This window comes from Balaenoptera ricei, chromosome 5 (assembly GCF_028023285.1).
Source record: "Balaenoptera ricei isolate mBalRic1 chromosome 5, mBalRic1.hap2, whole genome shotgun sequence".
Lineage (NCBI taxonomy): Eukaryota > Metazoa > Chordata > Mammalia > Artiodactyla > Balaenopteridae > Balaenoptera > Balaenoptera ricei.
The window spans coordinates 51411680-51483768 of record NC_082643.1 but is presented as its reverse complement, the minus strand read 5'-3'; the positions used below and the strand labels follow the sequence as shown (position 1 = coordinate 51483768).

Here is a 72089-nt window from a genome sequence, read left to right as displayed (position 1 = left end):
ACTGCTCAATGGCTGTTAACCCTCATTTCTTCTTTTCCTTTCTCCGTGCCTCAGAAGGTATGACAAACTGGAATTAGAAATGCAAATATTATTGACACATGATTTACAATAAAGTTTCTGGATGACAGCTAGAAGAGTCCCAGAGTTGACTCTTGAACTGGACTTTCACTCCATAAAATCCATTCCATATAATTAAAATATAAAATAATCATGGGAAAAAAACCTCGCTTTGGATACACACTTTGACAAACATATTTAATATGTAAAAACAAACACAGAATATAAATCTATATTTTAAAATATCTTGAGGGTGAGGGTGGGCATAGGCTGTTTGGTTCCTGAAAATTGGACTGAAGATGTTGTCTTTTCCTGGTAATTTTCTTAGTAATCAGAATCAGCAGTTTTCACTGCTCTAGGGACCCTGGAAATGTTCAATATTTGGTTCTCTTGGGGAAAAATTTTCCACTGATGAGTGAATGAGTGTGAATGGTCAATTCTAAGGGAGGAGTTTCAAAGGTGACTTCTCTTACCGTGATCATCCTGCTCCTTTTTCAAAAGCATGAAGCACCTATCTTAACAGTACCCTTCATCTTTGAAGACATCAGCTCACTTCTCCAGAGAAGCCGTCCCTGTCTTTATATCAGCCCATTCAGTTTCCCCTGAAATCTGAAATTTGCCAGCCAGATATCTGTCTGAATGACTAACCCATCCTTTACTCCACTTACCACCTTTTCCTGATGGTTTCCCAAGCTCTGTTCATAAGATTTTTTTAAAGTGACAACCAATGCCTTATTGATAAGCTAAGAATTTACAGCTTAGTTCAGAGCATGCATGCTCTTTAGCCAATCATGAATTCATATAATCAAAAGTTTTCTTCACCTTTCAAATCAACACACCACATTGTGTTGTCACTGATTATTTGCATTGACTTAAGTCTATTCGAAAAGCACATCAGCTCCAGCTATTAGGTATTCATAAATACAAAGTTTGTTCATTATGGTTAAAGTGTTATGTATGATAAGCCTGTAAAGATCTGAACTTCTCAAGTTAAGCCATCCTAAGTTATGGGGTATCTGTTTCCAAATATTACATTAATCACATATGATGTCTTTGCTCAAAATGGGAATTCAGGTCTGTTAACTAATCCTACTAACAGCGCTTCTCTTGGAGCTAGAAAAAAGATTCCAGGTCTCAACTGAATTATTTTTGGCAGTCGGTAATCCCATGTCCCAGAGACGAAGTTCTTTGCATAATCAAGTTTTTAAATGTCAGTACGGTTTGGAGGGTTATTAAAGTATTTCTGACTTTTGAAAAGGCTTCTAAATATCCTAAGATAGTTTGATCTTTCCTAATGAAGTTAGATAAAAGCTGAAGTTTTTGTCAGTCTGAAGGGGTTCCCAATACAGAGCCATAGATGCTGAGCGACATGTCTGCACATTTAGCCCTAAAATATGTAGCCCTGAATCCAGAGAAAATAGCCTAGCCCTGGAAGAGTTGAAGTCACAAGCTTGAAAAGCTTAAACAAAGAGAAGCCATGAGGTATGTTTACAGCCCTTTAATAAATAACTTATTTATATTGAGCATATTCCCAACCCAATTTCATGAATTGGCCCTTCTAGGAATTTGCGAAGTTTGAGGACAAAGTAGTGACTTATTTGATGGTAAACAAGACCAGCATACCTCAAAATCTTCTGCTGTATGCCATGTGAAAGAAGTAGGAAAGTGACAAAGAAATGACCATTGACCCAGATGACATATAAAGACCAGGTCCAATAGTAGTCATGCCTACAAACATTTTACAAATGAACATGTAAGAATATTTTCAACCTTGCTAGTAATTTTTAAAATTCGAAATAAAACTAGTGCACCATATTGTGTCATAAATTTAGATAACCACAATAAAAAAATCCTCAACTTTAAAAACCAAGGTATCCAATACCAGAAATTCTGTGATGAAACTATCATTTCATGTATTTCTAGTGGGATATAATTTGGCACAATCCTTCTGTCACAGGTCAGAAATCCAAGAATCATACTCCCAGATAGAGATTTGTGTGCAGGAGGCTTACTGGGGAGTGATTGGGGATGGGGAGAAGATGAATTGGAATTGCCATACCATTGCAACGAAGGTCTCAGTCAATCCCACAGGAAGCTCTGGGGCTGAGGTGATCCTCCAAGGTTGTCTCAAATTGGGGTATTAATTACAGGTTCTCCTCTGCATAGCTTTGCACAAGGCAGCTCTCTCCATCCTATAGAAAGTCCCAGAAAGGGAACTCTCTGAGAGCTACCTGCCACCAACACTCTTACCAGCTGGGGGAATGAATGAAACAAGCTGGAGGGGGATCTGGGTGGCACACCGTGGCATCCTGTGTAGACAACTCCTTGCCCCCCTTGGATCCACTTGCTTCATATAATAAATTCTGGAAGAAAATCTTCCAGTATTCTGTTTGGCTTCTTTTCCTAGGAGAATCTTACAAGAGGAAAGTTAGTAAGAAAAACTGCCGTCCTTGCCATTCAACAGGCAGTGAGAGACACTCATTCTTCTTGTCCTCCACCACCTATTCTAGAATCTCCCTGCCCTCAACTAGCACCTCTGCTGGTCTAGGTGGCTAGGTTACAGAGATGACACGGACACTTATCTCTGGATAAGAGTGGCCATGACCAACAGGCATATGAAAATATGCTCAACATCACTAATTATTAGAGAAATGAAAATCAAAACTACAATGAGGTACCACCTCACACCAGTCAGAATGGCCACCGGTAAAAAATCGACAAATAACAAATGCTGGAGAGGGTGTGGAGAAAAGGAGTCTTCCTACACTGTTGGTGGGAATGTAAATTGGTACAGCTACAGTACTATGAAAAACAATATGGAGGTTCCTCAAAATACTAAAAATAGTTGCCATATGATCCAAAAAATACCACTCTTCAGCATATATCTGTACAAAACTACAATTCAAAGAGATACATGCACCCCTATGTTCATAGCAGCACTATTCACAATAGCCAAGACATGGAAACAACCTAAATGTCCATCAAAAGATGAATGGATAAAGAAGATGTGGTACATATATACAATGGAGTACTACTCAGCCATAAAAAAGAATGAAATAATGCCATTTGCAGCAACATGGATGGACCTAGAGATTATCAATACTAATTGAAGTCAGAAAGAGAAAGACTAATACCATATGATATCACTTATATGTGGAATCTAAAATACAACACAAATGAACTTATCTACAAAACAGAAACAGACTCACAGACATAGAGAACAGATTTGTGGTTGCTGAGGAGGGACGGGGAGGAGGGATGGATTGAGAGTTTGGGATTAGCAGATTCAAACTATTATATATAGGGTGAATAAACAACAAAGTCTTACTGTATAGCACAGGGAACTACATTCAATATCCTGTGATAAACCATAATGGAAAAGACTATGAAAAAGAATGTATATATATGTATAACTGAATCACTTTGCTATACAGCAGAAATTAACACAACATTGTAATTCAACTATACGTCAATAAAATACATTTTTTAAAAAGAGAGTGGCCATGGGCCACTGGTCACCATGACCTTCCCAGGCTGTGTTTGCTGCTACATTTACCATCAAAACTGGGCAAACAGTTACCAAGAGCATCCCAAGTGGATCGCCTGAGTGTCAGATATATTCTTCCTGCCACTAACTGCCCTACCTCTGCCTGATGGTCAGGGTCAATTACTCCTGCCAGTATGGTGACTACTCTCTTTGCCTGCTGGACTCTTGGAGAAAGATTTTTAAAGTAACTGAGCAGGAGCTTAATCCTGTTAATGACCTTAATAAGATCTTGCTGTGTTCCTTGATGGACCCATTACCCCTTTAAGAACTAAGACAATGAAATGTTAGAATCCAAAGTTGCGGAGAAGGGAAGCACAAACCCCCCAAAGGGACCACTGGGGCTGATGTTAGCAAAGTCACTACTACTTTCACCTTTTGCTTCCAGGATCCATACCTTCCACATCTTGCAAACACAGCACCATATAATATGTAATGACTTGAGGCATCTGCTCCATCTTAGAGGATAGCGTCCCGTATGCAGAGTGTTCTCTCCAAGATGGCACCTCAGCTGGACCTCCAACAGACTGCGCCCGTGTGCTGTCGGTCCAGCAGCCTGTGGAGGGGTGGGGTATGTGATAGGACTGTAGACACCATGGTCACGTACCCACCATTCACCTCCTTTGCTGCATAGTGTTGGTCTCTTGAGCCAATGCAATTTTATGTGGGACCCCACGTTTATGGATCAAGCACTTCGTAAGCCTCGGTCAGTGGTGCTGGCCGAGGCCCTGCCAGCAGAAAAGGCAAACCCATGTTTGGAATAGGTGCCAAACCCAGTGTGAAAGGGCCCCTGAGCCTGGACCTACTGCAGATCCCTTGTCTGCTCTGAGACCCACACAGAGCTGGCCATCTTCCATGTCACCCCATAAATGGATTGAATCAACATTCCCAGTGTGCTGCACCCAGATATCAGAGACACCTATCAGGCATTGTCTTCTTTCCTGGTGGTGGGAAGTGCAAGAGGCAATAATCTGCCCACAACTAGAGAGAATGTTCCAGAGTGCTTCAGACCATTAGACTAAAAATTATATTGATGCTGTGGGCCCCTGAATCTCCTTAGGGTTTATTTCCAACCCTCCGGAACAAATTGTATTCATTTGTGTTCATTTTCTATTGTTGTAAATAATTACTATAAATTTAACAGCTTAAAACAACACCCAGTTCTATAGGTCGGAAGACGAGGCAGACCCAGTTGGATTCTCTGCTTGGAGGCCAAAGTCATGGTGTCAGCTACATGGCATCCCAGATCACCACTGTTAACACATTGAACAATTCCACTGCCACCACACACAACAGGCTCTCTGTGTTCTGCCTACTATCAGTAGGTTTTACTTGCTGCCCAATCTTTTGCATAATACACTGAACTTAATGCACTAAGTAGCCACTATTTGTATTTACGACTTTCACTCTACTTTTTAAAATTAGAACCTGTGGCCTACTTCATGGCCAACTATTCCAGGTGAATAAAACAGTAAGTGTTTTCATGTTTCAATGGCATCTCTTTTACTAGCTATAAACATGACTAGTCCTCCTTCAGAACTAATCTCAAAGTATATTTTCCTACCTACATCATGACTTACAAAGTTATTACTAAGTAAAGGAACAAAATCCTCCCTACATCATGGGTTTTCAGGAATAAAGAGAACAAAAACTTGTCAAGCAATTTTCCTTCACTTGTCCCTTAATGTGACAAATGTCAGGAGCTTTTTAAAACTCTGAAATCAGTGGTTTTATAGAGCTGCAAAGCAAGATATTTATTATTATTGTGCACTTGTGATAGTAATTGCCCCTTCACATTACATTTTATTGATATTGCGCAATACACAACAGAACCATGTCATAAAGGAATTTTACTAATAACCCTCAAACATAATGCTTATTAACTTTGTGACTGGTTTTACAAATTCCTGTGATTTGTACAATAAATGCTCATTTTTGTCATGAGTAGTACTACTTTAAATATTCTTCTTCCTTTTTGGTCTCTTCTTTGCCTTTAGCAACAAAATTTGTTGATATTATACTAGAAAACATCATTGTGTGCTTATCCTTGGAAAATGTATTAGTTTGTTTTGGAGGTCATTTGTGGAAGAAACTGCTATACGATGCCAATTTTCCCCTTCCTCCTTAGTATCAGAACCTCACATTTTAGATGGACGCTATGCTGCTCAGATGGAGGACTACCTGCCCACTTCCCTTGCAGCTAGGATGGTCATGTGACTAAGTTCCAGTCAGTGAAATATAAATAGGTGTGTTTGTGTAGGACTTTTGGAAAGTCTCCTTGAAAGAGAATAGGTGTGCCTATCCTTACTTCTTTTTGCTGGCTAGAGTAGGATTGTGATGTCTGGAACTACAGCAGCTATCTTTGACCATGAAGTAACAATAAGAACAGGAGCTAGGCACTCAGATGGTAGAATAAAGAGAAAAGAGCCTGGGACTCTGATGACACCATGTGCTTGCTATACCAACCCTAGACTGCTTGCCCTCTGACTTCTTTGAGAAAAAGAAATTAATATCTCTCCATTCAAGCTACTGTTGTTTTGGGGTTAATTTCTTAAATCCAGTTGAAATTATTCCTAGTGGATATATTATAATACTTTGTTTTAAAAAGATACAAAGGCTACTATGTCTTCATGTCTCTATTTGATGTTTTTCAATATATAATACAGTAAGTACTAGAGGAAATTGTCAGTCCAGTAGCACTCCAATTTCAGATAATTATTGTTATGCTTTCTAACAATACCTTTTTTTGTGTGTGAAAATTCATTGTTCCCATGGATTTTCTTGTCCCGATTGATAGAAGTTCACAGTGTACGTTCATGATATTCACTTTCTCTGTTGAGAAGTTCTGTTCATATGTTCTGAGTTACAGCATTGATGTGGCTATTGTTATCATTATATTTATACTTTGATAAGTCCTTTTAAGCCTTTGCACTATTTTGGTCAAATCAAGATATCACGCAACAGCCAAAATCAAAAATAACAAACATGAACGATAACACCAAATAAAATGTAATTGTAAAGAGGGGTTGGGGAAAAACATTCAACTTGCCAGGTTTTCTACGCATAATAGTTTGTAATGGTCTCCCGTCCAGTTTAGGTGTGAGGTGGATAGAGAGCTTGTGAGTGTGACAAGCGTAAAGTAAGAAGTTCTTGGTGTGAGAGCACAAAGGTATGCACATGTGTGTAATATAAGCTCACCTCTGTAAACTGCCTAAGATGATGACAAAGAATGACATTAATTAGAACGTTGATCAGAAGTTGATGACTAAGATAATATCTACATACTTTTCAATCTGTAATATTAAGTAAAAACCATTTAAGTGTTCACAGGAATTGAATGTTAGAGTACAGTTCAAAGAAAACAGTTGTTCATACAGACTGAAGTAAGTCAGAAAGAGAAAAACAAATACCGTATGCTAACACATATATATGGACTCTAAGAAAAAAAAAAAAAAAAAGGTCATGAAGAACCTAGGGGTAAGACGGGAATAAAGACACAGAACTACTAGAGAATGGACTTGAGGATATGGGGAGGGGGAAGGGTAAGCTGGGACAAAGTGAGAGAGTGGCATAGACATCTATACACTACCAAATTTAAAACAGATAGCTAGTGGGAAGCAGCCGCATAGCACAGGGAGATCAGCTCGGTGCTTTGTGACCACCTAGAGGGGTGGGATATGGAAGGTGGGAGGGAGGGAGACGCAAGAGGGAAGCGATATGGGAACATATGTATATGTATAAAAGAAAACAGTTGTGAACAGATAGAGGAGGATGGAACCTCCATTCTGACCAAGACTATGGCACCTGGGACCACAGGTCAGGCTCCTACAACCACAGACCCTCCTCCCGTCAAACTGTCAAAACCACCCTCAAATCAAGTGGCATTATGGACACTTTCCGCTTAAGTATACGTGAGGAGCATCTGCTGTATCCACTTGTTATAAGCCCCTCATAGCTCTATCACATTATCTCCGTGGGTCTCCATGCTTCCAGCCTAGATTAAGAAAAGGTCACATGCCTCTATATCCCCTACCTGGGCAAAGAGAGGTGTGGGAAGGAGGGGATGCCTAAATGTTTAAAGAACTCTTGCTTCTGTCATTTATTTTTGGTCCTTATGTGGTCTGGGGCAAGATCTGTCTGTGTGTGAAGTAGTGCTTGCAAACTTTTTGAAATTCACACCCAGCACAAACACAGTAATGAAGATGAACCAAATGTTAGCAGAGACAGCTGACTCACATGACCTTTTGACACAAGCAATGCTTTTAGAATATTTTGGTTTGCTAGGAATATAACAGGATCTCACTGAAGCCTATAATTAATCTTACACTGCAAATATGTGAAATAGATATGGACAAAATGTTTATTGCTTTTTCCTGCAAAGGTGTCACACTTTCTGAAGACTTCTTGATAAACTGCTGGGCCAACCAGTGGTCTGGGGAGCCCATTCAGACCTCCCGGCCCTACGAAGCAGAAACATCACAGTGAGAAAGTTTATAGCAGAAGAACCAAGAAGCCCTGAAAATACTACTTTGGTGTGAAAGATTGATAAGAAGGGACTCTGACAGCCAGTACATAGCACTCAAACAAACTAGTTTTAAAGCACAGGTACCTTCTGAATTCATCAGAAAAAACTGAAAACCGCAGCAGCCTGTGTGCAGGTCCTTGGCAACATGAGCATAGTAGCTGGGCTGTAAACAACAGCTGCCTAAGAGATGGGATTGTATTTTAAAAGGAAAAAATCATGTTGTGCTTTATATGGATTTATATGTCTGGCCTCTGCTCCAATTGTAACTCCAAGAAGGTTTACTATGAGCGTTGAGAGAAAAATGTCTCTGCCAAGCATAGTTTTATGACTGCCCCTGGAAGAAGGGCGTACTATGGGGGCTTTAGTTATTCCATCCTGGGAAGTACAGGGTTAGAATTCCCTCCATCCAGCCCCTTCCTAGTCATTACCGGCTGGTAGGTGTAAGCCAACATTTTGGGGCACAGGCAGAGGCACCAGGGGAGTGAATTGAAGACCACAAACAGAGCTGTTGTGTCTGGCTACTCACAGGTAGTGCCCTGCACAGCTGCAAGGGTGCCATCCCAGGGTCAACAGCATCAATGGCACGCCCTGGGGTTGTGCAATGCGGTGGCTTTGGCCCCAAAGGACCCTCTGCCTTAAGAACCTTCTCTTCCAATCTCCCCAGTGCCCAATTCCCACTACCCCAGAGCCTTATCAAAAACAGATGGAAAACACTTCACAAAATATAAAAAACTACGCAAATCTAAGGGACCTGGGAGAGTATGGTACTCTTTCCAGTAGCCCCGTGTTAACATATCAATATGTTACCTAGAGAAACCTATTTGTTAATATATTAATCCATTCAAATAAGTTGATTAAATGATGTAATATACTTAAAAACACTTAGAATACTTTAAGGAACTCTACGAATGTAAGGTATTTGAATGATGATAGTGAGTGCCTGGTAAAGAGGTACTCTAATCAACAGAGCTTCAAAAGAATAAGATGAAGACAGGCAAAGTAAGGGGTTTTTTTGGGTTTTGTTTTTTGTTTTTTCTTTTCACACACACATACTGTATTTTATCTTTACAAGAGATAAATAAACTGACGCCAAGCATTGTAAATGTATGACCACAACAAAAGCAACAATGATTGCAATTACCAAACACGAAACACACTCACACTATGTCATAATATTGACATTCAGTCCAGTAAACCTCCACTGTAACAGATTCTTTACTTTGCAGTGAAAATTGATTTGTATATTTTTTGCCTCTGAGTCCTTGTGGGATTTTTTTTTTCTTATTCAAACAGAAAGTCACAAAAATTATAATCATCCTCATCAGTTCACTCAGTCCCATGTAATTAATTTTTTTTCATCTTGATCTTTTGTTAGCACTTTTATGAATTCATCAGTTTTCCATTAGAGTTCTGAAAATGCTTCTTCATTCAGTTCAGCAGTACAGTCAGTTACCAGAAACCTGTACTTGTCAGAGTCTTTTCCATGAATTCCTTGAAGATGAAACCCTTTTATAGGAACATTTTTGCAAAAGCATCAGAGTACACCCAGAACTGTCTGTAAATGACAAAAGACTTAAAAATGACCACGGTTAAAGATTTGATGAAAGTTCATAATAATGCAATTGACAAGGTAAAGTAAGGTTTAATGGTGGAAAGGGTCCTGGTGAGTCAAAGGAATGTCATCAAAGCAGGGGGAGTGACCAGAGATAGCAGAAGGTCACTGAGACCCCAGTGCAAAGGGGGTTGGGGGCCCCAGAAGATAAATGGTGATGCTAAAAATAAACTTCATTTCCTTAACCATTTACTCATTCTATTTGGCTTTCTGTCTCTCTTTTACCATATCCATGCTTGTCAGACTTTAAGTTGTTAAAATAAGAATGAAACTTCTCAGTTCACTCAACCAGGGCTGTTAAAAGGTTAATTAAATGTTCAGCTCTCCTTAAGTTTCCTCTGCTGGGAATAAACACCCTGCCTACTTTCTTTAATGTGCTTAATGCTTAATGAAATCTTAGAGGAATGACAACTGGTTTGCTGCCCCTGATTTCTGCCCTCTCCTCCCTAAGAACTGGCCATGTGTTCCTCCAGAGTACCTCACTCATAAAGTTTCCTTATCATTTTTGTTCCCCCTCCCTCCAAACACACCAGATTTTAAATCCCTTGAGACAGTGCCAGCATCTTATTCCCTTTCCAGTGTCCATTGCTTAACAAGGAAGATGATTAATGCTTTCAACTACATTGAACTAAGCAGCCTCACAGGTGTGCTATTAGCCTCGAGAAAGGGACGATAATTATATTAAGAAAATTTTAAGGACCTAACCTTAAGTACTTAAGAGCCTTAACAATTATTTCTCTTCAACAAATTAGAAGTGGTATTTATTATTTTAGTCTTTACATACCAGTGTTCTGGGCCCACTGGAGATATAAAAGAACAGGTTTGAAAGAGTCCAGGTTTCTCATGCTACAGTCCCAAGAGGCTCAGAGAAGAGATGGCAAGATAGACAATGAAACTTAAAAATCTAGTGGTGGAGACAAATAACAAACAAATGAATAAAATATACAGACCCTAGATATGGTCATTACTAGTGTATATTTGAAATTTAAACCCAAATTATACTCAGTAAAAATCTCCCTTTCCCATCTGTAAGGAAACTAATATAGGTTACATTAAAAATCCTTTCCCACCTGTAAGGAAACTAATACAGGTTACATTAAAAATCCTTCTCCTTTCCCACCTGTAAGGAAACTAATACAGGTTACATTAAAAATCTTTCTCCTATGTGACATTGCATTTCAAGTGCAAAGTAGGTTTGACCCAATTAGAATATTACTTTATGTATCTCCATAAACTTAAGATCATGGTTAAGGAGTATTTTGATCATTTCTTGAAAAAAAAAAAAAAAGTAATTTACATCAAAGCCAAAAGGAGTTAGCTGTAAAATGGAAAACACTGGTATGGTGGTTTTTCCAGGTCAACTTGGTAAAGCTGAAACTATATTTCCCAGAATTCTGGGTATTATATACAGAGTTAGAGTTGGTCAAAATTGGGATTTGCATGAGATTTGGAAGATGGAACTAGAGCATCAGCCATTATCTCTCAGGCCATCGAGTTTAGACACGAGTGACAGACAGAGGCAGGTGACAGTGGGATCCACAGTATTGCCACTTTCCTCCGCTCAAGGTCAAGCTCTTCCACCTGACTGCTCGCCTCTGTTTAACAGAGATCCCAGGTTCCTCAAAAGATGCGTGGCTGTGGATCCAGAGAGAATAGTTCCCTACAGCCCTCCCATCAGCTCCTCTTTCAGTCTCACTTTGGCACCTGGATATGCCTGGCTCTCAGACTGACTGACTGGTGTCTCCCGTGATCCTCCAACTCACCCTGCACACCTTCACTTCCCCAGCCTCCCACAATTTATAGCGTCCGCTTCTTGTAATTATTCCTTACCCATAGCTCAGAGAAGTCAGCTTCCTGGTTGAACCCTGATGTTACAACTGGTTAGAAAGGATTGTTTCAGTTCTATTCACCTTTGCTGAGCATCTATCTGGACCAGCTGTCTTCATGTATACTAATCTCATTCTATCCTCATGACATCCATGTGAGATGGGCATCGTAACTCCCTCTCACAGATAGAAGAACAATAGCTGAAAGGGATTAACTGGCTCATCTAAGAGAACTCAGCTTGGAAAGAAAGAAGAGTGGAGCAAAACATTTCTCCTTGACTGCCAGCCCTGCCCACACACCTCACACGCACGAACACAACCAGCAAAGATGCTACACTTTCACCTTTTCAAGGCCAGTTGGAGAAAGAAGTGAATGACATCATGTCTAAGGAAATTAAAGTAATCTAATCATTAATGAGAAACGGGGGGGCTAAGGCTAAATTAGAGGCGGGTGGCGGGAGAGAATTAAGCGTGCTGGCAATACTCCACCAATTCTCAAAACAACATTCTGACTGAGGCGTCACTGCTATTCTCCTTTTACAGATTAGGAAACAAAGCAACTACAAAGCCTCAAAGCAACTAGATCAAGCTAAAGCCAGTCTTCAAACACTAGTTCTTCCATGGCAGAATAGTCAGAATTCTGAAGAAGCCACGTGACTTTCCCACACAAATAAAAAGAGAAAGGGAGAGGGGAAGATGATGAGAGAGACCCAAAGGGAGAAAAAAGAGAGAGAAGAAGAAAGAAAGGGAGAGAGATAAGGAGATGAGGGAAGGAGGAAGGGAGGGAAGGAAGGAAGGAAGGGAGAATGATAGAAGAAAATGAGAAGTAAAAAGGCAGAATTGGGAGGGAAGGGGGAAAGTTTGGCAAATGAGCTCCATTTATTCCAACCACATTTCTTGGTCACCTGCTCTGGGTCTAGAAGTGCACAGACTCTGGGTATATGATATGAATGTCACCCCCCCTCCCCCATGGAACTTATATTCCAGTAAGCAAACCAGACATGAACCTTCAAATTTAACAACTGCTATATTGTCTTCAATTTACTTTGTATTACTTATACTGTGTAATATATAGATGGACATTTTAATTTATATTCTGGGGGTGGTTGGTTAATATCTGAACAACTCTAATCAGAAATACACATTCCAGGGGTGGTATTTGAAAGACTCTAATCAAAATCCACCCTCCGAGGACAGCTACCATAAAACTACAGTTACCTTAATATTTGATCAACAGCAGAAAATGCTACTTGGTACACCGGATATTAGAGATAATTTTTCTTTGGTGAAATAAATGATCTTCCAGGTTTAGGAAATGGCTAAGAATATTGTACAGACTCTACCACCATTACATTAAAAAATCTAGGAATCTAGCAAATCTAGTAGCCTTATATCTTTTGAAATGATGCCCTAGGCCTTGGTATTTCTTCTGGTTCCTTATCCTGCCTTTTAGGCAGTATTTGATACTGAGTAGAAATTTAGCTGAGTCCTGCTGCTAGAATATTTTCACATTTGCCTCAAATGAACCTTTTAATTAAGAGCTTGTCTGGGTGCATGAAAAGACAGAGTGCTAAGATTTCATTGAGCTTACAGAACAGGCTGTGTGATGTGTTTTGTGCCTGCCCGATGATATTTGTTGTGCAGAATCCATTTGAGGACTTGCCTTCAGTGTACTATCCCTGCTGCTTGTGAGTTCTGGAGAAGATATAATAATTATAAATGACCAAGTTAGCCCAACAGCTATTAATTAATTACAACAGCAATTAATTTCAAATGTTATAAATGCCTTAAGGGAGAAATACAGAGTAGCATGGAAGCATATGACATCTATTCCTGATCTAATCTAATAAATCAGAATTAGGGGTTACATGAGGGTGGAGGGAAATTAATCCATTATAGGTAAAGGACCAAAGATCAAAGAAGGTTGGAATATTTAAGGCTGAAAGAAGGCCACCTGTAATGAGTGAGCTGTGTCAAAAAGAAGTGACATTGGATAAGGCAAGAAGGAGCCAAATGCAGGGGCCTTCAGGTAAAGATTTAACGAGATGGAACTAAAACAGGCAAAATGAATGAATGAATGAGACATTCCAAAGCAGAGACCAGAAGAAAGAATACTAGATCCAAACACACAAATCTTTTCTGTTTGACAACAATCGAAGACCAAACCAAAAAGGAGGTGCTAGGTGAAGAAGCGTGATCTTGGACAGCTTGGTAAGCCTTCAGCCTTAGCAAGGAAGAATAGCTGTTCTGATTAAAGCCCCTGCCCTAGTGTTACCCCAGAACTGGGTTTGCCTCTTGGTGGGTGTCAGGCCAATAGACACAATGAAGCCGAAGGTCAGAAGAAGGAAGGATTTATTATTTGCAGCAAGTAAGAAGAACACCAGGGATCTTCAGAAGCAGTGTCTCCCCAAACAGCAAAACTGGGGACGTTTTAAGCTAAGGGAACATGCATATTCATGAAGGGGCTTGAGCAGAGGAGAATTCAGCATAAAATTAGGACAAAGGTCAACAGAGTCCAAGCTTTAGTTGACTGAAGTCAGGAGGGTCAATATCATCATTCCATTATTATATGTATGTGCTCCTCCTTGAGGAGGAATTAGGACTCTGCTTTATCACTGTGCTGCTGTTTGACTGCCTTTTTCTCTGTTCCTGCATTCCTTTGTTCCCCAAGGTCATTAATGACTGAGACCTGTTCAAGGGAAGACGTTGTAGCCAGGCTTAGATCCCAAAATGGCCTAGGCCAAAACGGCTTCTCTTATGTCAAGAAAGCCATGTCTGGTTCTCTTTTTCTGGAGACCCCCTAACCTATCTGACTACACTAGATGAGTTCTGGCATTTCATATTTGTTCTTGGACGTTAAGTTTATCTTGTAGGTACTGATGTGCTGAAAGAGATCTCAGAGGTAGAGATTAGTGGGATTATTTCTGGCACTGGGTTTGACAATGGTGTTTTTGTACCAGTGCCCAATTAGCCCACAACTCTACAGTAAACAACAAACCTCATTCATTTGCATAATTGTTTCCTTTGCTGTTTCCTTTATAAAAAATAATGAGCCATTATGCACATAATTAAAGCAAACTTAACAAATGAGGGCCAGGCTGACAAGAATCACATGAGAAGGTCAAGAGAAATTAGCATCAAAGCCTGTCTGCTAAGCATAAAACCTATCTAATCTGCACCGTCTCCTGGGAGCTGTAGGACTCCTTGGGAGCCTCTGCTTTTAGATTTTCACTGAGGTCAGGCTTCCTGGAGAAAACATGATTTAATTTCATCCAGCCCTTCTTCTTCTGCTTCTCTCCTTCTCCTCCTGTCCTTCTCAATGACAAGTGTCTGTCTTGCTTGTTAGTAGGGCCCTTTGCAACAAATCCTTTGTCTCCTTTCCCCCTTTCTCTGAATCAGACATTTTCCCAGTGAAACTTACTAAAAAAAAAAAAAAACAAAACCTAATAGAAATAAGCAAAGTTCTTTAATCCTAAAGAACTAAAAAGTCCAGTGATAAGCTTTATGGAGACCAGTATTTCCATCTTTAAAATAGCAGTAGTATTGGATCACAGAGTGGCCAGAACAAGGCAGAGGCTGATAAGTCCCTTTCTTGCAGCTACATGTGGGTCTCCTGGCCATGTGACCCCTAAGAAGTTTCTTTCTTCTGGTTCCAGTGGATTGTTTCATCTTACACAGATCTTAGTCAGTTTCCAATCCCTCAGGCTGAATATCCCAGTTCCTAGAAGGTACTATCCGTCATTCCTTGATGTGCCAGATTCCCAGATGATTGGAAGGTCATTGATGAGTGATGCAGTGAACATTCCAGGTCTCCCTGGTCTGGATTCTCTTTCCCTTTGGGCTTTATTTTTCACTGTGTGGTCTAAGGGGCAGCTGCATCACCTGGGAGCTTTTTAGAAAGGCAAAATCTCAGGCCCCATGTAAGACCTTCTCTAGACCTACTAAGTCAGAATGGATATTTTAACAAGACCTCCAGGTCATTGTTTCCACACTAAAGTTTGAGAAGCAATGATCTAGGGCAATCAGTGGAACTCATTCAGTTTAGTTTCTTCTAGGGTTTTTGACCACCTCCTATTCACTCTGTTGGTGAAAGAGGAACTCTGGTCCTAAGGCTATGGGGATGGCCAACACCCAACACTGGACAGGTGAATCACAGCAGTTTGTTAGTCACATATACTCAGAGCTCAGATGCAGGAAGACATCACATGCCTCACAGACCACATGGGGGTTGTACTCAGTGACAGAGTGAATAACCAGGGGCTCTGGGAGATAAGCTTTTAGTATCAAGAGAGTGATGCACCCTCTCTTTCCCATTGAAAGATGCAATTGGCTTGTTTGAGCAATTCTGTGGGCTGGCCAGGAACTTAAACCTGCTACTTGGGGATAAATGGGAACTGTACTTGGTCTATTTGCTATGAAAGAGGGTTGTTTGGCTTGGGAAGCTTACTGAGGAGTAGAGTTGGAAGGGAACTTGTGGTTAGGATATTTGAGGGCCCCCCTTGCATTCTTCTTTCACCAGATGTCAAAGTAGCACATAATATTTGGACCGTAATTTTGTACTACATGGGGATGTCATCTTATAAGAGCACCTACCAATTCTACCATATCAGACTATATGCATATAAACCACCAAGCATAGTGCCTGGACTATGGGAAATGCTCAGTAAGTATGATTCACTCCATGTCTCCTCTCTGCTTTTAGCTTGAGCCCTATAATAACTGTAGCCTCTAATGATTCAGACTCTACCAACATTACTTGAATACCTACCATACACCAGGCACTATTAATTGCACTCACATACATGATCTTCTAATATGCACCCCAACACTATGAGTCAGTTGTTCTAATCCTTGTTTTATAGACCAGGAAAATTAAAGAGAACTTTACCCCATCAAACATGGACTGTGTTTATCATATCTCATCATGGCATTTATCAACGCAATCTGTGATCTATTATAATAATACAATGAGAAACTAGCAATGCAATAGAAACTTCATAAATATACAGATGCCAGTCACAATTTGTGAGAAACCTGCCATAGAAAAAAATTGAATTTATTTGGCTAACTCAGTGATATGAACAGCAGGGAAGATGGGCAGGTATAAAATGTTTTAGACTTGCTTTGCTAGTCTGATGCAGATGAAGTCTGACGGTAACTAGAAGGTTACTTGAGAAACAGATAATTGAAAGAGACAGTCTAGGAGATACCATAACTACCAATTTTTCTAGGTTATCTAAGTTCTATCTGATTAATTTAAATCATCAGGAGCAGTGCACCTGGACTGTATCTTTTTAGTCCCCAAAAGAGATGCCCTCACTCATGGTTAGAGGTATTGTAGGATAGTTGTTAGGAGTGCAGGCTCTGAGTCCAGACTTCCTAGGCTCAAATCTCAGCTCCTCTGCTTTCAGGCTGTGGGATCTGGTGCCAGTCACTTAACTTTTCTGTATCTCATTTTCCATCTGCAAAACATAGATAATAACAGCTTCTATTCATAGAGTTGTTCTGAAGATGAAATGAGTTAATATACCTAAAGCACTTAGAACAGTGCCTGGTACAAGCACTATCGAAGTGGAGGGTATTATTATTACGAATCAGTGTTCTGTCCTTGACTCACATAGAGGGTCAATAAAATAAAGTGATCATGTGAGACTTACCCAAATAAATGGAACAAAATAGACAGCCCAGGAACAGTCCTCAGTATACAAAAGAATTTAGTTTATGGTAAAGAAGATGATTTCAATCAGTAAGAAAGATAGGGTTATTCAATAAATGGTGTTGGGAGAACTGGATAACTTGGTGTCCCAGTACCTTGCCCTCCATCTGTACTCCATCATATTCTGCTACTGGTGATACTTTGAGTAATCATGATGGCACCACATACTATGGATTACCAATGTTCCATTCCCCCCCAGCAAGGAAAAAGTTTATTCATATATTCATCAAATATGTCAGACTCTCAATTCCAGAAACCCATTTTAAAAGCTCATTACAGGGGCTTCCCTGGTGGCGCAGTGGTTGAGAATCCGCCTGCCAATGCAGGTGACACGGGTTCGAGCCCTGGTCTGGGAAGATCCCACATGCCGCGGAGCAACTAGGCCCGTGAGGCACAACTACTGAGCCTGCGCGTCTGGAGCCTGTGCTCCGCAACAAGTGAGCCTGCGATAGTGAGAGGTCCGCGCACCGTGATGAAGAGTGGCCCCCTGCTTGCCACAACTAGAGAAAGCCCTCGCACAGAAACGAAGACCCAACACAGCCAAAAATAAAATATATAAATAAATAAATAAATAAATAAATAAAAGATTACTATATATAAAACAAAAAAGTTCATTACAGGGACCCCTCCTGGTACCAATTATGTAATCCATTTAGGGTGCCGGCAGGATACAGATGGCACTTTCAAACACGGTAATGGAGAAGGGTTTAGTTAAGACACTATTGACAAAAGTGTGGTAGTAATGCACAAGAATGGTGAAGAACCACAGGGCTAGCAACAAGAGGTTGACTATCATACCTAGGTCTAAAGAAATGGAGCAGTTAGCAGAGTGCAGTAAGACCTGTAGTTATTGGACAGTCACCTGACAGGAACTGTGGCCTTGATAGGGGAACTCAGCCACTACCAACCTAAAGCCTGGCAGGGAGGGAGATATGGGGAAAAAAATTTTACCTCTATCTCCTCTGGCACCCTCTGCACTTCAGAAAGGAAAGGAGCCTGGTTGGTCCAGTTGATAGATCTCAACCTCCTAGAACAGAAAGTAAAGTGAATAGAAGAGAAACATGAACCTCAAGAATAAACAGGGAATAAGAGAATATGCCAGCATACCCAGTAATGAAGCAAATATTTCATTCTAAATAACTGGGGGGAAGGAGCATTGATTATCTTCCTAGTTTGCTGAAGTTTCCTAATAACCAGAGGACATCAGCCTTAAATAGGCCTAAATCTTTGTCTTATACTGATAGGAAGAGTTCTATTTATAGTAAATGCTTTAATGGTGCCAAAATTTAAAAAGAAGGCCACATAACCTACATCCCCTAAATTTGCTCATATTATTATTAATCTTCAAGTTAGCTTAGAGTCTATAATCCCCATCCAGATGACTTCAATCTTTGATTGGATTTTGACATATGTAAATAATAACAAATTATCAGAAAGAGAAATTTTTTAAAAAAATCCCATCTACAACTGCATCAAAAAGAGTAAAATACTTAGGAATAAATTAACCAAGGAGGTGAAAGTTCTGTACACTGAAAACTATGAGATGCTGATGAAAGAAACTGAAAAAGACACAAATAAATGGAAAGATAGCCTGTGCTCATGGGTTGAAAGAACAAATATTGTTAAAATGTCCATACTACCAAAGCAATCTACAGATTCAATGCACTCTCTATCAAAATTTTAATTGTGTTTTTCATAGAAATAGAACAAACAATTCTAAAATTCATATGGAACCACAAAAGACCCCCAACAGTCAAAACAACCTTGAGAAAAAAGAAGAAAGCTGGAGACATCACATGTCCTGATTTCAAACTATATTACAAAACTATAGTAATCAAAACAGTATGGTATTGGAATAAAAACAGACACATAGATCAGTGGAACATAATAGAGAGCCCATAAATAAACCCATGGATATATAGTCAATTAATTTATGACAAAAGAGCCTAGAATATACAATGAGAAAAAGATACTCTTTTCAATAAATGATATTGGGGAAATTGGATAGCCACATGCAAAAGAATGAAACTGGACTACAGTCTTACACCATACACAAAAATCAACTCAAAATGGACTAAGGGCTTAAATTTAAGATCTGAAACTATAAAACTCCTAGAAGAAAACGTAGGGGGCCAGCTCCTTGACATTGGTCTTTTCAATGACTTTTTTGGACACCCAAAGCAAAAGCAACAAAAGCAAAAATAAACAGGAGGGACTACATCAAACTAAAAAGTTTCTGCACAGGAAAAGAAAAAAAAAATCAACAAAATAAAAAGGCAGTGTATGAAATGGGAAAAAATATTTGCAAATCACATATCTGGTAAGGGGCTAAAATCCAAAATATATAAAGAACTCTTACAACTCAATAGCAAAACTCAAACAATCTGATTAAAAAATGGGCAATGGGGGCTTTCCAGGTGGCACAGTGGTTAAGAATCCACCTGCCAATGCAGGGGACTCAGGTTCAAGCCCTGGTCTGGGAAGATCCCACATGCCGTGGAACAACTAAGCCCATGCACCACAACTACTGAGCCTGCATGCCACAACTACTGAAGCCCATGCGTCTAGAGCCTGTGCTCTGCAACAAGAGAAGCCACCTCAATGAGAAGCCCATGCACCACAAAAAAGAGTAGCCCCACTTGCCGCAACTAGAGAAACCTGTGCGCAGCAATGAAGACCCAATGCAGCCAAAAATAAATAAATAAATAAAATAAATAAATTTATTTTTTAATAAAAAAGGGCAACGGAACTGAATAGACATTTTTCCAAAGAAGACATACAGGTACATGAAAAGGGGTTCAACATCAGTAATCATCAGGGAAATGTAAATAAAAACAACAGTGAGATATTACCTGACACCCATTAGAATGACTATCGTCAAAATGACAAAAGACAACAAGTAGTAAGGACTTGCCAGCCCCCATGATCACGTGAGCCAATTCCTTAAAATAACTCTCTATCTCTCTCTTTTCCTCTCCTTCCCTCCCTCTCTTTCCCTCTCCATATGTACATGTGTATTGGCCACCTCACAGGACATGCAACCAAGAATTCTCAAAAAGGGAAGAGAGAGGGATGGAAGAAAGAGGGATGGAAGCCCAACTTGGGAAATGAGAGAGAAGGGTGAAACCTCCCCTTCCCTGCCTTCCTGCCTGAAGGAAACTACCAGCCAGGGAAGTTGAAACACTTTATCTTTAAATCGAGTTCAGAGTTTAGATCATTACTTGGAACTGGATGTCTTAATTTCTGAATTGAAACTGAGGTTGTGATTGTACAATTATTTTTTATTGTTAGTATGTAAAAGTAAACCAGGGCAGGGAAACACTTCCTCCATTGAATATATTTTAAACAGACAAATAAAAAATAAATATGCTTTTTGAATATATCCCAAGAGTCCTGCTCTTCAAGGTACCAATTACACAAGTATTTCTTTCTATGATTAAAACATAGCCAATATTTAATTTTAATATCAATTTAATGAATATTTCCATATTTCTTATAAATCCAAACTGCATACATTATCTGTTGTACTATCTAATAATGTCTTTTATATGGAGACTTACATGATAAATTCTTCAAAGATCCCCCTAAAAGTTAGATTTTTCAGGAAAAAGAATATATTTTTTAATTTATAATAAAAATTATATTACCTTTATTCCAACTAATATTTATTGCCAATCTACCACATGCTAGACATGTGCTAATGATAGCAAAGTGGATACTGCTTCTGCCCTCTGGGGCCACTGGCTGGTAGGGGAGACAGTAATTGCATAAATAAATATGAAATTACAAATTTTGATAAGGATTATAAAGAAAAGCATTGTGGGAGGATATAACAGAGGATGATAATTTAGATCAATAAATTTAGGAACTGTCCCTCTGAGAAAGTGACATTTAAGCCTAGCCCTGGAGGAGGAGTGGGAGTTAATTAGCTCTGCAGAGAACAGAAGCTCATCCTGGCAGAGAGAGGAGCACGCCCCCCGCTGGAGGTGGGAAGCTTTGTGTGTGTTGAAGAAAACGTGACTGGAGTGTAAAGAGGAAAAGGGAGGGCTCTGGTGAAGGAGTCTGGGAAGCAGTCAGGTTGGGAAGGGCTTTGGGGGACACTCTAAGAATTTTAGATTATATCATAAGTTTAGTTGGGAACCATGAAACGATTTGAAGAAAGAAAAAGACAGTTTGATTTATGTTTTTTAAATGCTCACTTTGGCTACAGTTTAAGGAATGGATCAAGGTGGTTGAGAATGAAAGAGGGAAGATGCTCCAGATAGCTACCAAGCTATTACAATGGTCCAGGGAGATCATGGTGGCTAGTGGAATGGGGAAGACTGGTGGGTGTGAGCTTTATTTTGCCAGGTCAAGTGATGGATTGGATGTGGAGAGTGGGCGGAGGGGAGGAGGTGTTGGGGATGACTTCTATGGTATAAAGTTTTCCACTTTCCCTTCTTTGCCCTCATTCCTGATCCACTTCCCAACCCATCACCCCTCCAACCTACCATCCATTTATCACTTGAGTTCAACAAAGATGGCATGAGGCAAAAGGACAGCCTCTGTCCACCACCCTAGAGTTTGGACATCCACACTGAAAGAGTGGAAAACTAAAGAGAAAATCACAGACCTGGCACTAAAACCACTAATAAGGAGCATAGCCATTTGGCCTGCGACTGATTGGCAAGCCACAATTACAGGCCCTAATGACAGCCCTTGTCAATGTATATTCTTTTTGACAATTGCGCTTACAACAAGAATTCATCATCCAAATATTAACATAATATTAAATTTTAAATAATACTTAGAAATTTAAATGGTAATGATTCTATTTTATCACCCAAACGTGAAGTAATAATGAGGGCATTTGTCTTAGGAACACAGTGGTCTCTTGCTTTAACTATTTCTAAAGTTATTCCACCCATTTTATCACTGCTGTCTGGTCGAAACTCAGATGATGCCCTAGTGCCAGAAATTGAACAGATCCATAAATCAGACAGACAAGTACAGCAGAATGTCTTGGTAATGGGCTCTGAAGCATGCCAGAGAAACCGGTATTATAGCTGGAATAAACTTTAAATTACTGTTTTAAAAGAGAAAATAAAGGAAAAGAATGACTCCTGGGTTTCTGGCATGAGCATCCAGGTAGATGGAGTTAGCATTGATTAAGACAGCATGGTCAAAAGGGGGCGGATGAAAGAGGATAAGCAAGCTTCAAACATGTAGCATTTAAAATGCCTGTGAGGTACCTGGGTGGAGCATCAATTTGTCCGTTGTATATGTGGATCTGAAGTTTAGAAGAAAGATCCAAGCTAGAGATAGTAAACGACCTTAAATTGTTGGATTATAAATTATATGTAAAACTTTGTTAGCACATAAGATTACCCAATAAAATAAGTGTAAACTGAACTGAAAAAAAAGTCCAGGCCTGAATCCTAAGAATATCTACATTTAGAGGCAGAGGAGAGCGAGAGAGAGAGAGAGAGAGAGAGAGAGAGAGAGAATGCGAAAGACAATGAGGAGTGGTGGCCTAAGAGCTCGGAGAGGAAGAGTAGGACCAGGGTGCCATGAAATCCAAGAAAAAAACAATTTGCTCCCTATTTGCTTTTAGGAAATAGATCTGGTTCTCAGCTGTGGGAGCTAACTCACCCCACATTTGGCATATTCTGGGTACTAATACTTCTCCACTCTCTGCTATCCTATAAATCTTCACGTTTCACTAACTTTGCCTGCTCATTCCCCAGCTGGGTTGCAGACAACACAAGTTTTGTTGGGCATTTGCTCAAGAAAACAAAGAAAATAAGACCTCAGGGGCTACCAGTTGGTCTAAGACAAAGCTCATAGCTTCAAATCACTTCCCCACCCAGACCCCAAATTTAACTTTGAAACTTCCTTGAGTGAGGAGTTAGTGCAGGAGAGGAACTAAAAGAGAGATGTTGGAAAGCAAAGAATAAAAGACAAAGAGAAGGAGAGAGAGAGAGAATTACTTTAGAGAGATGTCTTTTACCAGACTCTCATTATTAAAATCTTTAGCCAGGCCTTTCAAATCTTTACATGCTGAATGGCTATTTTGGAAAAGAATGATCTCAATTTGGCCTAAGGTCAGTCAAATAATTTAGAAGGCCTCTACTTGCCTCAGGGAAATTTACAAAAAAAGGGGAAATTATCAGTTCGGGATTCCCCCTGCTTTAAAAAGAGAACTGGATCATTCAAATCATTTCCAAACAGGCCTTAAAATTTTTTCAAAGACAAGCAAAATTATTGTGACTTGAATGTTTAAGTGACACTCATTGTGGTTAGTGTTTGGTGATAGGTTGTATTTTTTCTTTTTGACATCAAAGATGATATCTATTGTTTATTTAATTCTAAATTTTAAATCGGGAATTCAACTCCAGATTATTTAAACAACAACAAAAAAAGTGCTTAATAACAGACCTTAGAATTAGATCTGTATTTGAGGCTAGCTACTACAACTTACTAATTATACAACCTTGAGCTAGTTACCCAGCCTCTCTAAGCTTGAAAGTCTGCATCTGTAAAATAAGTACCTCCCAGAGCTGTTTTAAGGATTAAATGAGATACAATATATGACACGCCCAGCTACTTAATTGATGTTCCTAATCGCTGAATAAAATGATCCTCCATGCAGAAGTTATACATTCCCTTGGAGACCTTCCTTTGGACTGGACAAGGAAGTAGGGCTTACATTATTGTCATTGCCGATATCAAATAGTGGTCTGATATTAATCACTGGAGGTTATATTGGAAACATACTAATTATTCAGGAAAGTAAATCCTTCAGATTTCTGGGTAGGAGCATAAGCTATTAGATGATGTTGATAGTCACTCTGAAAACCAAAAGAGAATGCCTTCACCTAACCAGCTTTGCATTATTAGACACTACATTCCTGGAGAACAATTCCACTTTCTCCTTTTTTCCATTTTCTTTTTGTCAGTAACAGATCTTTGAAAGGTGACAGAGTCAGTCCTGAGCAGCATAAAAGAGTGGGTGTGCGCATAATTACAAGAATTTGATAATAGCAAACATATGGCCATACACAGAAAATAGGAAAAGGAAAAAATGATAATTTAGTTTAAGTCCCAGAAGGTTTACAAACAAAATCTGAACATTTTATTATTTAGTTTTAAAGATGAGTAAATGAAGACTCAGAAAGATTAAGCAACCTCTCTGAGACATTTAATTATAAACAATAGAGTTGAAATTTGTATCCAAGTCTTTCCCATCTTGACACAATAGGGAGACAGAATTACTATCCCCCGATTCTTCACCACCCTATATCCACTTCCCTATATCCACACCCTTTGCATATAACTTCCTACTTCCTCCCATTATGTAGATGAAGTATATCCTCCCACCCCTTCACTTGTTGTGGCCAACAGACTGAGGGGAAAGTAATGATGCGTCACGGTCCTCAGAGTCCCTGCATGCTTTCTACTTGCTTTGTTGGACCTCTGCCACCACCATGAAAAGTACACGTCCAGGTATTTCCCAAGAGGAGGAGAGTCACATGGAGTAGAGCCACCTCAGCCAAGCCTAGCCACCCACCAAACCCAGAGCTAATCTGCAGAAATAAAAGCTATAATATTAAATGATTGTCATTGTTAGCCACTTAGTTTTGGGTTACTTTGTTTTACAGCAATAGCTAACCGATGCACATGCTATCAACAGATTGAGCTTGACATTATTCATATTACTCTCATTAAAAAGACTTGCTTCTGCAGTCATGAGGGTGGTAACACAGAAGATCAGCTTGCCATCTTTGAGAAAGTTCTTAAACGTATTGCTGGGAGGTCAAAAAGGCTCATTGGAATATTTGATATCTTATATATGAGCTGGAGAAAATCTATTCCTGATTTTCCCTAACTGAACTTTCACCTTAGTTTCCCCAGCTTCAATCTTAGCTTTCTGTTACCCACTGTGACCTCCTCCATCAGCATTTCCTGAGTCCAGTCAGCCCAGCCACAAATGGCTTTACTGAATGCTCCATCTTTTATTTTCTCTTACTCTGAGCCACTTATGACTTTCAGTTGCAATTTTCTAAAGCAGACTAGGTCTTCATTATTTATGGGAGCCTGTTATTTATGAAGCAGTCTCTTGAACATAGATGTCACCTCCAAAGTATTAAATAATAATTGTGGTGGCTTTCCTCCGGTAGCAACCTGAGGTAGATGCAAAGCTATTCATTCCAAGTGAAGGCTATGTCATTAATCAGTAAGTCCCCAAGTAACTGTCTCTTTCTACATTTACTCTTCTCTGTCATCTCTTGATTAGTCTATTTTTTTCAGTTTTTCAATAAAACTGCAATGAAAAATTAGGATGATGATCTCTGGGGAGAATAAAAGCACTGGTGCTCCTCCTAAGAAAAGCTATCACAAGATGATATATAATTAGTCATCAGGTGTATGATTGTTTTTTTTTTCTTAATTTAACTTGCTATGCAATGTGTCCACGTGTGTAGATAAATGCATTCGTTTGTTTTGCTACTCCTAATATGTTGTAAACTTCTTAAAGATAAGGACTCTGACTTCTCCTTCTCTGCGGCTCTAGTGTCCATCAGTGCCATGAGCATAATAGGCACTCAATAAACACTTGGTAAATGAGTGAATAAACCCTCATTCTGCATTGCTCAAGTTTCAATAGAAACAATTTTCTTCAGTTGTGCTTTCCAAGTAAAATAACCTGCAGAAGCACCCAGCACAGCAGGGGACTCATGGGACTACCTTGTTTGTTAAATATGTTTTTCACGCTTGGGGAACTACAACACTCTCAAAGAGGTAGGTGCTAACAGTTGCTTTAAAATGATTAACCCTCAAGCAAAAGTAACAGAAAACATCCCTCCCTGTGTGCCCCCATTAGTTGCAAAATAAGCAGCACTCCAATGATGCAGAAGCTTCTCCTTTTACCATCTTTTCCTCTCCCTCCTTTGCCCTACCCCCACCTCCAGGCACACACAAAAACCAAGAGTTGTTTTGATATTTGCATTATGTAATTTTCTCACTCAGTTTGGTTCCTTGGGTGATCCTCAGAAAATAGAGGAAGAAAACCAATGTGAGTCTTTCTGGCTCACTGTTACCTACATCTGTGTTCCTGAGTCCACCCTAAAGGGGTGATGCCCTAAGCCCTGTTCAGGTACCTTTGCTGGAATGGCTTCAGTCATCTGCTGCTGTCTCTCTTTCAGGCAGTCCTCACTCTGTTCCATTTCTCATTTTGTACCAGAGTGATCTTTCCAAAACACATGTATTCCCCTATATGAGAACCAAAATAGCTTCCATTGCCAAGAGCAACAGTTATTAACTTTTTATGGAGGAATGCTCTCGTCCCACCCAAATATCCATGTGCATAAATCCATTAAACTTCACATATAATTTTAGATGCTCCTTGGATCCCAGGGTTAAGACTTTGTAGCCCAGGGAGAAGTTTCTACTCTTACACCTAGCATCCAAGATCCTCTGGAAGTTTCCCAAACTATGTTTCCCAGCTATCTCATCTCCCCAAATTCTCCTAACTAAATTCCAAGTAGATTTGTCACCCACAATGCTTTTCTCATTTACTTTTCCATGCCTGAGAAAACTGAAGTCAGAAACCCTGGATTCTAATTAGCTAAAGGAGTTTATGAAGTCATTTGTACTTTCTGAAGCTCAGTTTCCATGTGTACAAATTGACAGAGCTGGTTTAGATCAGTGTTTCCCAAAATATGACATGTGAGCCACTGATTTTAGGTGGCACACAATCCATTATTTTTTATTTTAAGAATAAAATTGTGTGTTTGCAGAGAACAGACTGGTGGCTGCCAGAGGCAGAGGGGTGGGTGAAATGAGTCAAAAGATACAAAATTGTAGTTATAAAATAAGTAAGTCATGGGGATGTGATTTACAGCACGGTGACTATAGTTATCAATACTGTATTGTATATTTGAAAGTTGCTGAGAGAATAGATCTTAAAAGTTCTCATCAAAGGGAAAAAAATTGTAACTCTGTGTAGTGACGGATGTTAACTAGACATATTGTCTGATCATTTTACGATATACACACATAACAAATTATTATGTTGTACACTTGAACCTGATATTATATGTCAATTACATATCAAAAAATTTTTAAATAACTTTAAAAAAGAATCATGTGTTTATTTTAATGCAATTTGGGGAATATGTATATTTATAAATTCTATATTTTTTAGTTTGTAACATAAGCTTAATGGCACATCTAAACTATAATTTACAGATATTCTTACATAGGACAAAGATGAGTGTTAAAAATAAGTCAGTCCGAAATCTATTTAAATATATATTCAGCATATAATAGGTGATCTAAAGATACTGCAAAAATTAGCAAGAAAAAATGCAGTTCTGAAACCTGAGGAGTACTGGACCACTGGATCTCCAAGGCTCTTCCTATCCCTCAGCCACGATAGTTCCTTAGACTATCTCTTCAAGGAGAACTTGGCTCCCAGAGATGAACTTAAGCTACTCTATTCAGAAAAAATAAGGAAGGAAATCAAAGAGCTACCACTTTATTCTCAACAAGAGGAAAAGGTGAAATTTTTTAAAAAGCATTCTCCATTTTTAGATGGAGACAACGAGAAAGAATTTGATATGAGCTGCCCAAAATCCACCAGGAAAGTATTGCTGGGAACAGAACTCAGATCTTGCTCCCTTGAGACTGGCATTGACAGTTTTGTTGGAGTCAACTGATGGCATAGTTATGACTCAAGACATAAATGAGCATAAATTTTTTTCTTAATGACTAACACATACACACTCAAATCCAGATAGAAACTGCAGCTGCTCCCTCCAACTACTCTTAAGTTTGATGAACAGATGGCAGGCTTCCTCTGGGAATGGAAAGATTTAGGGCTGTCTCATAGATAGAAATTGCATAAAGTTAGAACACCAGGAGGAGTGGGTGTTGTAAATACAAATATATTTAAGAGTTCCTGCAAAAATGTCTGGGTCCTGTGTGCTGCACATCATTCTTGGCTATGGTGGGTTTGTATTTAAAATATTGATGACTCAGAGGCCAAGTATCATTCAACCAGTAGATATAGATATAGATATAGATATAGATACAGATATAGATATGTGATGACTATTGCACCCAAAGGGATTAAAATTTCTAAAGGATGAGTTTTTTCTCCATAATTTACCATATGATATCACTTACATGTGGAATCTAAAATATGACACAAATGAACATATCCACAAAACAAAAACAGACTCACAGATACAGAGAACAGATTTGTGTTTGCCAAGGGGGACAGGGGGTGGGGGAAGGAAGCATTAGGAGTTTGAGATTAGCAGATGCAAACTATTATATATAAGATGGATAAACAACAAAGTCCTACTGTACAGCACAGGGAACTATATTCAATATCCTGTGATAAACCATAATGGAAAAGAATATATATATATTTAACTGAGTCACTTTGCTGTACAGCAGAAATTAACACAACATTGTAAATCAACTATACTTCAATCTTTTTTAAAAAAGAAAATACTCTGGTTTCTCTTCAGATTGAATAAATCTTTTGCCTTTTCTCCATCATAATTTAAAAATAACCATCCTAACATCTCCATCTTTACAAAAGACTAGGTCCTAGGAATTAGGAGCTGCTTCCTTCCTTGAGAATTGTTTTATTGCATGTTGTTATTCCATAAAGTAAAATCAAACCTAAGGGGGAAAGAGGGAGTTGTTATTTAATGTGTGTATAGAGTTTCAGTTTTGTAAGATGAAGAAGTTCTGGAGATCTGTTGCACAACAATGTGAATAAACTTAACACCACTGAACTGTACACTTAAAGATCGTTAACATGGTTTTAAAAAAATCAAGCCCAAACTAGGAAGTGCTAGAAGTTAAATATGAAGAGCCTCCAATAATCTGGGATTGAAATAAACCCAGAAAAAGCAAAGAAAAGGAAATAAAGATAGCACGCCATATATATTCAAAGATGCATCTAGCCAATGCCCTTTGGCAATAAGCCCATTAAGAGGAACATAAGGTAACTCAGAATGAACTATGAAGTGATAGAAATTGTCAGGAGAAACAAAGGGACCCCTTACAGGGGACGTAAAAACATCAAATACCAAGAAAGTCACTTATATGAGGGGATGGATCTGATAGTAAAATATGGACCAGACCATAGTAGGCTTAGTGGAGGGATAATGAACCAGCAGGAGAGGTACCCATGAGGTAATTTAACCACTGGTTAGATCACAGCAAACAGAGGCTCACCAGGAGGCCCCTTCTAGCCCTTACTGTCTCCTTCCTCTTCAATGCTTCATCATTGTTAGTTCTCACTTCTAAGTAAAAAACCAAGGCCACTTTTTAACCAGTTAACTGAGAGTAAGGAGCCTTAGATTCTGGCCTGTGATTAACCAACAGTTCCCCTTGAAAACTCTTTCTCTCCATCTCCTTATCTCTAAGGCAAGAGCTGGACACCTGGAGTCTATAGGTACTGCATCAGTAAGTACTGATTGGCAAGATGAAGAATATTAGCAAAGTTTGTTATGCTATTTGGCTCTCTGCCTCATTTCCTCTACCTGAATAACATGCTATCTGACACTTCATAGAGAAGAGATCTTAAAATTATACCTGGGGGGAGGTGAGCCTATTCAGTGTTACCTGGGTTTTAGGCATTCAGGAAAAATGAAGTTTGGTAAATAATATATCTTAGACCTTACAGATAATATGATGAAGAGGGAGCAATAGAAAAAATATGTAGATATATTTTTACAAAGAACTCTTAAAAGTCAACAATAAGAACACAACCCAATAAAAAAATGGGTCAAAGACCTTAACAGACACCTCACCAAAGAAGATAAAATTGCAAATAAGATATGAAAAGGTGCTCCACATCATATGTCATCAGGGAAATGCAAATTAAAACAACAATGAGATACCACAATCCAACTACTGGACTGGCCAAAATCTGGAACACTGACAACACCAAATGCTGGCAAGGGTGTGGCAACAGAAGTTTCATTCATTGATGGTGGGCATGCAAGATGGCACAGACACTCAGAGGACACTTGGCAGTTTCTTACAAAAAGAAACATGCTTTTACCACACAATCCAGCAATCATACTCCTTGGCATTTACCAGAAGGAGTTGAAAACATATGTTCAAACAAAAACCTGCACACACATGTTATAGTAGCTTTATTCATAACTGACAAAACTTGGAAGCAAACAAGATGTCCTTCAGTAGGTGAATGGATAAACTGTGGTACATCCAGACAGTGAAATATTATTCAGCACTAAAAAGAGATGAACTATTAAGCCACAGAAAGACATGGAGGAACCTTAAATGCATATTACTGAGTGAAAGAAGCCAGTCTGAAAAGGCTGTATACTGTATGATTCCAACTATATGACATTCTGGAAAAGCAAAACTATGGAGACAGTAATAAGATCAATGATTGCCAAGTGCTGGGGGTGAGGGGAGAAATAAACAGGCGAAGCACAGAGGATTTTTAGGGCTACGAAAATACCATGTATGATACCATAATGATGGACACATGTCATTATACATTTGCCCAAACCCATAGAATGTACAACATCAAGAGTAAAGCATAATATGAACTATGGACTTTGGGTGATAATGATGTATCAAATGTAGGGTCATCAATTGTAATAAATGTACCCATCTGGTGGGAGATGTGGACAATGGGGGAGGTGATGCATGTGTAGGGACAGCGTTTATATGGGAAATCTCAGTATCTTCTGCTCAATGTTGCTGTGAACCTAAAACTGCTCTAAAACAATGTCTTAATAAAATTTTTTAAAAAGAATATCCAAATAAGGTTACTGAAAGCAAATAAACATATCTTTATGGTGAATAAAAAAAATAAATTTATTGTAAATGGAAGAGGATAGGAGCCACAATATGGTTCTAAATTAGAGGGAATAAAGTCATTTAACAAAAGTGCCATAGAAAGTAGAATTATCTCAACTTACAAACAATCCAAGGCAAAAAGATGGCAAGCAGAACAAGATAAGAAAAACTGATATTTCTTAGGAAACTGAGGGAATAAAGCAAATTCTTTTTAAAAACATTCAAGAAATAACATTACAGAGCTTATAAAGCCTGGCTCTCTACATATTAGACATCTTGAACCAGGAAATCAATATAACACTAACAAATTATGATCATTATTCAGTTCTCTTCTTTTTAATTGTTTTAAGTTATTTTATTCTATCCTCTAACTTAGTAATTTTTAATATTTTAGTTGCATTTGGCTTGTAACAAAATGTACAGCAATTATTTCCTCTTCTGTTATTAGCTTGTTTCAGGGCTTCCTCTTAGAAGTTTTCCCATTCTTGACCTCCTCGTTTTGATTATTTCTTGGCTAGTGAGGAGACAGTCATGGAAGTTTTTCAAGAAGGGTATGCTGGAGAAATCGTTCTGGAGTCCCTGGATAACATAAGATGTCATTCCCTGACCTTCACATACAAAAGATATCCTGACTGTATGTTTCTTCTTGGATCACAAAGTGTCCTCCCCAGACTCTGTAGCTGCCTTCATTGTCTCTTAGCTTTTGGTGTCTCCAAAAATCATCTGAAAAAGGCATCATTTTTGTTCCCTTTGTTGATATCATCTTTTCCCTACCTTGCTGCTTGAGCAATTTTTTCCCCTTGTCCTTGTAATCCATGAAAATTGAGAGAATGTGGCAATTTATATATAGTCATCCCCGCTTACCCTCCGGGGATGCATTCCAAGACCCCCACTGGATGCCTGAAATCGTGAATAGTACTAAACCATATATATATATATATATATATATATATATATACACACACACACACACACACACACACACACACATACATATATATGTATATACTATGTTTTTTCCTATACATACATATGTATGATAAAAATTATGTAATAAATTAGGCACAGCAAGAGATTAACAACCACTAATAATAAAATAGAATGATTACAATATACTGTAATAAAAGTTATATGAATGTGTGCTCTCTCCCTCTCAAAATATCTTACATATTGTACAAATCTAATGCCTTTTCCATCTTCACTAAGCACTTATCACGCACTGTGGCAGTATCTTTTGCAGTTTGAGGTGTGATAGTAAAACTAACACGAGTTTCTTTTTCCTTCTTTACAAGTTCTCAGAAGATTCGTTCTTACCATAGATCTTAGCAAACTCGGTATACAATCTTTTTTCTTTCCTTATTAAGTCGAGAACTTTTACCTTTTCACTTAAGAGGAGCTCTATACGGCTTCTCTTTGGCAGATCCAAATTGCCAGCGTCACTACTCTTGCGCTTTGGGGCCATTGTTAAGTAAAATAAGGATAACTTGAACACAAACACTGTGATACCAGGACAGTCAAGCTGATGATCAAGAGGTGGCTAAGTGATGGATGGGCAGGATACACGGGACAGAGGGATAATTCTTGTCCCGCGTGGGACACAGCTGCATAGCGGGAGATCTCATGACGCTACTCAGAACAATGCACAATTTAAAACTTAGGAATTGTTTATTTCTGGAATTTTCCACTTACTATTTCCAGACACAGTTGACTGCAGGTAACTTAAGCCACTGAAAGTGAAGCTGCAAGTAAGGGGGCGTCTAGTGTCCTGGTAAATGTTTAAAAACAAGCTCTCCAAAGAAAGCGTGTGTATATACCTCTGTGTGTTTACTGTAAATTTTAATGACAGATAGGATGCATAGCACACAAGTGGTAAATAATAAAATTTATAATTCTCTTTAAATCCCATATAACTAATTGGTTCTTATTGAATGACTTCTTTGATATTTACTGAACACTTGTTATATAGACATCCTATGGCTGCAATCAGAAAATTAATGTAGTTCCAACATGAATGTTGGTTGATAGTTTCTTTTATGTTAATAAGAAGTGAAACCACAGAAACTTATGTCAGAACTTCACTTATCTGTCAGTGACCTGGGTGAATTCTTTTCTCAGTAGATAATTTTTGAATACCAGAAGAATGTTTCTTCAATTTTTTTTTGTGCTATTCACAATATGATGACTATAGACACAGCACACTTTTAAGTTTAATCTTCATTATTAATGCTTTCTCCATCTACTTTCTGCAGTCTAGACAATCAACAAAACAAGAAACCAAGCCCTGATTTTTAGCTTTTATTGATTCCAATGGTATAAATATTCCCACCATGGCTGATTTCAAATTACCACTGTGACATCACTGAGCCCAGAGTAGGGAAAGACGCATGGCAGCCCACCGTTATACAGCATTTCCTCTGTACAGTTACCACAGGCGTAAAGAACCTCGAGAGCACTGATAACAGTAACATGTAGTTAAATAATTACGGAATGATATTTTGAGTATTTATTACCTTTGTTTTGTTTTTTAATGGTTCTTTTATTTATTTTTAAAATTAAAGTATAGTTGATTTACAATATCATATTAGGTGTACAGCACAGTGATTCAGATATATATATATATATATATATATATATATATATATATACATATATATATACTTTTTTCAGATTCTTTTCCCTTATAGGTTATTGCAAAATATTGGGTATAGTTCCCTGTGCTATACAGTAGGTCCTTGTTGGTTATTTATTTTACATATAGTGGTGTGTATATGTTAATGCCAACCTCCTAATTTATCCCTCCTTCCCCCCTTTCCCCTTTGGGTTTGTTTTCTATGTCTGTGAGTCTCTTTCTGTTTCGGAAATAAATTCATTGGTATCTTTTATTTTTTAGATTCCATATATAGCGATATCATATGATACTTGTCTTTCTCTGTCTGGCTTACTTCACTTAGTATGATAAAATCTAGGTCCATCCAAGTTGCTGCAAATAGCATTATTTCATTCTTTTTTTATGGCTGAGTAACATTCCATTGTATATATACCACACCCCAATGTTCATAGCAGCACTACTTACAACAGCCAATACATGGAAGCAACCTAAATGTCTACCTTTGTTTTTAATACAATTTACTTAATTGTAAGTTTATAACTTTTCACTTTTAATAATGGCTGTGTTTAATGACCAGCTCATAGAATTTCTGAAAATTTAAAATTTAAAAGGCAGCTTTCACAAGCTAGTATGAGCTTTCTCCAGCACACCATTGGATGTGGCCCTTTGTTGGGATCTTAGAACTGATTTAGCCTGGAATGTGAGGAACCAGATCAATCTGCATCTCTCTTCTCTATCTCTCTCATTCTTTCTCAAGTTCCATATAGTTTTTCTTTAATCACAGATTTTGTCCTCATTGTTTTTATTTCTGCCCTCCGTGGAACACCTATGATTCTAAAGATAAATCACTGATTCTCTATTTCCATGCCAATAATGTTCACTTTCATAATGTTGGGTTTTTTTCTTTGAATTTACATTTTCTCCCATGAACCTGGGAAAATCTCTCATGTTTGAGCCAGGTTTCTGCAGTATAAATTGAGCTTTCACTGCCATTGTATTCGTTTCTCTGTTAACTTCCAGTGTCCCATTATTATATTTTTGGTTTAGGCAATTCTGGAAGCACTTTTATTTTTAAATCATTGTGGAGAAAAGATAATAGTGGTCTGTTGTCTCAAATTTCAGAAATTACCCTGTATATCTATATTGAGAAAAAAAAAATAAAACAGAAAGAAACAGGATAGAAGAAAGGAGAAAAATACAGCAAGTTCAATATAAGTTTCTTACATATGAAATAAATTACATAGTCATCGTGAAGTAACTGTTACTGTTACTGTTACACTAGCCAAGTTCCACATCTTTTTTCAATTCTCTAAAATTTGTCTCACCAACTTTAATATTTATAAAAACAGTAATGTTTAAATTCCAGACTGATGAATACAAACTCTTTAACAAAATAATTTGACAAAGGCATCCATTTTGCTTTTCTTTGAATGACAGGAAAACACAATAGAGGACTTTGTCACTTATGATAAAGAAAGGAGACTAATCAAATTTAAGTAGTAGAGAACATTTCCTCTAGCTAATTAGTCAACTAACAAAGGCTCTTTATAGTTTATTAATTCATAAGCTCAGTGTCCATATAAAACAGGGCAGGGAATTTGTAGCAGAGCATCTAAGTAAACATAGCATTTTTAGTTTCAGAAGATTTGCCTTTTAGTATTCCTTAAAGCTGACTCTCTTTTTAAAAGAAGACATTATTTCAGATTTCATATTTTCCCTTTGTAAAAAGGGGCTTATATTGTTTTTCCATGAACACATTTTCTTCCTATCTCAGTCTTTTCTCTCCTTATGATTTCCTATTTCTATTTCATGGAGTCTGAGTCTTCTTGAATGGTATTGAGAATTCCCAATTTTTTTTTAAACTTCTTCTGGTTCCGTATTCATAAATATCCTTATATATCCTTAGGTATATACTGTCTTCATTCTTGAAACTATATACCTTCTCTGAGAATTCAGAATATTTCCCTTCCCTCGCCTTCCCATAGATTCTATATTATTGTTCTTGTTTTTTCTCTTTCGTTATTCATCATCAAATAAGGAAAAAGTCCTCAGTGTTTGCCTGTCTTCCTGAGTGCTGGTTCTTAGATCAACATCTGGAAAGCAACATGATAAGCAAAGCCCTCTTTCTCATTTCTTGTGTTGACCAGGCCTTCATCATATGCAGCTTTACTACATTGAATTAAAATGACTTGCTAACCCCATTACTTGATTCTTTGATACTCTAAATTACTGGAGTATGCTGAAAATAGCAATACCCAGGATATAACGCTGCCTAGTCTCTTCCCCTAGTTCCCTAGTCTTATTCAAGGGGCCCAAATCTCTCAAGATTCAATGCCCTATCTAGTCCCTGAATGCCTTCTGCTTTATTCTTTTTTAAAAGTTTCAGCTTCTGAATGGATCCAGAAGAAGCATTGTGAATTTGGGAAGGTATAACACATTGGCTCTTTCAAAAGTAAGATCCATGGAGTAGGGGAATGAATGGCCAGTTATCTTTTCAAACAAACTGGAGATTTTGTCTGGAGACCAGAGGGTGGAAAGGTAAAATATCTTCTCCCTTTCTTCCAGATAGATGAGGTAATACTGTTTCATAAGATAAAGTGTGGACAGGCCACCTATGCTTTTCTGAATAGTTCCATTAATATTTACTTATTTATCTATCTGGATATATTCAATCAAACTTTAACTGGGCATGGTTTTCATATTATCACTAGAGTCTAGTCAATTAACATACAAGCCTAAAGTATATCGATGGATGGAAAGAAAGAAAGAAAGAGAGAAAGGGTGGAAGGAAGGAAGGGAGAAAGAAAGAGAAGAAAGAAGGAAAGAAAGAAAGAAAAGAAAGAATGAAAGAAAAAGAAAGAAAGAAAGAAAGAAAAGAAGGAAGGAAGGAAGGGAGAAAGGGAGGGAGAAAGATGGAAATTTAATATATTCAGGGGCAAACCTCAACCAATAGGGACTGGAATCAAAGACTAAATGTCCCAGATTTTTATCTCTATGTGGGACAATTCTGAGATGTTTTATACATGGCTCCTCAAAGTGTCCCCTGGGGGATTGAGATCTAGATGTCCACAGTTCATTAACATACTTCTTATTGCTTTTCCCTTACTCCCTCACTTGGGCTTACTGCCTCTCAAATAAACTACTTGCACCCAAGTCCTTATCTCAGTGTTGCTTTTGGGTGAAATCAAACCAAGACACAGATGCTACAAAAATATTACACATTAATCTTTGGTTTGGTTTGGGATAAGAATTTCAGCCTGAAATTTCAGTCCAGAACAATAATCAGATATTATCAGTCTGCAGATGGCAATGCCATCTCATACAGTAAACTCTCTTATTATTTTTTAATTCCTATTCTTTCTTCCCCTTTCATCCTTTGTTGGCCTCTGCTCTTTGAGCATGAGTCAATTAGAATCGTTCACCTACCCATAACCTCCTCTGATTCTCTCATTTCTCCCTCAGCCAGTCTACAGAAAGGCAGTTCTTCCCAGGATGACTTTTGAGGCCACCAGCAGATGGAACAAGCCAATGGGAGACTCTCATCTGGAAGTCTGTGCTGTTTGCTCTTACTCACTCCCTACATATCAACATCGAACCAATGCAATCCATCCACAAGGACTTAACAATGAACTACTGAGTTACTACCAAATTTTTAACAGGTACTTAATTTAATCCCCAAATCCCCATGAGGATCTTTAGAAGAGCTATACATAAGTGACAAAAACCTTAGGTAAATTTACACATAGCTGAATGCTATCTACAGAGACAGTGCAAGCCTTCCTGGTGATTTTCACATTTGAATATTTTTAGGGCCACTCTAAACTTTTTAGTTGCTTTGCTTTTCTGTTTCAGTCATATAGATTCCTTACTCTGCAAAGAAAAGGAACAAGGCTACTGTTTAACTTTCTGTTTTAAATTGGCAGATATTATATTAGGAAAAGGTAAAGGAGTCATGGAGGTTCCACACACATCTGGAGAAAGCTGCTTCAGTCTGTCAACACTGCCCGGGGGCCAAGCCTTGTTGTTGGTGCTATTTGGTCTATAAAGAAGCAGATGGCCCATAAGAAGCTGTTTCCTCTGTTTCACTTGCTTTCAACAAAAGCACTAAAGCTCTGCCTTTGGACTAGGGTTCCCATGACTAAGCTATCTAATCCATTTGCCTTTGAGATTCAGGTTCAGATGAGGGTCACCCCAAAGTCAAACAAACCCTTCCCAGGATGTCCATGAGGTGATTGTCTTTGTGGGCATTCAACCTCAGAGACATGCTGCACAGTGCCAAGGAAATTTTTACTCAACTTTATCCTAAGCTTACAAGCCTCAGTGAACATGAGGGTGGGACTGTAGTCAGCTCCTTCTGGAGCTTAATTATGCTGAGTCACTTGGAGAGTTATAGGTGACCTGTTCTGGGGTGAAATGGACTTGCTTTCCTACATCGCCGTTCATCATGCTATGACCAAATGACCCAGACACATTTTCCAGGCTGCCTTGAATTTCTTCCTCATCCTTCACCTCCAGGTTTACTGCCAAAGAATACAATAGCCTCAGACCCAGGAGTTCCCCCTCACGTAACCCTAGACACAAGTATGTAGTAGCATCATTAGAACCACAGGGCTAAGTGTAACTTTCCCCAAATTTTCCTCAGAAATGAGGCTGGGATAAGATATGATTAGGTGTCCCATTTGGGAATCCAGTAAATGATGATAACAAATGCTTACTGAGCATTCACCTGAACCAGACACTGTTCTACGTGGCCTACATTCTGTAGCATATTGGTTTTTTGAAAGATGGCTACCACTAGGTACCCCATCTCCTATACTCTTCTTGCAGAGTGATGCTGACACGCCTCCTATTCAGTGGTAGGATCTGTGACCTTTCGCCTTGAACCAGAATGGACCTTTATGGCTACTTCATTCAAAGGCATATGGAAGAAGTGACACCATGTGAGTTCTGAGGCTAATTCATTAAAGGCGATACACCTTCCATGTAGGTCTATTGGAACACTTGCCCTTGGAACCCAGTCTCCATGCTGCAAGGAAGCCCAAACCACATGGAGGCTCCAGACGGAAGTATTCCAACCAACAGCCCCAGCTGAGGTCAAGGTGACTCCAGCCCCAGCCGCCATCTGACTGCAACTGCAAAACAGACCCTCAGTGATGCAGCTGAGCCCAGTCAACTGCTAGAACCATGTGCAACAAAATAAAAGGAGTGTTCTTGTTCTAACACACTAAACTTGGAGTTATTATACAGTAATAGCTAATTGGAATATATTTATAAACTTAATCTTTATAAAAACCAATGAAATAAGTATTATTATTCCTACTTTACAGATGAGGAAAAACTAGGGCATTGAATAGTTAGGTCAGGGGCACAAGGTAAGTGGCAAAGCTTGGTTTCAAACCCAAGGAGTCTGGTTTATTCGAGTTTATGCTCTTAATCTCTATGCTGTTTCTTTTAAGCCCCTCTTCCCCATAAAAAGACACTGAGAGCAAGGAAAAGTGAAAAATCGGTGCTGGAAGGGGTGGAAGAGGGACTGTTTTTTCAAGCAGATGGCATCCATCAATTCAAAATTCCTTCAGCCATGAGCTCCCATCCCTACCTGGGAGACTGGGCAAATATAAACTTCTTTGGGAAACTAGCACCAGTTCCTTTCTACACTTGCAATGCCAGGAGCTGGGGCTGAAGGCACCCCCAGAGAAGCCATTCATTTCACTCCATTCTCCTCTGCATCATCTTCTTTACCTGGAGGATTTACCTAGCCTACCTGACCCTAGAATGAACCTCTGGAGAACACCGATTTCTCTAGGGTGCTTTACCAAACCAACAAGCTTTGCTGTTAAATCTGAAGCCTGAAGACAGAAACTGTGTAAATATTCAGCAGCAATTCCACAGCAGCCGCCTGGGGGGCCCAGAAGTGGCGCACTTGGACTTCTGGGAGGGTGAGGATAGAATAATTTGAAGCAGACTCTCAGAGGGGAGTTGGGTGAACCCTTCATACTTACCATTCAATGTGGACAGTGCCAGGGAATTTGTAATAATCTCCTGAAACATCACACCCAGCTGCCCCAACCAACAAGCAGCCGAGACCTCCTATGTTGTGACTTTGTACTCCAGGAAGAATGGACTTGACTTTTATGAGCACAGGCCTCTGGGAGTGAGGGACCCTAGAGAGAGGGACAAGTTACATAAAAATCATGTCTAAGTGTTTATGGGCAAAATTCAAAGCCAGCCCATACCACAGGGACGGCATCTGAAATCAGAGCAGGCGGGGATACAAGCAGCCTAGCTTTCTGAAGGAGGATAATTATTTCTGAAGTTACAGAAGTTACAGAAATGATTCTCCGAGCTGTTCATTTTTTAATACCTTTCAGATTACCCCTTCAGCTTCACAACGGATTTCACAGCACTGGCAGGAAAATCTATCGGCCTGTCTCAGACAGGCAACTTCAAATTAAAACTGCTGATGTGAAAATTAAAATCCAAATGAATCAGTATTTTCCTTCTGGTTCTTTCTAGTCCTTTCTAGTGCCTGAGTTCTACCCAACTTAGCCAGAAGAGTCCCTCATGCCCTGCACAAGGCTCTCTCCCATGCTCCCGACGTCCCCACCCTTTCATTCCCAAACTTTCTTGGGTTCACACCAAATAGGTACCTCACTTTACATTAAGAAACAGTTTCTTAAAAATTGTCTATCAGATTTTTGTAAGCTATATTATATCCCCCCTTTACTTGTTTTATGTTTCCAAAGTCTTTGTCTTTTTACCTAAATAGTTCTTCAAATAACTGTGCTCCCCCAACCCCATACTTTAATTGCAATATTCTCTAGACCACTTCTTCCTCCCTCCACTACTGTTTCTTCAAGTCATCCACAGATGGTTAGAACAGATAAAAACACTGAAGGAAGAAAGGTTGGGGTATGGCTTTGTGACCTATCATCTCTTAATTGACAGTTCTGAAATTCTGGAAGTTTTTCTGACCTCTGAGTATACCTCCAAATGTTCACAGGACACAGATCATGCAGCTCACTGTGAGTTGAACTAAAATTTAAGTCAAGAATTAAAACACATTCTTCACCTACAAGCATCTTGCCTTCCTAATGAACCTATCTTTAGAGTTTAAGGCAGGAGCCAAATCTCAACTATTTCAGGTCATTAAAACCCGCAGCACATTTGGAGAGTGGAAAGGTGCTAAATCATGTCTTCTGGCCACACTCCACTTTCAGTAATGATGATTGACACCTGCAAATCCCCTTTGTGACATGGGGATTGGATCTGCAATTGTATTGCCCTGTTTAATAGCTGAGGTGTTGGTCCCTGAGGAGACTGCCTCACATGAACATGGTCTCTTCTCATCATACCATCAGGAAGCGTTTTCTGAAGTTTGGAGGCTCTCTCTGAAGTCCTCCCCACTCTTACCACAAAACAAGGAAGCTGGGGCACTTTGTACTCTCTGCTCTCTTTACAGTTACTTTTCCTAAGGCTCTCAAAGCATAAAAGGAGGGTTGTCAAAATTGAACTATTTCTTTAAAAATATGTTTTTTAACCTTGAAAGTGGAAATGGCTGAGAATTCCGCAAGACTGGAAGAGAAATCATCAGTGAGAAAAGCATTGATGTGGTCCTTCCCTACTCCTCAGCAATAAAAAAAACTGATACACACAACACTCTAGATGAATCCCCAGAGTATTATGCTGAGTGGGAAAAAGTCAATCACAAAAGATTACATACTGTATGTTTCCAGTTATATAACATTCTTGAAATGACAAAATTATACAAATGGAGAAGAGGTTAGAGTGAGTGCCAACAGTTAATGAGTGGGTTGGCGGGGGGGGGGGGGGCGGCGGGAGGAGAAAGTGGGTGTAGCTGTAAAATAGCAGCATGAGGGATTCTTGTGATAGAACTATTCTACATCTTGACTGCATCAAGGTCAATATCCTGGTTGCAACATTGCACTATAGTACTATTGTAGTACTATTATACTACTATTGTAGCACTATTATAGTATTATTGTACTATAGCTTTGCAAGATGTTACCACTGGGGGAAACTGGGTGAAGGATACAAGGGATCTCTACTATTTCTTATGACTGCATGCGAATATACAACAATCTCAAAATAAAAGCTTCATTTAAGAGGAAAAAAAAAGAAATCATTGGATTGAGACTGACAAAACCAGGCTCTAGCTCAAGGTCTGCCAATAAAAAGCACGAGCCAAGTAATTCAACCTCTTTCATTTTGTTTCACCAACTATGAAATGGGGTTGGACAAGATCATCTCCAGAGTCCCTGTGAGTTAAACAGCTGAGTGATTCCACAGCTGCTCCCGGTCTACATAGCTATTGAAACAGCAGGGGCCATGTGAAGAATCAGGCTACCATAGCAGAGGGGAATTTACATAAATAGTCTCTGTAAATACCATTAAAAAAAACAGAAACCAGAAGCAAGAAGAACTACAATCCTGCAGCCTGTGGATCAAAAACCACATTCACAGAAAGATAGACGAGATGAAAAGGCAGAGGGCTATGTACCAAATGAAGGAAAAAGATAAAACCCCAGAAAAAAACTAAAACCCCAGAAAAACAACTAGGCAACCTTCCAGAAAAAGAATTCAGAATAATGATAGTGACTATGATCCAGGACCTCGAAAAAGAATGGAGACAAAGATCGAGAAGATGCAAGAAATGTGTAACAAAGACCTAGAAGAATTAAAGAACAAACAAACAGACATGAACAATACAATAACTGAAATGAAAACTACACTAGAAGGAATCAATAGCAGAATAACTGAGGCAGAAGAACGGATAAGTGACCTGGAAGACAGAATGGTGGAATTCACTGCTGCAGAACAGAATAAAGAAAAAAGAATGAAAAGAAATGAAGACAGCCTAAGAGACCTCTGGGAAAACATTAAACACAACAACATTCGCATTATAGGGGTCCCAGAAGGAGAAGAGAGAGAGAAAGGACCCGAGAAAATATTTGAAAAGATTATAGTTGAAAACTTCCCTAACATGGGAAAGGAAATAGCCACCCAAGTCCCGGAAGCACAGTGAGTCCCATACAGGATAAACACAAGGAGAAACACGCCAAGACACATAGTGATCAAATTTGCAAAAATTAAAGACAAAGAAAAATTATTGAAAACAGCAAGGGAAAAATGACAAATAATATACAAGGGAACTCCCATAAGGTTAACAGCTGATTTCTCAGCAGAAACTCTACAAGCCAGAAGGGAGTGGCATGATATACTTAAAGTGATGAAAGGGAAGCACCTACAACCAAGATTACTCTACCCGGCAAGGATCTCATTCAGATTTGATGGAGAAATCAAAAGCTTTACAGACAAGCAAAAGCTAAGAGAATTCAGCACCACCAAACCAGCTCTACAACAAATGCTAAAGGAACTTCTCTAAGTGGGAAACACAAGAGAAGAAAAGGACCTACAAAAACAAACCCAAAACAATTAAGAAAATGGTCATAGGAACATACATATCGATAATTACCTTAAACGTGAATGGATTAAATGCTCCAACCAAAAGACACAGGCTTGCTGAATGGATACAAAAACAAGACCCATATATATGCTGTCTACAAGAGACCCACTTCAGACCTAGGAACACATACAGACTGAAAGTGAGGGGATGGAAAAAGTTATTCCATGCAAGTGGAAATCAAAAGAAAGCTGGAGTAGCAATACTCATATCAGATAAAATAGACTCTAAAATAAAGAATGTTACAAGAGACAAGGAAGGCCACTACATAATGATCAAGGGATCAATCCAAGAAGAAGATACAACAATTATAAATATATATGCACCCAACATAGGAGCACCTCAATACATAAGGTAACTGCTAACAACTGTGAAAGAGGAAATTCACAGTAACACAATAATAGTGGGGGACTTTAACACCTCACTTACACCAATGGACAGATCATCCAAAATGAAAATAAATAAGGAAACAGAAGCTTTAAATGACACAATAGACCACATAGATTTAATCGATATTTATAGGACATTCCATCCAAAAACAGCAGATTACACTTTCTTCTCAAGTGCGCACGGAGCGTTCTCCAGGATAGATCACCTCTTGGGTCACAAATCAAGCCTCAGTAAATTTAAGAAAATTGAAATCTAGGGGCTTCCCTGGTGGCGCAGTGGTTGGGAATCCGCCTGCCAATGCAGGGGACATGGGTTCGTGCCCCAGTCCGGGAAGATCCCACATGCCGCGGAGCGGCTGGGCCCGTGAGCCAGAACTACTGAGCCTGCGCGTCTGGAGCCTGTGCTCCGCAACGGGAGAGGCCGCGACAGTGAGAGGCCCGCGCACCGCGATGAAGAGTGGCCCCCGCTCGCCACAACTAGAGAAAGCCCTTGCACAGAGACGAAGACCCAACACAGCCAAAAATAAATAAATAAATAAATAAATTTATTAAAAAAAAAAAAAATTGAAATCTACAAGCATCTTTTCTGACCACAATGCTATGAGATTAGAAATGAATTACAGGGGAAAAAAAGTGAAAAACACAAACACATGGAGGCTAAACAGTACATTACTAAATAACCAAGAGATCACTGAGGAAATCAAAAAATACTTAGAGACAAATGACAATGAACACACGACGATCCAAAACCTATAGGATGCAGCAAAAGCAGTTCTAAGAGGGAAGATTATAGCTATACAAGCCTACCTCAAGAAACAAAAAAAATCACAAATAAACGATCTAACTTTACACCTAAAGGAACTAGAGAAAGAAGAACAAACAAAACCCAAAATTGACAGAAGGAGAGAAATCATAAAGATCAGAGCAGAGGTAAATGAAATAGAAACAAAGAAAACAACAGCAAAGATCAATAAAAGTAAAAGCTGGTTCTTTGAGAAGATAAACAAAATTGATAAACCATTAGCCAGACTCATCAAGAAAAAGAGGGAGAGGACTCAAATCAATAAAATTAGAAATGAAAAAGGAGAAGTTACAACAGACACCGCAGAAATACAAAGCATCATAAGAGACTACTACAAGCAACTCTATGCCAATAGAATGGACAACCTGGAAGAAATGGACAAATTCTTAGAAAGGTATAACCTTCCAAGACTGAACCAGGAAGTAATAGAAAATATGAACAGACCAATCACAAGTAATGAAATTGAAACTGTGATTAAAAATCTTCCAACAAACAAAAGTCCAGGACCAGATGGCTTCACAGGTGAATTCTATCAAACATTTAGAGAAGAGCTAACACCCATCCTTCTCAAACTCTTCCAAAAAATTGCAGAGGAAGGAACACTCCCAAACTCATACTATGAGGCCACCATCACCCTGATACCAAAACCAGAGAAAGATACTACAAAAAAAGAAAATTACAGACCAATATCACTGATGAATATAGATGCAAAAATCCTCAACAAAATACTAGCAAACAGAATCCAACAGCACATTAAAATGATCATACACAATGATCAAGTGGGATTTATCCCAGGGATGCAAGGATTCTTCAATATACACAAATCAATCAATGTGATACACCATATTAACAACTTGAAGAAGAAAAACCATATGATCATCTCAATAGATACAGAAAAAGCTTTTGACAAAATTTAACACACATTTATGATAAAAACTCTCCAGAAAGTGGGCATAGAGGGAACCTACCTCAACATAATAAAGGCCATATACGACAAACCCACAGCAAACATCATTCTCAATGGTGAGAAACTGAAAGCATTTCCTCTAAGATGAGGAACAAGACAAGGATGTCCACTCTCACCACTATTTTTCAACATAGTTTTGGAAGTCATAGTCACGGCAATCAGAGAAGAAAAAGAAATAAAAGGAATACAAAATGGAAAAGAAGAAGTAAAACTGTCACTGTTTGCAGATGACATGATATTATACATAGAGAATCCTAAAGATGCCACCAGAAAACTACTAGAACTAATCAATGAATTTGGTAAAGTTTCAGGATACAAAATTAATGCACAGAAATCTCTTGCATTCCTATATACTAATGATGAAAAATCTGAAAGAGAAATTGTGGAAACACTTCCATTTACCATTGGAACAAAAAGAATAAAATACCTAAGAATAAACCTACCAAGGGAGACAAAAGACCTGTATGCAGAAAACTATAAGACACTGATGAAAGAAATTAAAGATGATACCAACAGGTGGAGAGATATACCATGTTCTTGGATTGGAAGAATCAATATTGTGAAAATGACTATACTACCCAAAGCAATCTACAGATTCAATGCAATCCCTATCAAATTACCAACGGCATTTTTTATGGAACTAGAACAAAAAATCTTAAAATTTGTATGGAGACACAAAAGACCTCGAATAGCCAAAGCAGTCTCGAGGGAAAAAAACAGAGCTGGAGGAATCAGACTCCCTGACTTCAGACTATACTACAAAGCTACAGTAATCAAGACAATATGGTACTGGCACAAAAACAGAAACATAGATCAATGGAACAAGATAGAAAGCCCAGAGATAAACCCACGCACCTATGGTCAACTAATCTACTACAAAGGAGGCAAGGATATACAATGGAGAAAAGACAGTTTCTTCAATAAGTGGTGCTGGGAAAACTGGACAGCTACATGTAAAAGAATGAAATTAGAACACTCCCTAACACCATACACAAAAATAAACTCAAAATGGATTTAAGACCTAAATGTAAGACCAAACACTATAAAATTCTTAGAGGAAAACATAGGAAGAACACTCTTTGACATAAATCACAGCAAGATCTTTTTTGAACCACCTCCTAGAGTAATGGCAATAAAAACAAAAATAAACAAATGGGACCTAATGAAACTTCAAAGCTTTTGCACAGCAAAGGAAACCATAAACAAGACAAAAAGACAACCCTCAGAATGGGAGAAAATATTTGCAAATGAATCAACGGACAAAGGATTAATCTCCAAAATATATAAACAGCTCATGCAGCTCAATATTAAACAATCAAACAACCCAATCCAAAAAAGGGCAGAAGACCTAAATAGACATTTCTCCAAAGAAGACATACAGATGGCCAAGAAGCACATGAAAAGCTGCTCAACATCACTAATTATTAGAGAAATGCAAATCAAAACTACAATGAGGTATCACCTCACACCAGTTAGAATGGGCATCATCAGAAAATCTACAAACAACAAATGTTGGAGAGGGTGTGGAGAAAAGGGAACCCTCTTGCACTGTTGGTGGGAATGTAAAATGATACAGCCACTGTGGAGAACAGTATGGAGGTTCCTTAAAAAACTAAAAATAGAATTACCATATGACCCAGCAATCCCACTACTGGGCATATACCCAGAGAAAACCTTAATTCTAAAAGACACATGCACCCCAATGTTCATTGCAGTACTATTTACAATAGCCAGGTCATGGAAGCAACCTAAATGCCCATCAACAGACAAATGGATAAAGAAGTTGTGGTACATATACACGATGGAATATTACTTAGCCATAAAAAGGAACGAAATTGGGTCATTTGTTGAGACGTGGATGGATCTAGAGACTGTCATACAGAGTGAAGTAAGTCAGAAAGAGAAAAAGAAATATCGTATATTAACGCCTGTATGTTGAACCTAGAAAAATGGTACAGATGAACCGGTTTGCAGGGCAGAAGTTGAGACACAGATGTAGAGAACAAACATATGGACACTAAGGGGGGAAAGCTGCGGGAGGGTGGGGATGGTGGTGTGATGAATTGGGCGATTGGGATTGACATGTATACACTGATGTGTATGAAATTGATGACTAATAAGAAAAAAAAACAAAAAACACAAACCTAGCATCTATTAAACATAACATGCTATGAGATGAACAAAGAAATAATTTGAAAGACAAAAAATTTAAGGCAAATAGTATGCTCATCATTAAAGTCATGACGGGTTAAAGAAATACTCTACACAATAGTGTGATTAAGCAGCATATTTTGTTCACTATAAATCAAGAAAGCTAACCAGCATTTCTGCTATCTTCTTGGCATAGTACACATACAACACCCACTCATTTTCCGGTCTCTTTTCACTGTTAAACTATTCTTGTTCTTAATGTTCTGCTCTCTGGGGAAACTGCAACACACAAAACAGGAAGTTCTTTAATACAACTTACAATTTTAGAAGGGAAAAACCCAAGCAACTGATTAAGAAATGAATATTTTATTCAAATTGTTGTTTGATTTTCATGTCACCAAATAACCGGCATGCTTTTAATCATCAAACTAAACTGAGTAGTTTATTTGGCATCAAATGTATAATCAGATATAAAATTTGTATATTTAACAAATATCAACAAGCTGGGTAATCTATTGTATCAAATTAGCAGCCTTTACTCTTTCCTGAAAAGAAAGGATGTCTTTTTCAATGTACATTTTTTTCTAGGAGCAGTAAATATTATTAAAGAAAGCCACATGGAAGAAACAGTTACAAAACAGTATGTAGTCACCACCATCTGTAGGATTTGAGAAGTCCATGGAGTGTTCAGGTTCATCAATCATGACGGAACTAGATTCCATGTTAGATTTTGATAGCCAAATAACTCAATTTATCATTACACATACTAAAACTATGTGCAATGTAATTTATCCTCTTTTGATTGCTTACTGGCCACCATAAAACTCTGCACTGTCTCTGATAAACATGACCTCATTTGCTACTGAACAATGCTGAGATACAAACAAGCTTGATGTGATCTTGTGAAAACAAAGGGCACCACTTTAAAATTTGAAGAACCCCCGCTATTGGTTTAATGATTCCCTTTCTCTCTTCAATACAAATTCCCAGGCAGAAAATGGCCTCCTTGGCTTTCAGCTACTGTCATTTTTCCATCTAGGTTGAAGGGGTGTCTTCCCTAATGATTTTGTTTTCTACACTAAAATCTCTTCCTAGTCATTAATATCTCAAGATTCAGAAGCTTCTATATTCTTTTGTATTCAGAAGCTCCACACACTAGTTTTGTAATATCATTTCTATGTTCCTGTTCAACTTTTGCCACATTTAATACTTCCTTCACTTGCTCTATATCAAAAAGCTTGTCCACAAACATTAATACAGTTCCAGTTATATGTAAGGCATATTATTTTCATTGCATTTATTGTCTGAGTATGAAGGAATAGGCTTAAATATTTCAAAAATCGATGTTATCTGTTCCTGTAAGATTTATTCCAAAAAGAATACCAATGCTTTTTCATCATGAGAAATTTGCAAAAATAATGATAGGTCATGGTTTTTTTCTAGACTAGCCTTGAAATATCATACTTAACATAATTTCAAGCACAAACAATCATGATAGAATCATAAGCACAGCATTTTAATGAAACACATTATTTTTCACCAGATATATCTAGCTTCCTGATATCACTTTAAGATAGGAAAGTAATTTTTCAAAAAAACAAAGCATATGATTCACTTAATTGTGTTTGCTTTTGAAATTACAAGGACTTTGCAAAGTTCATTGGAGCATAGATATGGGCAGTGGTTCAGTCAGAAGCACTCAGAAAACTTTATCTGGCTCTGGGGCTTTAAGCAGATGTGGAGGATCACAAAGCTTTCTTCTTTTTACCAAACAAAACAAATACTTTTTATTAAATCTCTTTTTTTTTAATTGATTAAATCTCAAGATTATAAAGGACTTTTTAAAAAAGAAAGATCTGGCCTTCATCCAATGTTTGACACACTCCCACGTCCCACTACCAAATATTCATTGGTCCTCCATTTAAACAAGAGATATAACTCAGTGCTTCTCAAATCAGAATCATCTAACTTGCTTCTAATAATTCAGATCCTGAGCAACTTAGTTATGCACACATTTGTCACGGGATTTTTGGTAAACACGGACACTTAGTTATAGGTGAAAGTTATGGGTTTCATCTCCACAACCCCCTGAAAGCAAGTTTGACTGAATCCTGACACACACATTTCTCAGCAAACATGTGACAATCACACCACCCATATGGCAAAACCCAATGGAGTTCCAGCTCTCAATTCCTTCCTCTAAGAGCTCCGACCAAACATTTCATGGACAGTTCACTGGAGGCAAAGGAAGCAGGATTCAGCCAACTATCTAGTCAGAGTCAGGAGACCAGGAAGTCTCCAAATTAGTAGCTGAAACAGGCCATTGAGGAGTCAAGCTCTGGGTGCCATTTCTGACGATGCAGACTGCTGGGCCTGCTATAGCTTTATGGCCCATGTATGCAAGGTTGTGAGGGTCTCTACGATACTGCCAGAAAATCCACATATAATGAAAACTAATAATTCATCAAGAAATACCCAGTTCTGATATTCATTAGTCAAATAACAGAATTTCTCATATTCACTGGAGGTGAATATAACTTAATTCCTCTGGTTTGTGGACCTTTGATTAAATGTTAGCTAATGACACTGGAGTATATATTTCTGATTAAGACAACTAACCACAACAAGGGTCTAGATTAAAACTAAATCATACATACATGTTCATATCACACAGTCTATGCTGAAATATTTTCAAGAAAATATGCTGAAATATTTTAAAGAAAATTATCCAAGACCTACTGACTCAGAACATCTGGGTCTGAAAATCTGCATTTTTATACAAGATCCTCATAAGATGCATATGTGTGCTACAATTTTGTGAACCACTGTCACAGATGTTCTGATGACTCGGCAGGGCACAGACTTGTGTTAGAATCCTGGCTCTTCCACTTTATAGCTATTTAAAGCTATTATAATTTATTTAAACACTGTGATTCCGTTTCCTCATCTATACAATGGTCAGAATAATATCTGCCTTACAGGATTAGTGTAAGAGTGAATTTACACTAACTCTTCCCTGGGACTTCCCTGGTGGCGCAGTGGTTAAGAATCCACCTACCAATACAGGGGACGTGGGTTCAAGCCCTGGTCTGGGAAGATCCCACATGCCGCGGAGCAACAAAGCCTGTGCACCACAACTACTGAGCCTGCACTCTAGACCCACGGGCCACAACTACTGAGCCTGCATGCCACAACTACTGAAGCCCGTATGCCTAGAGCCCACACTCCACAACAAGAGAAGCCACCACAAGAAGAAGCCCGTGAGCCAGAATGAAGAGCAGCCCCCGCTCGCCACAACTAGAGAAAGCCCATGCGCAGCAACAAAGACCCAATGCAGCCCAAAAAAAAGAAAATTAAATAAATTAATTAATTTAAAATAAATAAATAAAATAAAAAATTAGGTTTTAAAAGTAAAATTCTTAGCACAATGATCTGCATATATTATGACTTAAATTTATATGAAATATCTTGAGTTTTCTCTTCTCCAGGGAACACAAATCCTGGCTAATACTATGATTTTTCTATACCTCTTTAAACTGGAGTGTTCACCACAGAATGAACTCTCCCAATTGTGATCTGAGTAAGGAATTAGAGAATAGAATTATTACCATCTTTGTTCCAGAAAGAACTTCAACAAACATTTTTGGAGATCATTTCACATGGTCGATTTGATCTTACTCAGTTAAAATACAGAAGTATTCCTTATACATGCTGTTGCAAAGTCAAGCTTATATGTTCTGTATTTTTTGGGGGGAAACAGATGCAAGACTATATATCCTGTTGAATTTCGTCTTGTTGGATGCAACATATCAAGATATTTTTGAATTCTTATTCTGTCATGCAACCTATTTGGTCTCCTCCACCTTCATATCATCTCTAAATGTGATTAGTATACCCTTAGATTTTTCAAGTCTTTGATTTTACAAAATGTTGAACACACAAGAATGTTCCAACCAAGTTGGAGTCATCACATTTTTGTGAGGGGTTGTCATACCAATAACTGGTCTCTTCCATTGTCGTTACATTCAACTAGTGGTTTCCCATTTTTTCTACAAGACTATCATGAGCAAGAATGTGTCAAATTCCTTCATACAGGCCAAAGAACACCATGTCTATCGTAGTAACTTAGTCTGTCTGATAATTTTTGTAAAGAAAAAATAAATAAACTTGGTACAACATGATTTACTTTTACTGAAATGATACTGGGATCTAGGAACCTCCACTTTTTGCTTCTAAATAAGAAGTAGGTTTTAACTCATGTATCAATAACAATTAATTGGCTGTGACTGCCTAGAGCATAATTTTGACAATGATTCTAGGTCTGGTCCAAACACAGCAGTCAGGGATGCCATGATCTGATTATTTTGCAATATCTTCCATGGATATACAAAGTAAGAAAGTGGTAGCACACTTGTAGCAGATTTATATGTCATCCTTGGCCTGGATTTTGAAAATCTAGCCCTTAATTTACTAGACTCTAGAATCTTATTTGTCCTGCCATTTATCAAGTCCATCTTTTTCCTCCTGTGGACAGAATGATATGTACCAACTTCCCAGTTTGCCAGTGTCTCTTATTTTTCATATGTCTCAGTAATATGATTTGTGAGTTTTCTTAGTACCATAGGATGTAATTCATCTGGGTGAAGAGATTTTAACTTATTCACAGCAAGAAAAGTGTTCTATTATAATGTTTTCAACTATATTGAGCTTCTATTTGTCTTTACTAATTTTTTGATAGTTTTCCATTAAATGATTGGTCTCAATGGCAGATTTTATCTTCCAAAGATAGCCACAATACTCCCATCCCTCATGGTTTCTTATAATGTCCTCTTGACTGTCCATGAACCTGGACAGATCTTGTAACTCCCTCAACCTGATGGCGTATGATAAAAGTGATATTATGTGACTTCCAAGCTAGGTTGTAAAAATAACACACACTCCCACTTTGTTCTCTCTTGGGATATTCACTCTTAGAATTCACCTGCCATGCTGTGAGGAAACCCAAACTATCCTATGAAGAGATACATGGAGAGGCCATATGAAGGTGTTTCAGCCAACAGCCCTGTTGAGGTCTTAGCCAACAGCCTTCATCAACTACCAGGAATGTGAATGAAGAAGACTTCAAATGATTCCAGCCCAAAGCAGTAGAGTCACCTCCAGCCTTCAAATCTCACTAGTGGAGGCCCAGATATCACGGAACAGAGAAAGGTTGTCTCTGCTGTGCCCGTTTGAATCTCTGAATCCCAGAATCCAGGATTGTAATAAAATAGCTGTATTATGCCAGTACATTTTGGGGTGGTGTGTTGCACAGCAATAGTAACTGGAACAATCTCCTTGACAGAATAGACAAATGCAAAAGAAGCTCGTTCTTCAAATGTCACTGTTTCTCAGTTACCGTCTGCATTGGAAATACCTGATATGCTTGTTAAAATTCAGATTTCTAGACACACACACACACGAGCGCACACGCACGTGCACACACACACACACACACAAAATGGTCCTGGAACAACTATGCCAAACCCAAAGGAATGGTGGAATCACTGCCCTGGAGAAGGCCGGTGGTGTATGTGGGTTGAGTGCTCTGGACATTAGGGCAACCTGAGCTTGAATTGAGAAATCTCATATCCCGACCACTCCGGAAACAACTGGCACTGTTTCAAAAGTCCTAGCTCCAACATTCAAATGTTTTATTATTCAACAGGACTGCAAAAATAGATCAGTGTCAGATAAAAATTTAAAAACATCATTTCAACTTGAAATGGAAGATGAATCAAAGGAGAAAGTTATTGTCCAAGACCACAATAACACCACCTTTTTTTATTATTATGACCCCAGATCCTGGACCTGGTCCTGGCCTCTCATTGCTTATTTGGAAGGGAACTGTCCAGCACCACCGCTTCCTGAATGAAAGCCATTAAACCCAGTGAAAGGAAATCGTGGATCAGCCTGCAACCTGTGTTCTAGGACTGCAGGATAGTTTAGGATAGTTTAGGTCCTCATCAGGCCGTGTGGGATGGGGCTGGGGTGGATGTCCTCACACAACCACAGAACACTTCTCTTGTCTCTTTATCCCTCATGCATATCTGTCCCCTCTTTCTCTAAGTTTCTCATCACACACTGACATCCCCACTCCTTGATGGTCTCTGGTGAGTTGTTGGATGTCTCTCTAGAACCCCTCCCTTCAAGAGAAACCAAGGCCCTTACTCATCCAAACTCCATCGTGAGCACAGCCTGACATGCATGAATTCATGCTAATGTCGTAGAAAACAAGTCATGCAGAATGGAGCCAGTCAACTCAGAGTGTTTGCCAACAAGCACTTCCATCATCCCTGAAACAGAGGGGAATTCAAAAGTTTGTCATCTCAGAAAAGCAGAATTTGTACTCTCACCTTATCTTCTTGCCTAGTGAGCACTAGGTTCAAAGAAGAACCTAAACTGTAAAATATATTCAAATATGAAACTTTGTTATGATTGCCACTAAGAGGTAAGGTTTGCTTTGTAAAATAAGAATGTTAGGGGGATTTCCCTGGTGGTCCAGTTGTTAAGACTCCGCGCTTCCACTGCAAGGGGCACGGTGACTGTTAGGTGATGATCTCTTCAACATTACAAATTGTGTGGGTAAAAATCTGACTGCTGGGCTTCCCTGGTGGCGCAGTGGTTGAGAATCTGCCTGCCAATGCAGGGGACACGGGTTCGAGCCCTGGTCTGGGAAGATCCCACATGCCGCGGAGCAACTAGGCCCGTGAGCCACAACTACTGAGCCTGCGCGTCTGGAGCCTGTGCTCCGCAACAAGAGAGGCCACGATAGTGAGAGGCCTGCGCACCGCGATGAAGAGTGGCCCCCGCTTGCCGCAACTAGAGAAAGCCCTAGCACAGAAAAGAAGACCCAACATAGCAATCAGTCAATCAATAAATCAATAAATAAATCTTTAAAAAAAAATTTGACTGCTTCCTTATAAGTAGCTATTTATTGGGGGAAGGGGATGAGTTGTATTCGTGATTATTTTCTTTTCCTGAAATTTAATCACTAAAAAGTAGGGTTTTTTCATAACCATTATTTATTGAATATCCACTATCCACTATACACTTTGCTAGGCGCTTTTTTTGCAGCTCCCTTTCTCTTTCATTTTTTTTTAAAATTGAAGTATAGTTGATTTACAGTATTGTGCTAGGTTCAGGTGTATAGCAAAGTGATTTAGTTATACGTATAAATATGTATATATCTATATCCTTTTTTTTCAATTCTTTTCCATGAAAACTAGCTTTGAGAGAATAAGAATCTTGCCATTGATGTCATAGAGTCATGCTCACAAAAGATAAGGACTGAATGAATGATCACGAAATGGTGGTCATGCTTCAGATGTTTTAGAATTAGCATATTTTCAGATTATGTTTATAGCTTTTAATAAAGTCTATTTTTATTCCATTTTCAGTTTGATGTTTTTAATAAGGAATGCAAAGGAAACAGGATGCCAGTGCGGTCATTCAGATAACAAGATATTGGGCTAGATGCTTAAAATGCAACAAGATACAGGTAAAAATGCTCCATATGGCCCATTCCTAAAACATTTGGTCTGCTGCATTTATTATCATATTTTTACTTTTACTAAGCAGTTCTGAAACCTACATTTCCTAAACAATAAATTGTAAGGACCAATCCAAATTTTGCATTTTCTGGCAAAACGTATCCCTGCTCCTTTTTTTTTTTAACATCTTTATTGGAGTATAATTGCTTTACAATGGTGTGTTAGTTTCTGCTTTATAACAAAGTGAATCAGTTATACACATACATATGTTCCCATAACTCTTCCCTCTTGCGTCTCCCTCCCTCCCACCCTCCCTATCCCACCCCTCTAGGTGGTCTTTTTTGTTCTGCAGGCATTTTTGTCCTACAGTCCATGCATGGTTCATATTTGCTCATATAAAGGATGACGTATTTTGTAGTTTGACTCCTGTCTTCTATAGAGGCTGTTATTTAGATTTATTCATTTGGACTCTGAGTATGTAAGTTAGGATGATCAAATGGTAATCGTGGCAACAGAAAGCAGGGTTCACATCTTAGCAGGGTCATGTCATTCTTTCCCACAGTGCAGAACTCACATTCTAAGACTAATCTAGTATCTAAAAATAAATCTCAGGACAGCTCATGTTGCCATTTATGGGAAAATATGACTGAGTCAGTTAACTAATCTTCCTGTTGCAGAAAAAGAATCCCTCGTTAGTAAAGTAAAGGATCCTGGTTTTAGGGAAATGAAATGACAAGGGGAGAGGGAGAACATTCTTCTCTTCCAGAGTAATTTTTGAAGCTTAGAACTACCTCGTAACCAACAGGAATACAAAACCAGATCCAGTGAAAAGACCTACAGTAAAGGCAATAATAACTTTAATGAAATAACTATTTCACAGTACTTATGATATATTCACATACATGGTGGCAAAGTAGTCACTAAAGAATTCCTCCAACTGGGATTTTCTCACAAATGGACCCGTACTGTTTAAGTACTTGGCTTTGTTACTGGCTCAATCCCAGGAATGTCCATGGCCTCAATCATGCTGTAGAGGGGCTGGTTCATGAGCTGATTGCACACATGGCCATGGTCTTATCTGCCCTTGGTCAGCCCTAGTCATGTGTGAGAGACAAGTATGATACTTCTTCTTAAGCCCACTTTAAAGTTTATAATGAGGGGCTTTGTTTTCACTTGCTCTTGGGGCTTCATATTAGGCAAACAGAGTGATAGAAACTGACAGAATAAAAAATTTAACTTACTTGCAAAAATACTACTACTGAGTATCCAGTATGGTGCTTAAACTAGCTGGACACAGCTAAACTTTTTAAATCAGCTTTCCTAGTTTATAATCTTATTTCTCAATCTTAATTATACTTTTATTTTTCTTAGCTCAGCTCCTTACATATCCCCAATTTCCATCACTAGTCTTCCCACATTCCTATTCTGAAACCGAATTAAAATTATTTCTATTATACAACAGTGTTATCAACTGCAGTCTAATGTTGTACACTAGATCCTCAGATTTTATTCATCTTATAAATAAAAAGTTTTATTTATAAGGTGAATTTATTTATTTACTGAAAGTTTGTGCCCTTTTACTAAGCTCTCCCCAGACCACCCCCCAGATCCTGGCAGCCACTTTTAATGCTCTCTGTTTCCATGAGTTCAATTATCAAATGATCACCTTGTACACTTTATCTTATGATTTTGTTTGTGAATTATACCTCAATGAAGCTGGAGAAAAAGAAATTTTTTCTCTTTCAGCTTCATTGGACATTAAGGAAGGATGTTTCCTCTGTCTATTTCAGTTCCTGGACCTTCCTTTCAAGCTTAGGTCGTTCATCTCTACGTAATAATATTTACCCAGTTTCCTATTTACAGGGACCTCCACCCTGCCAAGTACAGAGTTTATTTCTATTCTCTCTGATTACATTTACAGTGTTTAAAGAGTTCAAGTAGTTCTATCATAGGTACAGACATAACCTAAGACTGACTCACAACAAAGATAGATGAAATAAGCTTATCATTTAACAATATAATGTTTATATATTGTAAATAAATGTGAGTGTGTTTAAGGCACTTCATAGAGAAGAGATTGCCATAGTCAGAGCACTTCTCTTGAGAATAAACCTGACTTGATGGGCCAGGAGTAAACAAGACAGAGGACTGGAGACTCTTTTGTGCAATTCTGGAAGAAGGGTTTGATGGTGAAAGAGAAAATAAAGCTATTACAGAGTAACTGGAAAAGGTAATATGTGATGGCTAGAGAGAAGAGCCTGAAGATAAAGACAGCGAGCTAGTTTAAGTACATGACCGTGCATGGGGAACTTATCTTCCTGAAAATAGTTTGTACCGTGAGATGTTTTCACAGCACACAAAGTAGTTCTGTGGCCTAGCCAGCCAACCAAATGGGAACGATCACAAGGAGCAGGGATGATGAGGAACTATGCATTCTCCAAATCTCCATCTCCAGGAAAGAAACTTTGAGAGGTAGCAACCACAGCAGAAAAACTACAAGCAGTGCAACAAGTCACCTATCTATTTGAGAGATAAGCAGGGCACATTTAGTCTAGATTACACTGTATCTTTTTTTGGAGGGATGCCAGTATTTAAAGTTGCTGAATTTGAGCCAAGAGATGTGGCTCTAGCCCTGGGGCAAAGCTTGGAGGCTCATGCCTTCTTCATTTAGCAGAGCACCCAGGACTGAGGTGTGGGACATAAGAACATGGGTGGTTTCTCAGAGGGTCAGATCAGAAACCAGTGCAGCCTGAGCTTGAGATGGCTTGAGTGTAAGCACAGCAGCTCTGCCCTCCATGGCACTGTCCACGAAGACTGGGAAGCACGCTGAGAACTTCCAGTGCCTTTTATTTACCCAAAGTATAGAGTCAACTCCTTTCACTTTGCCAGGATCTAGTTTAAGGCAGTGAATAAAAGACTTAGGCTATTAGTCAGAGAGATTTATAACACAGTGCTTTTTATTCTCTACTCAAAATAATATTAAATAACAATCAAATATCTCCAGTTCTAGCTTTTCAGCTTTCTGCTGGTGAAATTTCTTTCCTTGATTTATTCCCAAAGGCTAAAAAGTGAAGACCACTCCACCAAATCAGGAATGTTGGACAAAGAGAGGTCTGCCCTTCAGCAAGCTCTGTGGACATAACCTGGTTTCTTCTTCCCTGTAGGCTAGATGACATGTCTCCCTCTTTTATACCAAACAGAAATGACAGTGATGAGATCCAGTTCGAAGTCTTCTTTTCTCATGTGGCACTCTGAGAGGTGGGACTTCCTCTATTCTCCAATGTCTAGAAATATCAGAGTAGCAAGTGACATTACAGAGCAAGATAGAAAGACTTTGAAGATTTCATGCCTTCTTTCCTCCCCCTTATGGTTAATTATATAAATCATCACTTAGGAATGCAGCAGCCGAAGGCTTGGGACACTATAATATTCCACGAGAGTTTATCAAGTCCGTACACTTTTCAGATGAAAAAAGGATTGTCACAAATGAGTAAGAGACTTGGATTCCTAAAGTAGAATTGTTCCGGGTCTCCTGGCATTCCAATTATGGATATATTAATTATGACTCAACTATTTACTTGAATGGATAATGTTTGTCCACCAATACAACAGACATGGTAGTGCTCTCGAACATTCCATGTGCTTTCTCTTCCTACACATCCCAGCCGCCGTGGTTAGGTTGGGACCATGTGCCTTGTTCTGGCTAATGCCTGTGAACAGATAGGAAGTGTGTCACTCTCCATTTGAGGTCCTTAAAAGTAGGTGGGTTTTCCATGCTCCCTCCCCTTGCACCAGCAACCCTGCAGAGAGCTGGGATTCCTGCGCTGCTCTTGGGCGGTGCAGTGCCCTGGAGTGCCAGGCACTTGGCATTGGACTTTCTGGGAGCAAGAAACAAACCTTTGTAATGCTTAGCCACTGACAGTTCAGGATTCATTCGTACCTGATACATAGTTTACTCTAGCTTGACAAATTCAAAGGGAAATACGCTTTATGAGTTTACTAGCTATTGTCCAAAGTAGTGCTTTTGCATGTTTGTGGGTGACAAAGCTATTGAAACTTCAAATCCAAGTATTCTCAGTGAACAAATCTTTGTTTAGATTAGTGGCTAAAAATTCTGATTCTGGGCCTGGGTTAAAAATCCAGGTTCCATCACATACTAGCTATATGACTTTGCACAGCTTACTTAACTCCACGAGCCTCAATTTCTATATCTACAATATGCAGTTAATAATATTACTCAGTTCAAAAGCTGTTGTGAGGATTAAATGAGTTAAATTATATAAAGCAAAATGGACACAATCAATATTATTATTATTACTATTTTAGAGAGTTTCATCATAAAATTTTGGTCATGAGGCTCTTAATGAAATTGAATTAAAGTGATATCAGGATTGATGATGACAATGCTGTAGCCAAAATAATGGTTGTCAGATTGAAAACGGTGGAGGTTCTGGAGCTGGCAGGGGTGGCTGTGATTGTGAGGTGGTGGGCTATGGGTCTATAGAGGAGTCAATGGGTTTTAAAATCAAAGTCTGCCAGCATAAATCTTGCTGGGAAACTGACTCATAGTGCAAGGCCAGGTATGCTCATCTCCATTTTCCTACCTTTATTTCAAATACAGATGCTCTTTGAAAGACTGTGATAAACGGCACCCAGCAAATCCCTTCCCTTAAACCTTTACTTTTTATTTTTATTTATTTTTTAACATCTTTATTGGAGTATAATTGCTTTACAATGGTGTGTTAGTTTCTGCTGTATAACAAAGTGAATCAGCTATACATATACATAGATCCCCCTATTTCCTCCCTCTTGCGTCTCCCTCCCATCCTCCCTATCCCACGCCTCTAGGTGGTCATAAAGCACCGAGTTGACCTCCCTGTGCTATGCAGCTGCTTCCCACTAGCTATCTATTCTACATTTGGTAGTATATATAAGTCCATGCCATTCTCTCACTTCGTCCCAGCCTACCCTTCCCCCTCCCCATGTCCTCAAGTCCATTATCTACATCTGCGTCTTTATTCCTGTCCTGCCCCTAGGTTCTTCAGAACCTTTTTTTTTTTTTTTTTTAGATTCCATATATATGTGTTAGCATACGATATTTGTTTTTCCTCTTTCTGACTTACTTTACTCTGTATGACAGTCTCTAGGTCCATCCACCTCGCTACAAATAACTCAGTTTCGTTTCTTTTTATGGCTGAGTAATATTCCATTGCATATATGTGCCACATCTTCTTTATCCATTCATCTGTCGATGGACACTTAGGTTGCTTCCATATCCTGGTTTGTAAATAGAGCTGCAACGAACATTGTGGTACATGACTCTTTTTGAATTATGGTTTTCTCAGGGTATATGCCCAGTAGTGGGATTGCTGGGTCGTATGGTACTTCTATTTTTAGTTTTTGAAGGAACCTCCATAGTGGTCTCCATAGTGGCTGTATCAATTTGCATTCCCACCAACAGTGCAAGAGGGTTCCCTTTTCTCCACACCCTCTCCAGCATTTATTGTTTGTAGATTTTTTGATGATGGCCATTCTAACTGGTGTGAGGTGATACCTCATTGTGGTTTTGATTTGCATTTCTCTAATAATTAGTGATGTTGAGCACCTTTTCATGTGCTGCTTGGCCATCTGTATGTCTTCTTTGGAGAAATGTCTATTTAGATCTTCTGCCCATTTTTGGATTGGGTTGTTTGTTTCTTTAATATTGAGCTGCATGAGCTGTTTATATATTTTGGAGATTAATCCTTTGTCAGTTGCTTCATTTGCAAATATTCTCTCCCATTCTGAGGGTTGTCTTTTCGTCTTGTTTATGGTTTCCTTTGCTGTGCAAAAGCTTTGAAGTTTCATTAGGTCCCATTTGTTTATTTTTGTTTTTATTTCCATTACTCTAGGAGGTGGATCAAAAAAGATCTTGCTGTGATTTATGTCAAAGAGTGTTCTTCCTATGTTTTCCTCTAAGAGTTTTATAGTGTCCGGTCTTACATTTAGGTCTCGAATCCATTTTGAGTTTATTTTTGTGTATGGTGTTAGGGAGTGTTCTAATTTCATTCTTTTACATGTAGCTGTCCAGTTTTCCCAGCACCACTTATTGAAGAGACTGTCTTTTCTCCATTGTATATCTTTGCCTCCTTTGTCATAGATTAGTTGACCATAGGTGTGTGGGTTTATCTCTGGACTTTCTATCTTGTTCCATTGATCTACGTTTCTGTTTTTGTGCCAGTACCATATTGTCTTGATTACTGTAGCTTTGTAATAGTCTGAAGTCAGGGAGTCTGATTCCTCCAGCTCCGTTTTTTTCCCTCAAGACTCCTTTGGCTATTCGGGGTCTTCTGTGTCTCCATACAAATTTTAAGATGATTCGTTCTAGTTCCATAAAAAATGCCATTGGTAATTTGATAGGGATTGCATTGAATCTGTAGATTGCTTTGGGTAGTATAGTCATTTTCACAATATTGATTCTTCCAATCCAAGAACATGGTATATCTCTCCATCTATTTGTATCATCTTTAATTTCTTTCATCAGTGTCTTATAGTTTTCTGCATACAGGTCTTTTGTCTCCCTAGGTAGGTTTATTCCTAGGTATTTTATTCTTTTTGTTGCAATGGTAAATGGGAGTGTTTCCACAATTTCTCTTTCAGATTTTTCATCGTTAGTGTATAGGAATGCAAGAGATTTCTGTGCATTAATTTTGTATCCTGAAACTTTACCAAATTCATTGATTAGCTCTAGTAGTTTTCTGGTGGCATTTTTAGGATTCTCTATGTATAGTATCATGTCATCTGCAAACAGTGACTGTTTTACTTCTTCTTTTCCAATTTGTATTCCTTTTATTTCTTTTTCTTCTCTGATTGCCATGGCTATGACTCCCAAAACTATGTTGAATAATAGTGGTGAGAGTGGACATCTGTATTTAATTTTTGATCGTTTGATTAATATGTGTCTCAGGGTGTTTCTCCTTGGATTTATCCTGTATGGGACTCTCTGCACTTCCTGGACTTGATTGACTATTTCCTTTCCCATATTAGGGAAGTTTTCAACTATAATCTCTTCAAATATTTTCTCAGTCCCTTTCTTTTTCTCTTCTTCTTCTGGGACCCCTATAATGCGAATGTTGGTGCGTTTAATGTTGTCCCAGAGGTCTCTGAGACTGTCTTCAATTCTTTTTTCTTTATTCTGCTCTGCAGTAGTTATTTCCACTCTTTTATCTTCCAGGTCACTTATCCATTCCTCTGCCTCAGTTATTGTGGTATTGATTCCTTCTAGGGAATCTTTAATTTCATTTATTGTGTTGTTCATCATTGTTTGTTTGCTCTTTAGTTCTTCTAGGTCCTTGTTAAACATTTCTTGTATTTTCTCCATTCTATTTCCAAGATTTTGGATCATCTCTACTATCATTACTCTGAATTCTTTTTCAGGTAGACTGCCTATTTACTCTTCATTTGTTTGGTCGGGTGGGTATTTACCTTGCTCCTTCATCTGCTGTGTGTTTCTCTGTCTTCTCATTTTGCTTAACTTACTGTGTTTGGGGTCTCCTTTTCACAGGCTGCAGGTTCGTAGTTCCCATTGTTTTTGGTGTCTGCCCCCAGTGGCTAAGGTTGGTTCACTGAATTGTGTAGGCTTCCTGGTGGAGGAGACTGGTGCCTGTGTTCTGGTGGATGAGGCTGGATCTTGTCTTTCTGGTGGGCAGGACCGCGTCCCGTGGTGTGTTTTGGGGTGTCTGTGACCTTATTATGATTTTAGGCAGCCTCTCTGTTGATGGGTGGGGTTGCATTCCTGTCTTGCTAGTTGTTTGGCATGGGGTTTCCAGCACTGTAGCTTGCTGGTCATTGAGTGGAACTGGGTCTTAGCATTGAGATGGAGATCTCTGGGAGACTTTTCGCCATTTGATATTACGTGGAGCCGGGAGGTCTCTGGGGGACCAATGTCCTGAACTTGGCTCTCCTACCTCAGAGGCACAGGCTTGACTCCCGGCTGGAGCACAAAGACCCTGTCAGCCACATGGCCTTTCTCAGAGGACTTGTTGGGAAGATATCCAAGATGCTGCTATTCCCTCAGATTAGAGTGCAAAGAGCTTGACTTGGAGGGGTGAGAGCTGAGGTGAGGGCAGGCCATGGGAGAGACAGGGACCAACAACCTTGAAGAACTTTTCTCTGTGATGTGGATCAACAGCACTGTTAAACTCCCCATCGGAGCTACTAGTGTTGGAGGGTCTCCTGCAGAGGCGGGGGGTGGCTTAGGCTCACCGTGGGGACAAGGACACTTGCAGCAGAAGTTCTGGGAAGTACTCCTTGGCATGCATGAGCCCTCCCAGAGTCGGCCATCAGCCCCACCCCCTTAAACCTTTAAAAAAAAAAAAAAAAGATGGTATATGCTGGCTTCGGAGCTGTAGGCAGCATCAGTCAGCACAATGAAATGTGCCCATTTTCCAGCCTACAGCAGAAGCCACAGTTGTCTCTGTTCCCTGCATCCCAGGCTATACAAGAGGGACCAAATGATGCTGTGGAGTCTTAACTCAATCAAAGTGAAGGACAAGTATGATGGATTTATCACTGTCACTGACCTAACATTGACTGATGGAAGAATTCCCTATCAATCTCTAAGGCAGATTTCTACTAAGACTGTGGCGTCACTTGGGATATAGAAACAAAACACCCCTCACAAGTGTCAAGTATTAGTTAAAGAACAAATCAAAACCATCAGCTATTATTTTTAAAACATAAAAGAAAACAATTTAAGGGCCAAGTATGTAGGAAACATATTTCATGTGGGAGGGAAGGAGGGTAAAGATTGCTTATGGAAAGAAGCATCATACCTTAGAGAAGGCAACCATCTGGAAATTCCATTTGAGTATCTGAAGCAGAACTGTGGAGCTGGAAAAGAAAAAGAGTAATCAGACTGTGTGATGAAGGAATCAAGTAAATGTTTTCCTGACAACAAAACATCAGAACAAGTTAATTTCCTCTTTCCCCTTAAGAAATATTTCAGGAAACAGGATTTCCGTTCTTTTCTCCTTTCCAGCTTTTCAATACAATTAGCAAACAGGCAAGGGGAGGAATCACATTCTTTCAGTGAAGGTGAATAGAAAGACCCATATGTCAAGTGGAAGAACAACTGAGAACTATCCTGGTTACTGTGTGTTAATAACTTCCTTCTCGTTTTCAGAAGACTGTACATTTTAATGAAGACAAATTTTTAAAGGCTGTCTCTTCTTGTTCTTTACAGAAGGTCATAAAGTCTTTGATGGAAGACAGTACAGGTAATTGATGCTAATCTCCTCATTTTACAAATAAGGTCCCTGAAGCAAAAGCAATCATAGATTTTTAGTGACAGAACCGGAACTAGAACACAGCTTTCTTGACTTCTATTTAAGGCATAGTTTCTTTTTTCCTTAGGGCATCTCTGAAAGCAAACAGTTGCTCTAGGTCCTTCATATCTGATCATAAACTCAGATGGGACATCTCAGATTTCTAAATTCAGATGTAACCTTCACAATTTCTGCTGGTAAATGTAATGGTAGCAATGGCCTCCAAGAGATATGCAGGCATGGAAGACACAGTTATGTACATGCAGGTATTTATCTTACTTTTGGTTGCCAAGATCCATTCTTCGTGTGATGAATTTATTCAACAGATATTTGTTGAGAGCCAACTATGTGCAAGTCTCATTGTGCTGGTTATTTGAAAGAATCTAATCAAAAATAATGAGAAACATTTCGAGTTTTATTCCTAGGAGTAAGATGCCCATCCTCCTGTAAAAGGAGCTGACCCTTAAAGGAGCTAAAAAATAAAGATAAAATTAAAAAGGAGGGGGAGAGGAAGGAAAGATGAAGGAGGGGAGTGGAGGGGAGAGAAAAGGAAAATCCACATTCAGGTGAGCACTGTTCTTTGTACAACATCACATTTGAGAACTCCAATCAGTCAGCACTCTACAGATGGTAGATGGCCACACGACACTGTGATCTACGCAAGACTAAACTAATGCAAGATTTGAAACTAAACATTCACTATTGGATTGCCTCAGGGAGACTGATTAGGACTGATAGACATTGCCTCAACCAAGGAGTAATAACAGAATCCTATGTATTTCACACCTTTACCAGGGTTCGTGTGACAAGAACACAATGTAAATAAATGCTAATTTTAAAATTGGCCGAAGATCTAATAGTCATAAGAGAACAAAACTGAAAATAGCCCCAAGGCAGTCTTTTCTTTTCCTCAATACTGTGCACATCTGCATTCTAAAATGGCAATTAAGCAACTGTCCTCTTCTAGTCAAATCTCTGCCATGACAAAAGAGATGGACTTGAAATGCAGTGGAAAAATACCTACTTTGGGTGGGTTTCTAATCAGATTTCCTAGATGCTGCCAGGAAATGTATTGTGCATAATGCTGTTCTAGAAGAGGGGGCATGCTGGTCCCCTGCCCGGGGGCCCGCCAGGCTGTCAGCCAGCTGGTAGCCCACAGAGCTGAGGACACCTGGAGTCCCCACCATGCTTTGGTCCCACTAATTCTGTAACTGCTGCCTGAGGCAGGAGGCAGGATGAAATACATAAACAGCAAGAGAATTAATAACAGCACTTGAATCCAACTGAGATGGATAGCAAGCTGTGGAGGATGCAGTCAGGTATGAAAAAAGGAACCTATCAAATCATCTGATACCTAAAACCCTTTCTTAGAAAGTAGTACGAGAAGAAATCCTGTACTTTAGAAATAACATTCCCTTATATTCAAAATTCCACTGGAATCAATTCCCAGAAAAATCCACCAGGGCTTTCTTCGTTCCAGGGTTGATTTGATCAACAAAGACTTCCTCATTAGCTACTATGACCACGGTGCTATATGAAGTGTGTGTGTTGTGGCTGGGAGTGGATTAATCCTCAAGGGCACAAAACATGTAAGGAGGAAAGAGGAAGGAAATGAGGCATAATATTAATGAAGGTACTGGGAACAAGAATCTGGGTGCAAACGACTTAGTATTTAGAAGATGGCTCCGGGAAGGGCTGGGAGGAGTGCAGCAGCAAGATGGGGAAGGAAAGCCAGTAGAGTGTGCGACTGAGCAGGTGACCACTGTGAGTAACAGGTTCAATGCTACTGGAGACCTTCTGAGAGACTGTGTGGGACATGTTTGAAGAGTATCCCACCGCAGGGTGAGCAAATGCAGTATTTGTCCATTCCTATCCCCCGCTTTTTGAGGGTAGCTCCTGGGATGTTAATTTCCCAACACTCTGACCTATGCTGCACATGGACCAGAGATGCACCCAGGTGAGAGGACACCATCAGGCAGAGAGATGCAGGAAGCCATCAGTGCATAAGAGAGGTGACTTCTGGGCAAGGTGAAGGGGTGTGGGCAGAGTGCTGACATCATTCACTCCAGAGTGATGCAGGAGATCCATGATATTGGTGCTTAGGAGAGGGACACATTGTCATGGGCAAAAGAAATCAAGGCAAGCTTTCATCTGGTTCTTTAAGGATGAAAATGTCTGAGACAGATTAGAAGTAGTGAACCTCTTTTGTCTTCATGGTTCCCTTTCTAATACTGGCATTTTTCACCAACATACTTGAAGGTCTTAAAATGTCAACACCATTTTCTATTTAAAGCAAGTTTTACTAAATTAAAAAGTTCTTCTACAATTATCCCCTTATTCCTCATTCACCCTTCAGCATGGTATGCCTCCAAGAGACTTGTTTACTCTCTTGACCATGTTCTCAGGAAGCAAAGTTCTTGAACATTCTGCTAAATCTGTCCTCTTTCTTTGATATTGACTTAGGAATGTGCTGTGCTTCAGCAGAATATTTCATGCTGTGGAAATCACACGTATACTTAGTTGTAATGAAAATTAATTTTGTACATTGATAAAAACTTGGTGACAGAATGCATGGCACTGCTTAAGTTTGAAGGATGACCCCATAATTTATTCTTTAAATTAGCTAGACATATGAAATGGAGGGGAGGGTTCCAGATGAGAGGAATGGCATCTTAGGGGTAGGTATGACAAGACATGCTTGGTAAATGCTAACTAAACCGGTCTGACAAGAGGGTAGGGTCCACACTGAGGAGGAGTGAGTGTTAAGGCTACAAAAGGAGGTCACAGAGCCAGATTCTGGAGGGTTCTGAGCATCAGGTGAGGCGTAAGGGGACACTGAAGGCATTGCATAAGGAGATGAGATGTCAAAAGCTGTTTGAAGATGAAGGATAATGAAGCAGACGTGAAACAAATTGGAAAGTCAAAAGGCTGAAGGCAAGGAGACCAATAATAAGGTCATTTACTAATTCAGGCTTAAATTTTAAAGGCTTATAAATACGTCACAATTTATAATCAAGTGTATATAGTTGCACAGGTATAACAGAAAGGGACCCAGCTGAGAGAAGGAGTGAAGGAAAGAGCAACTGTTTCTAAATTGTCCACACAGAGGGGGTGCCTTTTTATAATTCCAGCAAAGAAACTGTATATGCCAGCAAGAAACTTGTTTTCAATTAAAACCCAAACACACACACACAAACATACACACACAGAGAAGTGTTTGCACCAGGTAGGTAGCAGTGGAATGGGAAAAAGATAAATAGGAGAAACACTTAAATTGGCACTGATAACAACTGTTCCATAGCAATACAGTAAAGACATATAAATTAGAATATTAAAATATAAGATGGATGACACTATCTCAATCATGGTTTAATAAACTTCATTTAATACAAAAAAACTCCATTTAATTTAAAAAAAGTCATCTAGGTTTTAAAATATTCTTAATAATATTACTGAATCTATAAAATTTCTATCATCTCTAACTTGCAGGGCTTGTAAACATAAGAAAACATAGCTGACCATAAAACCAAGTGGAAAAAAAAAAAAGTGGAGAGAAACTTTATTCCTTCTTTGGTAATTCAGAAACCCTCAGAAGCTTCCAGAGGCTCGGGTGATTGGTGGGGTAATCAACAATTGCCATATAGTACTATGAAAAAAGAATTGGGCATTTTATTCTCTCAGGTTATTTTAATGCTCTCATTTTGTAATTTATCCTTTCTTTTACAAATGTAGAAACACATTCAAACACACATACACACACACAAGCCGAACCTGTAAATACACCCCTTAGAGCTCTTTATGACATTGTTTTCAGATGTGACCTTTGCAAACAGCTTACTCAAACAAAGTTAGATCAGAAGGAAATTTGAAGGATGTTCCATCTTTTATTCTTTTAAATTAGCTAGGAATTAACTCTTCAATATTTATGACCACTCACTGAAAATACATGATTCTTCTACTGGGAAAATAAGGTTGCCTTGAGCAGAGTTGCAGGAAATCTGATTTGAAAATCCAAGTTAATAATCTCCACAAGTCTAATAGGGCAATGTTGTAAATGAAACAGAAGTTAATAGGTACAGCAAAAGAATGACCTCTGTGGATTCCAATTAGAAGAAGCATATCAAGGAGGAGAAATGGGGGCTCAGGCCATAGATTGATATGGGTGGTAGTTATAACGCATGTCATGAATAAAAAGCAAAATTAAAAACTGAATAGAAGCAAAGCATCCTTCTCTTGCTTATTCTCTAAGACCTTAATTTCCTGAAGTATGGGTGTTGTCGAAGGTTTAAACAATTCTTGAAAGAAACTCAAAGTGTTAAGAGCGGCTAGAACATGAGTGTTCAAGATCTATGGATTCAAATATCAGCTCTGTCACTTACTGGTTCAGTGACTCGGCCAAGTTACTTACTGTCTTTGCATCTCCAAGTCTATTATCTGAAAAATGGGTGGGTCTAATAATAGCTGACCTGTAGGATATGTGAAAATGCTGAACACAGACTTGCTTGCATAGTAGGTGCTCGACTGTTCCATCTCTCCTCTCCTGCCCCTTCCTTCTTGGAGATGAGAAGAATCTTGGAGAGTCCCAGTGAGTTCTGAAATGTGAACGCATTGGACATTCCTCCAGGAGTAAAGGGTAAATTTTGCCTGTCTAACTGCTGTCTGTTGGTATAGCTCCCTCCTTACCAACAACACGAATTTGGTGGCCCCGGGAAGCAGTGTGGCATGGGGCACAATGTGGAAGACTGTGGGCTCTCAGGCCATCCTACTGGGTTTGAATCCTGTCTCTGCCACCCACCGGCTGCCTGACCTTGGAAATGTTGCTTAATCCGTCTCTGCTTAAGTTTCCTTAGCTGCAGAATGGAGGTTAATAAAAACATTTTCTCTTAAGGTTGTGAGAATGAAATGACCTAATCCAGGAAGGAATTTAAAACAGCGCTTTATACACAGCAACCACTCAATTGAAGGTAAGGCCATTATACTAAGATTTCAGCCCCAGGAAACAGAGAAATTCAGATTGGTTTTTCACAATGGAGGAGTCCACTTCCACTATGAAGGGATTTCCATGAAGATTCCTTCAGAAATTACAGCTCATTGACTGGAAAAGGCCCTCAGTGGCAGCAGTGTGATCAACACAGATGCAATTCATCCATGAAAGTGGATTAATTTTAGAGCCCACTATGTGCCAGACCTCGTAACGGTATCGCAGATCCAGACTCCTCATTATTTGGAGAATTCCCACCCAGAGACTCCTGTAGCGTGTTTGATCTTATTTATATATTCACGATAGATGTTTTCTTTACTGTGGACTTAACGTAAAATGAGCTCCTTCCTCTAATAAAGGTGCCGGCTTTACATGAAGTAGGTAAATCATAACGAAGGAATAATCACACTTCTCTGAGTGTGTTTCCCTGTTGGAATCAATCCTGAATGGCTATTAATAGGGCTCTTTAAGAGCTGAATTTCAGGGAACGCTAACGCTTGATTTAATCAGCCAGAGCTCCTCCAGATTAGTATAAGATGCCAAAAGTGTCACCTTTGCATTTCCATCACATTCTCTCCAGGGAAGATGGGGGAGGCTCCAGAAACGTGGAGGTTGATGAGATGACAGAGCATGTACTCTTTAAAGCCAATGAGAGCCCCCAGAATTAGCCAAGGAAGGCCATTTTCATCAGACTTAATAGAAAGAAAGGGGCTCAGGGCTCCCTCTGAAGACTGGTGTGGCCAGGCTGGGCCCTCAGCGAAGGGCCACGTGCCTGCTGCCCTCACTCCTCACCTTTCAGTCCTGGCAGACACTGAACAGCCTGTCTCTCTCCTACCTGCACTTCAGGCGTGTTTCTGTTCTCTTTATCAACCCCCTCAACCTCCCATAAGGTAGGAAGGGAATATGTATTATCACTATTTGTGCCAGTTATAAAGCTATTAACTCTCAACTCCAAATTCATTTTTCTCTCTGCTCCACTACTGTGGCCGGAATTCTGAAAACAATTTTCTTCCCTGGCTTGCTGTTCCTATAGGTTCTTACCAACAGGAGGCACGAGAGGGAGGCTGGAAGTCTAGGGAAGAAGAGCCAATCGCCAATCTTGTTCCTCCCCGGTTTGCTTGCTATTGGTCAGCGCCCTCAGCAATGGCTTTTTGCCCTGGCAAGGCAGTTGGTCCCAGGTTCCAGCATCTTTTTTTTTTTTTTTTGGAGTATGATTGCTTTACGATGTTGTATTACTTTCTGCTGTACAACGAAGTGAATCAACTATATGGATACATATATCCCCTCCCTCTTGGACACACTACCATGTGTAAAATAGCTAGCTAGTGGGAGCGTGCTGTATAGCAAAGGGAGCCCAGCTCAGTGCTCCGTGATGACCTAGATGGGTGGGGGATGGGGAGCAGGGGTGGGGGAGAGGTCCAGTGTCTTTTTTTGGCTTCCTCAGAACCATCTCACCTTGTCCCCCCTCAGCAGTTCCATGGGACCTCTCCTCCCAGTTTCTAGGTTCTCATCATCATAATCTCTTCCCTTGTTTCACCCAGGGCTGGGGGTGGGAGTATTTCCTGCCATTCCTATCTCTGTGATACCCTAGTGTCCCCTTTTTGCTTTTCCAGTTTCCAACAGTTATTTAACCATTTTCTTATGTTAAATTCTCTCTGTTGAAATATCTACTGAGGTGCTTTCTCTGATTGATCTACTATGTCTGCTATAAAAGATTTGAGAAAATGGAGGCAACAATATGAACTAAGTGAAATAATCCGTTCTGTCCTTCTCCATAGCCCTATCTATGCCATCTTTTCTCCCAACAAAAGTGTTAATTTCCAATTAAGGTATCAATTGATAATGGCTTAAAATGTAAAACTCTCAAGTTTTTTACATTTTTCAAAGGCTTTCAATAGTTATGGTGTTGGGGGTTTTTTGTGTCTTTTTGGTGGTGGGGGGGGGTTGTTTTTTTTGGCTGCACTGCATGGTATGTGGGATCTTAGTTCCCTGACCTGGGATGGGACCTGTGCCCCCTGCAGTGGAAGCATGGAGTCCTAACCCCTGGACCGCCAGGGAAATCCCAATAGTTATGTTTTAAATTGTATATAATTGTTTAGTTGATTTGTGGATGTTTGGCACTGAGCTGGACACTCAAGGAGAGGATGGTATGAAATAATATCCCTACCTTCAAGAAACTGTAGTTGAGAGAGGAAGAGTCAATGTACAAATATTAATAAGAGAAACACATGAAACATAATATAATTATAAACTGAGTTGGATGGTGCAGACCAGAAATGCATTAGGAGGTGAAAAATAGAAGAGGTCATGAGGTCAAAGTAACCAGGACTTCACAGTAGATTATGAAGTGGATTTGGAAGGATTTAGATATGGGAAGAGAATGGGGAAAAACTGTCCAGATTGAGAAGCAGCATGAACAAAGGCATGGAAATGGAACATTAGATTTTGGTATGTATATCCATTGGTACCAATTAATATGAGTTTGCCATTAGATTCTCCTAGGTTGGCCACCTAAGTAGAACCCAGACTCCTGTGAACTTATAAATAGTTAAGCCACTTGGAATTCCAGCTGCCACTTAAAAGGAGCTTTAAACTCAAGTGTCACTCAACTGTGATCATTTAGAAGCATAGCTCATACATTTCTACCAACAGCTGGGGATTTGATATTTGGGATTAATACCCTGGTAATCCTATTGATTGACTTGGAGGTTTGTCCAAGAAGTTTCCATCTTTCAGGAATGACTCAGATGCAAATATCAA

General features: G+C 39.0%; 1 long non-coding RNA gene across 1 annotated transcript; it reads right to left on the bottom strand.

Annotated features, from left to right (window-relative positions):
• Positions 1-18231: 18231 nt before the first annotated feature.
• On the bottom strand, positions 18232-63893 carry LOC132366439 (uncharacterized). The gene is made up of 3 exons (XR_009503441.1): positions 63857-63893; positions 39724-39885; positions 18232-18307 (listed from the first exon to the last, which is right to left on the bottom strand). It is a non-coding gene; the product is annotated as an uncharacterized LOC132366439 (long non-coding RNA).
• Positions 63894-72089: the final 8196 nt, after the last annotated feature.